The 60948-nt window shown below is 43.5% G+C and overlaps 1 protein-coding gene across 2 annotated transcripts; it reads left to right on the forward strand.

Moving 5' to 3' along the window:
- Positions 1-25010: 25010 nt before the first annotated feature.
- On the forward strand, positions 25011-55846 carry LOC118395230 (CDK5 and ABL1 enzyme substrate 1-like). 2 transcript variants are annotated; one of them, XM_052463927.1, is made up of 10 exons: positions 25011-25718; positions 34889-34960; positions 35331-35423; positions 36795-36872; positions 44165-44270; positions 44357-44516; positions 46203-46309; positions 50012-50118; positions 50366-50573; positions 52062-55846. In XM_052463927.1, exons 1-10 carry the CDS (start codon positions 25156-25158, stop codon positions 52200-52202), a joined length of 1635 nt encoding a protein of 544 aa, XP_052319887.1. In that variant the 5' UTR covers positions 25011-25155; the 3' UTR covers positions 52203-55846. The 2 variants fall into 2 exon arrangements, with proteins under 2 accessions (XP_052319887.1, XP_052319888.1); XM_052463928.1 differs by lacking the exon at positions 36795-36872.
- The last annotated feature ends 5102 nt before the right edge of the window (positions 55847-60948 follow it).

The raw sequence follows: 60948 nt of genomic DNA on the forward strand, positions 1-60948 counted from the left end.
CACTCCATGTGCCATCCACCATCCTTTCACATGACAAATTATTCATATTTCCACCCGATGCGTTTCCTCCTCTGCGCCACAACAGACAAAAGAAAGGGAAAAGTGCTGATGCTGCTCGAAAGAGGCTGTTTTCATAAGTGGTCCGGCATTGCTGCTGTCACAAAAGCTGCCCTGTCACCCTGCCTCAGCTATCCATTAGCTTCTGTTGGAGAGAGGAAGTGATCCAGGGGTCTTATTGTGTGCGTGTGTGGGGCTCCAGATTAACGCAATGGCTCCAGGGGGCCTGTCCAGTCCTCCCCCCCATGGCTCCCCTCTGGGCTGGTGGTGAGACAGGCAGGCAGGCAGAGGATGGGGCTGGAGATAGAGGGAGGGAACGAGAAAGGGCAGACAGAAAGGGGTGGGAGGAATAGAGAGAGAGACGGAGACGGAGAGAGAGGAGGCGCTGGGCCGGCTCTTGCCCTGTCTCTGACAGGATCTGGTCAATGTCCTGCTGCTGAGGGTCGCGGCCCAGAGCTTACACACACACACTCTCTCTCTCACTCTCTCTCTCTCACACACACACATACACACATGCAAACATATCTGCAGTGCATCTGCCCAGGCCTCCTGCGCAGCCAGCCTGTCTCCAAGGCGGCCTGCAAGGTTTTCCTGCTCGGGGGAGGGGGAGACGGGGAGACGGGATGGCAGAGAGAGAGTGGGTAGGAGGGGAGGGGGTTCAATGGGAAACTGAGCTGAGCTATAATGAAAACACCAGCCCCCTCCTGAGTAACAGGCAAACTCTTGCACTTCTGAATTTTGGACAAACAAAAATAGCTCTGACGACTGGCTGGCTATTGACCCACTCTTTCTGTCTGTCTGTCACTTAAAATTCCCACGCGTGTAACAAGCTAATTTTCAGACCTGAGCCGCCTGTGGGAACAGCTCCTTTGCTCTTCCGTTAAGAAAAGGAGGGAGAAAAAAACAGAATGAAATGTAATAATTCCAGTGGAGCCCCGTGTATATATCATTCCTTCTTTCTGTGGACTGATTCAGGTCCCATTGGTGAGTCATTCATCATTCATGCAGAATGCGCTCCAATTCTCATGACCTAATGCGTTGTAGGATAATTGCGGTAAAGGAGTCAATGGAACGCAGACGTTTCAATTGACCATATTGGCGCACATTCAACAAATCTGATGTAACAAAGTGGACATTTGTCAAAGACGTCATGATTTATGTATTGTATCAGGCCCACAATGTGGTTACTTAAGTCTGATTTGGATATATCTGGCTGTTTTCGCTGCATAACATGTAGAAGTTGTCTCTTTTCAGATTTATAAGAGTTGACTCCTTAATGCTAACTCCCATTCGTAGAAGCTGGTTAGCATAGCTAGCATACAGAAGTCGGCGATGGTCGTCAAAGTCGTTTTTAACTGTAATACAGATGATTGGTAAGGATGACATGAACATGTGTTGCGGTTGACATCCATACAAGCATTATACACAGATGTTTACCTCAACATATTGTGAAATACACATAGAAACAATAGCCAAAATGCAGTGGTGGAAAAAAGTACCCAACTGTCATACTTGAGTAAAAGTAAAGATACCTTAGATAGAAAATGACTCAAGTAAAAGTCACCCAGTAAAATCCCTCTTGAGTAAAAGTCTAAAAGTATTTGGTTGAAAATATACTTTAGTATCAAAAGTAAAAGTATAAATTATTTCACATTCCTTATATTAAGCAAACCAGATGACACCTTTTTCTTGTTTTTATTTATTTACGGAAAGCCAGGGGCACACTCCAACAATCAGACATCACTTACAAACAAAGCATTTGTGTTTAGTGAGTCTGTCAGATCAGAGTCGGTAGGGATGACCAGGAATTTTCGGTTGATAAGTGCGTGAATTTGACTATTTTCCTGTCCTGCTAAAGCATTCAAAATATAACGAGTACTTTTGGGTGTCAAAGAAAATGTATGGAGTAAAAAGTACAATAAATTCTTAAGGAATGTAGTGAAGTAAAGGTAAAAGTAGTCCAAAATGTAATTAGTAAAGTACAGATATGCAAATAAACTACTTAAGTGGTAGTTTAAATTATTTTTACTTAAGTACTTTACACCACTGCCTAAACGTAGACAAATTTAGCTGAGGGGAAATGAGGGGAAATGATGAGGGGAAATGAGGAGACGGGATCTTTCCCCCCCAAAACTTCATTGTTTTGTTCGAGTTCGACTTACCTCTTTACCGCATCTATTCCTGAACGGTGCTCATTATGTTATCTTTGTAATCCACTCCACTCCATCGTCAACAGAATAAGAGAGCCATGACAGACTCTACATGGGGGGAACATGGAAGTTACATTTGAATCATTCTGACAGAAAAATTGCGGTTGTATTTGAGTGGTTCTGACAGACTGACGAAGTGGAGATAAATTAAATAGGATATTATGATGGAGAGCAGTGCTTGTCTGTCTGCTGGTTAGAACTGCCAGGGTCAAGTACCTCAGATCATTGAGAAGTGATTTATTAGAAATAGGGGTATCATAAAAATGATTGAACTATATTAGAGGCGTGTTATATGTCCCAAGGACACCATATACAATTGACAAATAACGTTAAGTTAGATATGTTCAACGGTGCATTAGTTCTGTAGTAAATCTGATTTCTAAAAGTTACTTAAATTATTTTATTTCTCCTTTAGGGGTTCTTCAGACTGTATTTTAGTCTTAGGACAAAGGTATGTCTCAGTTTCACATTTTTGAGGCTGAAAAACAGGGGGTTGACGATGCTGGTATATGCCATAGTAATCCAGCAGTTCTAGGACCTGTTGTAGATTTTGCTAAGCCGTCTCTGACAGTCTACCCGACACTGACACATGCACAGCCATAAACCTCTAGAGCACAGCTCTCCTCATCTGCTCCTTGTTGGGAGCCCTGTTCCAGTCAGACCTTTAGCACTGGAGCTACAGAGGTAAACCCGTGCTCGGAGTGTTTACAAGACAAAGTAGCATCTCATGACCTCTGAGAGAGAGAGAGAGAGAGAGAGAGAGAGAGAGAGAGAGAGAGAGAGAGAGAGAGAGAGAGAGAGAGAGAGAGAGAGAGAGAGAGTGTGTGTGTAATGCAAAAACAGTGTTGGAGAAGAAAGTTTGAACATGAGTCTTCAATATTCCCAGGTAAGAAGTTTTAGGTTGTAGTTATATTATTAGGAATTATAGGACTGTTTCTCTCTAAACCATTTGTATTTCATATACCTTTGACTATTGGATGTTCTTATAGTGGCTTTAGTATTGCCAAGCCTATCAACTCCCGAGATTAGGCTGAAGTCATAAACACCTTTTCCTAGCATTGCTAAGAGCTGCTGTTTGAATGAATGCTTACGAGCCTGCTGCTGCCTACCACCGCTCAGTCAGATGGCTCTATCAAATAACAAATCATATACTTAATTATAATATAATAAACACACAGAAATACGAGCCTTTGGTCATTAATATGGTCAAATCCGGAAACAAAATGTTTATTCTTTCAGTGAAATACAGAACCGTTCCGTATTTGATCGAACGGGTGGCAACCCTAAGTCTAGATATTACTGTTACATTACAACGCACAGGAGGCAGCTGAGGGGAGAACGGCTCGTAATAACGGCCGGAACGGAGCAAATGGAAAGGAAACCATGTGTTTGATGTATTTGATACCATTCCACTCATTCCGCTCCAGCCATTACCACAAGCCCACTCTCCCCAATTAAGGTGCCCAGTCTTATCTCCCCAGTCTTATTTTAATTGGAAGTAAGACACCTGGGACAATAGCAGCTCTACTGGCAGGGCTAGAGCAGAGAGGTTTAGTCAGCTGAGTGTTGTGCTCCATTCTCCGCTTTCCAGGGGTCATATTATCCACTTTGTTCCCAATGACATCACTGTAAACATAATAAGAGGACATAGAGGTATGAGGGAGAATGCGATTTGTATCCAGCTCCGCATAAAGGGGATGTTGTTTTCTGCGTACGGAGGAGGGGGCAAAGCCAAAGAAGGTTACTTCACACTACGATCGGGACGAAACTGTGAGAAGAAAGAGAGGAGGAGAGGTGGAGCGAGAAAGTAAGGGCAAGAGGGGAGGATAGACAGAAGAGCCTCCCTCCTGTTTTAATGTGCATTCTGTCCTGGCTGCATTTCTCAAGGCTGCCTGAATATGTGTGTGTGTGTGTGTGTGTGTGTGTGTGTGTGTGTGTGTGTGTGTGTGTGTGTGTGTGTGTGTGTGTGTGTGTGTGTGTGTGTGTGTGTGTGTGTGTGTGTGTGTGTGTGTGTGTGTGTGTGTGTGTGTGTGTGTGAGGTGCCGGCTGGTGCCTGGCACAGTGAAGTGAGCGTCTCCTCCAACCCAGTGTTGACCCTGTACAGTCTGAGTACATGGTGATGAATACTCCTCCTACTACTACCCTGGGCGAGGCTCCACACCATGTACAGTAGACCCCCCACACACACACACACACACACACACACACACACACACACACACACACACACACACACACACAGAGGCAGGCGCTTAAAAAAAGCAGACAAATGAATACACCTGAAAGTTGTAGAAGTTAGAAGTTGGAGTAGAAGGGAGACACATGTATTACCTTGGAATTCATCAGCACAGGTGAAAACTAAACTAGAGGATCATGGTCCAGAAATTAGGTATAGGATGAGGTGGTCATGGTCATCTCAGGTCACATCTCTGACTTTGACACCATTGAATATTGTCCATTCAGCAACACCCCCTTTACTATTGGAATCTAGTGGAAATGTATATTCTACTACCTCCCGCAGCCTACGTGGCCCAATGTTCTTTACTATGGAATTTGCTGGTATGTTTCATCAATAAGGCTGTGTCTGAAAGACAACAACTCATTATGGAAGACCTCTCTGAATGATATGATTCTGGTTTGACTGTCTCTGCTCCCTCTTAATGAGACGTCTCCTGGTATTCCAGATGGTCTGAGTGAACCCATATCGTTCCCCCCCTAGTCATAACGGTGCCTGGTCCTATCTAGCCACAGGCCTCAACTCACTCACTCTGTCTTACCCACACCAAGCTGCCCGCAAATTAATACAAATGAGTGTTTTCATTCTGAGCTAGACGGCAAAGTATGTTATCACAAGCCTGCGTTCCTACACTTAAAACGAACCAATCTCATCCCCAAGAAAAACAAGGCAACAGGAAAACATGTTGTCCCCCACGAATGATGCAGCGTCCCCCTTTGGGACAATTGAGATATGTGAGTGTGAGTAATACATTTCAGTTACTATAGCTCCCGCCTTGGGCCAATCAGTGTCATTTTGTAAATGCCGGATCTCTATGGCAAGACGCACTATTCCCCCAAGTTTCATCAAAATTGCACCAATGTGTCTGAGACATCGCGTGTCTGACGAACGGACGGACACAGATCCATAGTCCCCTCCCCAATTTCATTGTGGGGGTCAATACATCCTCTTCGGTGCTATCTCGAACCTAAAAGGGTTCTTCGGCTGTTCTCAAAGGAGCACCCAGAGGGTTCTACATGAAACCCCCAAAAAGTTCTACCTGGAACCAAAAAGGGTTCTCTTATGGGGACAGCCAAAGATCTCTTTTGGAACCCTTTTTTCTAAGAGTGTATGACGCGGTGGAACTCTTGAAAATGCAATCGTATTGTGATCAAATTGCTTCTAATGTCCCTTAATGACTGGAGCTGAGGACAGAGAGAGAGTCTTCACTGATTGATTCAGTGTTTTGGTCATAGAGTCATTTAGAGGGCATGCTCTATAACGAAAATGTTTTTTGATGTACTAGTAGGCTATATGGGAGTGTTACATATTTGACGGGCCAGGTGAGCTACTCCTTCAGCCAATAGGATCACTCACAGAATGCATAGCTCTTATACTGTTTAAGGGGCAAATTCGTTTTTCCCCCCTAACCGTTATTAATGCTGCATAAAAGTGATTTCCTCATTACTGTGGAATCCTCAGTGATGCCAGGAACATGTCAGAAATGTAGAGGAGGGTTGAGTAACTTACACCCTGCCTTGGAGTTTGACTCAAAACTATTTGCTCATGTGTTTATAGTTGATGTTAGCTGAGAATCTACTTCAGAATCTCACAACTTAGTTTATGTAACTATGCACGTGGTGACGCAAAGATCAATATATACCACACCAACATTTTGCCAAATCCTCCTCAAGTCTTTCAATTAAACAATTTCAGATGAATGGCTTTAACTATGTTTTTCTCATAATTTCCCCAACATATTTTGAGATATTGATCATATTTGGTTAACAATTTGCAGACATACATCGCAATGTTAATTTTCAGCATATTTGAGTAGGTCTGGTTAATATAGAGCTTTAGGTGAGGGGACGTCACAAGGTGCTGAGAGGGCTACAATGTCTACAATGTGAAGGCTGCCTCAGTATAAATCTCTCAAGCAAAGGCCTGGGTTGACCCTCAGCCTTAGCCTTTGTTTGGCAGACGCCTTGTCCCCCTTTAATCTTCTGAGGAGATAAATCCTTTGATGGACCTGGCCTGACTCAGTTGAAAGAGCTGCCTGGCCATCTCCATAGATCACCACAACCCGGCATGTTTGAAGTTGGACTGGGGAGCTGTGGTGGACAGTGCGGGTGGGCCTGGAGAGGGACGAGGGTGCTGGGGGGGCATGACCAGAGACCCCTCCTCCCACTCCTCTTCAAACCAGACACACACACAACCAGACCGCACCACAACCACTCCTACTGCTCTCTTGACCACAGACAACCAACACCATACCGACCGTAATACCTCCCAGGATAATCCTCATCGGTTATAGTCACAGCCGTGTACAGTGCCAGTCAAAAGTTTGGACACACCAACTCTTTAAGGTTTTTCTTTATTTTTACATTGTAGAATAATAGTGAAGACATCAAAACTATTAAATAACACATATGGAATCTTGTAGTTACCAAAAAGTAGCCACTCTTTGCCTTGATGACAACTTTGCCCACTCTTGGCATTCTCTCAACCAGCTTCACCTGGAATGCATTTCAATTAAAAGGTGTGCCTTGTTAAAAGTTCATTTGTGGAATTCCTTTCCTTCTTAATGTGTTTGAGCCAATCATTTGTGTTGTGACAATGTAGGGGTGGTATACAGAATGTCACGTGTGCTCCCTCTCCGGCCTCGAGGTTACCAGGCTGCTCGTTATGGTGCACACCTGTCACCATCGTTATGCACACCTGCGCGTTATCAGACTCACCTGGACTTCATCACCTCCCCGATTACCTTCCCTATTTATGTCACTCCCTTTGATTCTTTCCCCAGGCGTTATTGTTTCTGTTTCATGTCTGTGTGTTTTTCGTGTTTTCTTGTTTTGTATTATGTTACGTTTATTTATTAAAACACTCACTCCCTGAACTTGCTTCCCGACTCTCAGTGCACTCGTTACAGAAGAACGCCTCACCTAAGGGAAGTATCAGGGAGTGTTTTTTTTTCCAGTGGGAATGACGTCGGGTCCGGGAGCCGCTACAGGCTCTCATGCCTCAGCTGGCTCGTCAGGCTCTCATGCCTCAGCCGGATGGCCAGGGTCCCCTGCATCAGCCGGTCTGTCAGGTTCCCGTGCTCCAGCCGGCGACAGGTTTTTGCGCGTCAGCAGGGATGACCGGTCCGCTCCTGATCCCCGGGATTGTCATTTTGGTCGGTGTCCTGTGGCTGGAGCTGCGCGCCGGGAAGGGGGTACTGTCATGTATGCTCTCTCTCTGGCCTCTAGGTCACCAGGCTGCTCGTTATGGCGCACACCATTCATCATCCTTATGCGCACCTGCTCATTATCAGACTCACCTGGATGCCATCACCTCCCTGATTACCTTCCCTATTTATGTCACTCCCTTTGGTATCTTCCCCAGGCGTTATTGTTTCTGTGTCATGTCTGTGTGTTGTTTGTGCTTTTCTGGTTTTGTATTCTGTTATGTTTACTTATTAAAACACTCTCTCCCTGAACTTGCTTCCCGACTCTCAGGGCACTCGTTACACAGACGATAACCTTATTTGGTAAAAGACCAAGTCCATCTTATGGCAAGAACAGCTCAAATAAGCAAAGAGAAACGACAGTCCATCATTACTTTTAGACATGAAGGTCAGTCAATTCAAGAAAATTCCAAGAACTTCAAAGTTTTCTTCAAGTGCAATCGCAAAAACCATCAAGCGCTATGATGAAACTGGCTCTCATGAGAACCGGCACAGGAAAGAAAGACCCAGAGTTACCTCTGCTGCAGAGGATACATTCACTACAGTTGACTGCACCTCAGATTACAGCCCAAATTGTCACGCCCTGACCATAGATTGCTTTGTATGTTTCTATGTTTTGTTTGGTCAGGGTGTGATCTGAGTGGGCATTCTATGTTGGATGTCTATTTTGTCTGTTTCTGTGTTTGGCCTGATATGATTGTCTATGTTAGTTACTTGTGTCAGCACAGTTCTTATTATAGCTTCATGGTCGTTATTCGTTTATTGTTTTGTATAGTTTCTTCAAGTGTTCTCTGTTCATTAAATTCACGATGAGCACATACCACGCTGCATTTTGGTCCTCCGATCCTTCCAACTACTCCTCCTCAGACGAGGAGGACGACGATCGTGACAGAATCACCCACCAACCAAGGACCAAGCAGCGTGGTAACGGGCAGCAGCAGCAGCAGCAGCAGGAGAATCAACGATACTTGGAGAGATGGACTTGGGAGGAGATTCTGGACGGCAAAGGACCCTGGACTCAGCCAGAGGAATATTGCCGTCCCAAAGCAGAGCTGGAGGCAACGAAAGCAGAGAGGCGCCGGTATGAGGAGGCAGCACGCCGGGCGGTTGGAAGCCCGAGAGACGGCCCAAAAAATGTCTGGGGGGGGCCATATGGGGAGTGTTGCGAAGCCAGGTAGGAGACCTGCGCCAACTTCCCGTGCTTACCGGAGAGTGAGAGGGACCGGGCAGGCACCGTGTTATGCTGTGGAGCGCACGGTGTCTCCGGTGCGGGTGCATAGCCCGGTGCAGTACATTCCAGCTCCTCGTATCGGCCGGGCTAGCGTAGGCATTGAGCCAGGTGCCATGAAGCCGGCTCTATGCATCGGGTCTCCAGGGCGTCTCCTTGGGCCAGCGTACATGGCACCAGCCTTACGCATGGTGTCCCCGGTTCGCCAGCACAGCCCAGTACGGGCTATTCCACCTCGCCGCACCGGCCTGGCTACCGGGAGCATGCAACCAGGTAAGGTTGGGCAGGCTCGGTGCTCAAGAGCTCCAGTGCGCCTGCACGGTCCGGTCTATCCAGTGCCACCTCCACGCACCAGCCCTTCCGGTGGCAGCCCCCCGCACCAGGCTGTCTCTCCGTCTTCTGCCTACAGGTGCTTCCTCCTCTCCAGTGCTGCCAGAGTATCCCGTCTGTCCTGAGCCGCCAGAGTCTCCCGTCTGTCCAGAGCTGCTAGAGTCTCCAGTCTGTCCAGAGCTACTAGAGTCTCCCGTCTGTCCAGAGCTGCTAGAGTCTCCCGTCTGTCCAGAGCTGATAGAGTCTCCCGTCTGTCCAGAGCTGCTAGAGTCTCCCGTCTGTCCAGAGCTGCTAGAGTCTCCAGTCTGTCCTGAGCCGCCAGAGCCGCCAGTCTGTCCTGAGCCACCAGAGCCGCCAGTCAGCCAGGAGCCGCCAGAGCCGCCAGCCAGCCAAGAGCCTCCAGAGCCGCCAGCCAGCCAGGAGCTGCCAGAGCCACCAGCCAGCCAGGAGCCGCCAGCCAGCCAGGAGCCGCCAGCCAGGCAGGAGCAGCCAGCCAGCCAGGAGCCGCCAGAGCTGCCAGTCAGAAGACGTCAGCCAGCCAGGAGCCACCAGAGCCGTCAGTCAGCCAGGACCTGCCAGAGCCGTCAGTCAGCCAGGACCTGCCAGAGCCGTCAGTCAGCCAGGAGCTGCCAGAGCCGTCAGTCAGCCAGGAGTTGCCAGAGCCGCCTGTCACGCCGGCGATGCCGGAATTGCTCCTCAGTCCTGAGCTACCCCTCAGTCCTGAGCTGCCCTTCAGTCCTGTGCTACCTCTCAGTCCTGAGCTACCTCTCAGTCCTGAGCTACCCCTCAGTCCTGAGCTACCCCTCAGTCCTGAGCTGCCCCTCAGTCCGGAGCTGCCCCTCAGTCCAGAGGAGTTTGTTCAGTCCAGAGGCATCCTTCAGTCCAGAGCTGCCCCTCAGTCCAGTGGGGCCCTTTAGCAGGGTTGCCAGTCCTAGGTCGGCGGCGAGGGTCGCTACTAAGGTGGACTAAGACTATGGTGGAGTGGGGGCCAATACCAGCGCCGCCACTGCGGACAGATGCCCACCCAGACCCTCCCCTATAGGTTCAGGTTTTGCGGCCGTGGCCCGCACCTTGGGGGAGGGGGTTCTGTCACGCCCGTATGTTTCTATGTTTTGTTTGGTCAGGGTGTGATCTGAGTGGGCATTCTATGTTGGATGTTTGTTTGTCTGTTTGTCTGTTTCTGTGTTTGGCCTGATATGGTTCTCAATCAGAGGCAGGTGTTAGTCGTTTTCTCTGATTGGGAACCATATTTAGGTAGCCTGTTTTGTCGTTGTGGGTGATTGTCTATGTTAGTTGCTTGTGTCAGCACAGTTCTTATTATAGCTTCATGGTCGTTATTCGTTTATTGTTTTGTATAGTTTCTTCAAGTGTTCTCTGTTCATTAAATTCACGATGAGCACATACCACGCTGCATTTTGGTCCTCCGATCCTTCCAACTACTCCTCCTCAGACAAGGAGGACGACGATCGTGACACAAATAAATGCATCACAGAGTTCACGTAACAGACACATCTTAACATCAACTGTTCAGAGAAGACTGCGTGAATCAGGCCTTCATGGTCAAATTTCTGCAAACAAACCACTACTAAAGGACACCGATAATAAGAAGAGACTTGCTTGGGCCAAGAAACACGAGCACGAGGACACAAGGACATTAGACTGGTGGAAATCTGTCCTTTGGTCTGGAGTCAAAATTTGAGATGATTGGTTCCAACCGACATGTCTTTGTGAGATGCTGAGTAGGTGAACGGATGATCTCCGCATGTGTTGGTTCCCACCGTGAAGCATGGAGGAGGAGGTGTGATGGTGCTTTGCTGGTGATATTGTCAGTGATTTATTTAGAATTCAAGGCTCACTTAACCAGCATGGTTACCACAGCATTCTGCAGCGATACGCCACCCCATCTGGTTTGCGCACAGTGGGACCATCATTTGTTTTTCAACAGGACATTGACCCAAAACACACCTCCAGGCTGTGCAAGGGCTATTTGACCAAGGAGAGTGATGGAGTGCTGCATCAGATGATGTGGCCGCCACAATCAACAGACCTCAACCCAAATGAGATGGTTTGGGATGAGTTGGACCGCAGAGTGGAGGAAAAGCAGCCAAGAAGTGCTCAGAATATGTGGGAACTCCTTCAAGACTGTTGAAAAAGCATTCCTCATGAATCTGGTTGAGAGAATGCCAAGAGTGTGCAAAGCTGTCAACAAGGCAAAGGGCGGCTACTTTGAAGATCCTCAAATATAAAATATATTTGGATTTGTTTAACACTTTTTTGGTTACTACATGATTCCATATGTGTTATTTTATCATTTTAATGTCTTCACTTTTATTATACAATGTAGAAAATAGTAAAAATAACAAAAAACCCTTGAGTGAGTAGGTGAATAGGTGTGTCCAAACTTTTGACTGGTACTGTATATTCCTCCTCAAACCGATTCCAAGACGGCCCTCAAAGAACTACACTGGACTTTATGCAATCTGGAAACCACATATCATGAGGCCGCATTTATTGTAGTTGGGGATTTTAACAAAGAAAAGTTTAGGAAACGCTACCGAAGTTGTACCAACATATTGACTGTAGCACTCATGAAGAACATTGGACCACTGCTACTCAACTTTTTGAAATGCCTACAAGGCCTTCCCCCGCCCGCTGATCACGACTCCATTTTGCTCCTCCCTTCCTATAGACTCAAACAGGAACTACCCGTGCTAAGGTCTATTCAACGCTGGTCTGACCAATCGGAATCCATGCATCAAGATTGTTTTGATCACGCGGACTGGGATATGTTCCGCGTAGAATAACATTGACGAATACGGAGATTGAGTTCATCAGGAAGTGTATAGGAGATGTTGTACCCACTGTAAATATTAAAACCTCACCAGTAACCGTGGATAGATGGCAGCATTTGTGCAAAACTGAAAGAGCGAACCACCGCATTTAACCATGGGAAAGTGACTGGGAATATGGCCGAATACAAACAGAGAAAAAGTAGAGTCGCAATTCAACCGCTCAGACACGAGACGTATGTGGCAGGGTCTACAGACAATGACGGACTACAGTCCGTTGCTTCTGGACAAGCTAAACACCTTCTTTGCCCGCTTTGAGGATAACAGTGCCACCGACGCGGCCTGCTACCGAGGACTGTGGGCTCTCCTTCTCCGTGGCCGACATGAGTAAGACATTTAAGCGTGTTAACCCTCGCAAAGCTGGCTGGAGTGTTAACGGACATATTGAATCTCTCCCTATCCCAGTCTGCTGTCCCCACTTGTTTCAAGATTTCCACTATTGTTCCTGTACACAAGAAAGCAAAGTTAACTAAACTAAATGACTATAGCCTCGTAGAAATTACTTCTGTCATCCTGAGAGGCTAGTTAAGGATATTATCACCTCTATCTTACCTGACACCCTAGACCCACTTCAATTTGCTTACCGCCCCAATAGATCCACAGACGATGCAATCGCCATCGCACTGCACACTGCCCTATCCCATCTGGACAAGAGGAATAGCTATGTAAGAATGCTGTTCATTGACAATAGGTCAGCATTCAACACCATAGTATCCTCCAAACTCATCATTGAGCTAGGGCCCTGGGTCTGAAACCGCCCTGTGCAACTGGGTCCTGGACTTCCTTACGGGCCGCGCCCCCCCAGGTGGTAAAGGTAGGAAACAACACATACACTTCACTGATCCTCAACACAGGGCCCCCACAAGGGTGCATGCTCAGCCACCTCCTGTATATTCCCTTTTCACCCATGACTGCGTGGCCATGCAAGCCTCCAACTCAATCATCACGTTTGCAGTCGGCACAACAGTAGTAGTCCTGATTACCAACAATGACGAGACAGCCTACAGAGAGGAGGTGAGGACCCTGGGAGAGTGGTGCCAGGAAAAAACCTCTCACTCAAAGTCAACAAAACAAAGGAGCTGATCGGGGACTTCAGGACACACAGAGGGAGCACGCCCCTATCCACATATACGGGACCGCAGTGGAGAAGGTGGAAAGCTTTATGTACCTTGGCGTACACATCACTGACGATCTGAAATGGTCCACCCACACAGATAGTGTGGAGAAGAAGGCACAACAGCGCCTCTTCAACCTCAGGAGGCTGAAGAAATTTGCTTGGCCCCTAAAACCCTCAAAAACTTTTACAGATGCACAATCGAGAGCATCCTGTCGGGCTGTATCACCCGGGGGCGGCCTGTTCACCCTGCTATCAGCCAGAAGGCGAGGTCAGTACAGGTGCATCAAAGCTGGGACCAAGAGACTGAAGAACAGCTTCTATCTCAAGGCCATCAGACTGTTAAATAGCCATCACTAACTGTCTTCCACCGGGTTACGCTACCCTGCACATTAGAGGCTGCTGCCCTATATAGATTTGGAATCACTGGTCACTTTAATACGGTTTAAATCATGTTTAAATACTGCTTTACTTATTTCATATGTGTATATATTGTATTCTATTCTACTGTATTTTAGTCAATGCCACTCCGACATTGCTCGTTCTAATATTTATATATGTCTTAATTTCATTCTTTTACTTTTAGATTTGTGTGTATTGTTGTAAATTGTTAGATACTACTGCACTGTTGGAGCTAGGAACACAAGCATTTCGCTACACCCGCAATAACATCTGCTAAATATGTGTATGTGACCAATACAATTGTATTTGATTTTTGATACAGAACCAGGATGGTAATCTCTTTCTGTTATTTTCTCTCTCTTAATAATTAAGATCCTCTTACGTGTGTAAAACTTTACATTAAGTTGTAATTACAGAATTACTAAAGGAGAAAAAATGCACTCAATGTAAAGTCTGACCTAAAAGCGCAATCCAAACCAGTTCAGAGGGAAATTCCTAAGATTATCCAGAGAGCTACCCCTTCCTCATAAGGGTCTATGTGTATATGAATCATCCAGCAACTAGCTCTCACAGTCTCACGTCAAAATTAGACGTTAATGCATGTTTTCCAAACGTCAAATTTCGAAGTTGTCGCAAACGTCAAATTTCAAAGAGTTTAAGGTGACGTTTAGGCATTAACTCTGGAATTTTTAAGGTTAGGGTTAAGTTTAGGCATTAACTCAAAAATGTTAAGGTTCGGTATTAACTCCAAATGGTTAAGGTAACGGTTGAGGTTTGGGATAGGCTGAAAACATTGCTGGATTCGAACTTGCAACCTTTGGAATGAGAGGGAAATGCCCATCCGCCATCCCCATCGCCCTGGCTGAACCACAACCTACTTACTTGAAGATAACAGAGCTCATTGTTGCCCCTAGTGGCCGATTTCCACATCTCCCGACGCCCTCAGACATGAATGGACGTTGAATACTGACTTGGCTGCATCTGGAATATGAATAGAGGTGAACCACACGGAGATCTTTAGCTGTTAGCTACTGATAAGACCCTCTTTTTCCCATTACATTACTGTAGGCGCTCACACAGTAGAAGTGCTGCTCTCCCTCCTCACACTCTCCCTCTTATCTTAATCTTTCATCAACACACCCACTAATCTGAACACGGCTAATTTTGATATATCTTTTTTTGCTCTCCTCAGGGCATATCAAATCTTTAAAAGGCCATTTAAACGACTTATCTTATTTCTCATGTTACAGAAAGGGTTTCGTTGCTATGGCTGTTAGGGATTTATAAAATGTTCTGCAGTCATGATGGGCTGTGTTTTTCCATGCTCATGCCACGGTGAAGTGTTAAAGATGAAGGTCTTGTTGGGTTTTTCCATGTGGCTGCTGACCTAGGGTGCTGCGTTCTGGAAGTGTGTGTGTGTGTGTGTGTTCTAGGCATGCATACAAAGTGTGTCCTTCTCCAAGCAAGCCCAACTAAGGCAAGCGACAATAACACCCCCTGATACTAGCTTGACAGGCATTTTAATTGCCGTACCCTGCATTAGCTCAAAATATTACTGGTTGAAAAACAAAAAGATACAGACTTTCCCAGCACTAGTATTAACAAAAACTTCGACAGTCCTGACTCAAAGCTGAAGAAAGTATCTGACGTTGATTCATGCCAAGTAAGATAATGGATTTAAAAAAAATAGAATAAACAAATGCATCGTTTAAGACATTTCACCCTCACCGTCCCCCTTTCCTGGCTCATCTCTTTTTCCTTTCTCATCCTCCTCTTTTTTTTATTACCCCCATTATTACCATCATACTACAATATCCCTCCACTCCCATTTGTTGCATGCTGTGTCAGGTCCAAAGTTACCCTTGATAAAGGTGAGCAAAAAAGACTGTATCAAATAAATAATTCAAATACTGAGCTAAATGATATTATGTTATACTAATACAATTGTTCAGAGAAAGAGATTTTTGTTTAACAAGTCATAAAACGAATTGTCAAAAAGATACATTATTGGCATCCCTGTTTCTGCACCCTCAACTTGCGAGGATAACAGCACTGAGCCTTTCTCTAAAATGTTTTATGAGATTGTAGAACACATTGGGAGGGATCTTAGACCATTAGACTATCTTTCCAGATCCTCAATATCCCTTTTCTGTGCTTAAGGACTGCCTTCTTCAATTCAAACCACAGGTTTTCAATGGGGTTCAAGTCGGGAGACTGAGATGGCGATTGCAAAATGTAGGATAATGGATTTTGACGTATGCTTCGGGTTATTGTCTTGCTGGAAGATCCACTTGCGGACAAGTTTCAGCCTCCTGGCTGAGGCAACCAGGTTTTTGGTTCAAATGTCCTGGTACATGGTAGAGTTCATGATGCCCTTGACCTCAAAAAGGGCCCCAGGACCAGTGGAAACAAAACCGCCCCATAATATAAAAAATCCTCCAGCGTATTTTACAGTAGGTATTAAGTTGTTTTCTGCATATGCATCCTTCTTTTGAGGCCAAACCCACCACTGGTGTGCATGGCCAAAGAGCTCTATTTTCCTGTCATCTGATCATAACACCGGTTCCAATCCAAGTGTCAACAACGTTTAGGAACCTTCAGGCATTTACATGTTTTTGTTGCTCTCAATAAAGTAGTTTTTTTTCTGGCAACCCTTCCAAAGAGCCTATTGGTTTGGAGGTGGCATCTATTTGTAGATTTGGAGACATGGTGACCCGAAGATGCGACCACATACTGTAATTCTCCAAATTCAGCCCTTGGATTTTTGTTTGCCTCCCAAACCATCTTCCTCACTGTCCATGGGGACAAGAAACACTTGCATCCAATACCAGGCATGTTTACTTTAAACTTCTTAATCGTTGCCTTCATAGTGGTAGGTGGTAAATGTAATTATTTTGCAATTTTTTGCACCTATTACCTGATTTATGAAGGTCAACAACCATTTAGTCTTTTTTCATTTGTGAGCTCTTTGCCTTTTCCCATGGTGACCAATGACAAAGGGATTTTACATGCGTGTTCCTCATTTTTACACCCCAGTCAAACGGGAAGCCATGGAAGGCCACAATACAGTTCCTTGAGCTGAGATTAACTTAAAAAAGTAGAATGTTAATGCAGATTTTATTTTGTTTGATTTTTATTTAGAAGAATCTTTAAGTGTGCCAATAATTATGACACCTACAGTATATTTGAGGGGACAAACATATGACTTGTTAAACAAAATATAATTATCTGAGCAATTGTATTAGTATAGAATATAATTTACTCATTTGCTTGAGCACACAATATAGTTCAGTATTTGAATAATTTATTTTATACAGTCATTTTTGCTCATCTTTATCAAGGGTGCCAATAATTTTGGACAAGGCTGTATTGTCTGCACCTCATTACCCTTCAGGAGTAGTGCTCTAACACTTGGCATGTTTTTCCTTAATCGACTCTAAAGTAATAGCAGAGTCATGCGCATTGCGGCTCACAATGAGGTGCCAAAGCACTTCATCTGTAGGAAGTTTCACACAAACACAGGAAGTCCAGTGTTTCACGGCGACGGATGGGGTAGTAGGAGTCGGAGCCGTAGCCCGAGTCTCTCTCTCTCTCTCTCTCACTCTATCTTTTTCCCCGCTGATGGGCAGCTCAGATTAATGGTAGGTGGCTAAAGGACCTGCAGTTCAGAGACAGAATCTAACCTAAGGTATCTGAGCCTAAGATCTGCAGTGCACACTGGTTTCATTTTACATCATTGTATGGCATTGCACAGTAGTGTTCCGCTACTGTGGTTAGGAAGTAATAAAACAAATGGGCAGCATGGGCTTGGATCAGTGTCAAGAGTTACTCAAAATCAGCACACAACTACAGAAGTTACTATAGCTAGGGCCAGGAGTTTTCCTGACCATTTGACCTTACCAGAAATTGAAAAACTCCTGGCCCCAATTACCCCTAGCCCCAATTATAGGTATTAAATCATTAAATGTCATCCCCTAACATTCCTCTGCAACTATTATTCAGTAGTCAGTCTAAAACTCCATTTGGATGTGTATTAGTGGGACAGTGTGGTTGACTCACCAGAGGTCAGAGTAATATCAATCACCCCAATGCTTTTGACTGCTTGTCTTCTCGGGAAAGAATGTTCAACTGGACACTACTAGCAGCCCTCGTCTACTCCTCAATTGCAGGAGTTGGTTAGGATTTTTTCAGCAAGAATCTGACATGGGAGCCGGTGTGGGTTTAAAATGAACACAGTGAGATTAGAAGAGCCACAGGGACATCCAGTGGTGAGTGGAGGCCTTTTCATCATAAACTGTCTAAATAACACCGCTTCCTGGATGGCGTTTTAGGGAACTATCTTTCATGAATGAAAGGCAAAAACGCTAATGCCACCCAAGGGGGTTCCTACTACACATTGGTGATTGGTGAACGCAGACTCAGTGAAATGAGCACTATTTTGTATTGTTGTATAACTGCAGTATTGTGATATTGGCATATTTAGTCTAAAAATGTCCTAACCTGACTACTAAATCAGACTAAACCATGTAAAGCAGACAGATGGCGCAAATGTTGCAGAAATGCAGAATTGCATATTTTGGAAATAGTGCAGGTTCCACTCGAGGGGCCAGGGTTCTGGTCTAGAGCACTGTTTCAACTGCTCCTACAGTGTTGCTTCGGTACTGCAGTTTAACTGACGCCCGGCCCAAAAAGACAACTTCCATATAGACGGCAACATAGAGAAGTCAGATTTGAAAATTCCTAATGACACTTTCGTCATCACCTTTATGCACAAAACATCCATTGAATTATTCAAATAACGGTTGCTGAGGCCAATTTTTTCCCCGTCACTCACTGCCGAAGATATTATCATTTTATTTTCATCCAATATTTTTTTTTATTAATATCAAATCAATACATAAAGCACATGAGGGAACACATTTTTCATCCAATATTTTCATCCAATGTCTTCACCCTGTGAGCACTGAGTGCTAGTGCGCATGTGATGTTGCTCCATGTAAATGGATGCAAACCGAAGATTATGTATATACTGACAAGATGTCCCTTCACCTTAACAATGGAAATCGTTGTCCACAAAGCGGCACGGCGGGCTGTCTTGCTCCCACCTATCCTTTCTCTGGCTTAGTGGATACATCTCATTATTGTAATACCTTTTTAATATTGTATAAGGGTTGTTGACGTCAACCGCCTGTATTCAATGGAGAGAGATTCGATGCTACTAGCCTGTCATGAATATGCATAGCCATCTCGAGACAACTCCGATACTGTGTTTTTTCTAAAAGTTGCCGGGGTGTCACGGGTTCTACTTATATCAGTACACTCGTAACAACTTAAGCATTACGACACTATTCGATCAAATAAACCTCTCAATGACCTTCATACAAAAACTCATTGCTAGGTGGGCGAAGCAATGACACAACCCCGATATACCCATAGAGAAGGATAGAGGCCTCTAGTGGCCAAAAGTCTTATAGCAGGGACAGCGCCATTGAGGGCTTCCACCATTTTAAAGTAGTCAACTGGATAGGGATTCCTACGGGTTGTAGCCTCAATGGCTCTGACCATGCTGTCGCAGAAGCTATAATGGCACATATATAAAGATCAGTCCACTATATTTCTCTATGTTTGCTCAAAAAATGCGCAGCCCACTTATTTTCAATATCAAGATCTGTTGTTTTACAGATTCAATGTAGGTATTTTAGAGGCTTCCATGCAGTAAATGTTCAATATTTATGCTTTGAAGTCTTGGTAGCCTAGGAGATTAGGGTAGAATGTATAGGTTATTTAACCAATTACTTCCACAATATGACACCAAAGCACACTATAGTTCCCCCCAAAAAAGGTTTCAGTGAAACCTTCCCGTCTTTGCCTTCAAGTTTTTCTATCTTTGCTTATGTTACCCCGACCTTTGCATTCGCTAAATATTTTTATAACTAACCCAATACAGACCACAGCCTGTCATTTCCAATGGGAGCAAATTAATCATAGTGGGCAGAACAAGCGAAGAGGTGGACCGAGCCAAGCACCAGCTATCGAGAGCCTGTTTGGGCATTCTCGCCTGCATTTCCGTTAGGGAATGCGTACCCGGTGGCGTGCATATGTGCAATGAATCAATACGCGCTATGCTTTCGTTATCAATGCTTCTCTTCTTTTTTTTTACTTTGGCAAAGGGTAAAGTCTACAAAATGTTGTCCACTCTGTTCGCAACATATTCTAGTTTTGGAAACAGAAAACTGTATTTAGATCAAATGTTTAAAATCGATAAAATGTGCAGAATGTTAGCCTAACGCTATCTCGCTCCATCTTCTCCTACTTCCGGCCACTGGGCTTCCTCACCATTATATTTGGTAGTGAATGGAAACGCCAAACATATGCTTCACATTTATACATCTTGTAAAATATATGTCTCGCTGTTCTGTCTGTGCTTTCGCTACCTTTTTTTTACTGTTGCAAAGTGTTGGTACATTCATTCCACGGGGTTAAGAGGGAGCCTAAAATGTTGAGTCTCGATTGGTCATTCGGTTTTGGAGTGACTGGTCAGCCTCACCCAATGATCCAGTTTGTTTACATCCTAGCTGCTCACCTCCTTGCTTATTCTGACCATTATGATTAATTTGCTCCCATTGAAAACGACAGGCTGTCGTCTATCTTGGGTTAGTTATACAAGTCTTTGATATGACTGTGGTACTTTTGCTAGATAGCTGCAGTGCAACATAAAAAATAAAAAAATTCTAAACACATCAATCCATGCTTATATGGCCAGTAACAATAGATCCAAACTATGTGTATTTGTTAAATATGAATAGACAGAATAGATGGACATAACATTCTTTGAACTAGTCATTGGGGAGACAGTTGACAAAACTGTTACTTGCCTCAATGCTGTTAAAGCTGCATTATTGTGTATAGTTTTTCCTTGTTAATGTTGACTGGAAAATCAGAAGCATAAAGCAGATAAGTGTTAGTTAATTGTCATGTCCATACACAATTAACCATCAATTATTTTATTAAGGATATACCCCTTATTGTACATTTTGATACAGGTAATAGTTATTATTGTCCTTAGATGAAACACTGGTGTTCAAGAAACAGATTACAATTTCCACAAAAAGTGTTCAACTCGTTTTCCTTGATAAATGGTTTCCAACATATGATTGGCAGAACTTCACTAAAGAGCAAGAACATTTCTGTATTGTAATTGTATAAGTCTGCCCTACTCTTTCTCATCTGTACAGTTAGAAATATTAGCAGTATTGTTGGGAATGAAGTGATATTCCTCCTTGGCTTCTCTCAGCTATGGAGACAGGTCATCAGCCACAACCGCCTGTGGAATAAATGAGCACAAATTATGCAAATAGGTTAACATGAATGGAAACCTAACACTGTTAGGTGGGGGGGCACTACAATAAGAATATAATTCCATTTAAACTCTACTGTAAACACTACCATGCCGTAGAGTAGCAATTTAATCGGAATATTGCTGTAGGCTTCAGCTACAGGGCTAGACATAGAGGTGGTTGAGAGAGCACACAAGGGCTACGTCCCACTTCTCTACCCTTCTCCTGAAGTCTACACCTGCACACACCTCGTCATGGATTTAAAAGCATAGGATAGGTGTGTAAGCATTAGCAGGATGGAGTTTCCAGCATGACTGAATCCTTGCAAGAAAAGTGTGCAAGTGCAGGTTGGAGAATCGGGATGCAACGGACACAGTCACATGACTTTTAGGTTAAATCCATATTGGTACTGCCTATGGGGAGAATCAGTGCAAAGTAATGACTTGCATCCATAATGTAGATATTCTCTACCTCTAGGCTTCCAACCTCCACCACCTACCTATCCAAGTAGTAGTAGACCTACCTAATATAGGATACCTACTTCTGTCAGGCTCCCGAGTGGTGCAGCGGTCTAAGGCACTGCTTCTCAGTGCTAAATCAAATCAAATTTTATTGGTCACATACACATGTTTAGCATTTTATTGGTCACATACACGTCATTGCGAGTGTGGCGAAACGCTTGTGCTTCTAGTTCCGACAGTGCAGCAATATCTAACAATTCCACAACAACTACCTAATACACACAAATCTAAGGAATAAGAATATATACATATAAATAAACTCAGCAAAAAAAATAAACATCCCTTTTTCAGGACCCTGTCCTTCAAAGATAATTAGTAAAAATGCAAATAACTTCATAGATCTTCATTGTAAAGGGTTTAAACACAGTTTCCCATGCTTGTTCAACCATAAACAATTAATGAACATGCACCTGTGGAACGGTTGTTAAGACACTAACATTGTACAGACGGTAGGCAATTAAGGTCACAGTTATGAAGACTTAGAAAACTAAAGAGGCCTTTCTACCGACTCTGAAAAACACCAAAAGAAAGATGCCCAGGGTCCCTGCTCATCTGTGTGAACGTGCCTTAGCCATGCTGCAAAGAGGCATGAGGACTGTAGATCTGGCCAGGGATAATTGCAATGTTCGTACTGTGAGAAACCAAACACGGAACCCAAACCTGCTTCGTCATCATGCATACATTTATTTTGTCCTCCCCACACCAAACGTGATCACGATACGCAAGTTAAAATATCAAAACAAACTCTGAACCAATTACATTAATTTGGGGACAGGTCGAAAAGCATGAAACCTTTATGGAAATTTAGCTAGCTAGCTTGCACTTGGTAGCTAATTTGTCCTATTTAGCTAGCTTGCTGTTGTTAGCTAATTTGTCCTGGGATATAAACATTGAGTTGTTATTTTACCTGAAATGCACAAGGTCCTCTACGCCGACAATTAATCCACACATAAAATGGTCAACCAAATCGTTTCTAGTTATCTCTCTTCCTTCCAGGCTTTTTCTTCTCTTGACTTGATATTGCAATTGGAAACATTCATAAATTAGGTGCATTACTGCCACGACCTCGTTCGTCTTTCAGTCACCCACGTGGGTATAACCAATGAGGAGATGGCACGTGGGTACCTGCTTCTATAAACCAACAAGGAGATGGGAGAGGCAGGACTTGCAGCGCGATCTGTGTCAGAAACAGAACTGACTTCTATTTTAGCCCTTGGCAACGCAGACGCTCGTTGGAGCGCGCGAGCAGTGTGGGTGAAATTATTGAATAATATAGATTTCTAAATTTATTTTGCAACGCTCGCACACGTGATGCGAGCGGTCTAGTCAGCTTGTAAGACAGAGCTACAGGGAGATAGGATGGACAGCTGTCTGTCCTCATAGTGGCAGACCACGTGTAACAACACCTGCACAGGATCGGTACATCCGAACATCACACACCTGCGGGACAGGTACAGGATGGCAACAACTGCCCAAGTTACACCAGGAACGCACAAGCCATCCATCAGTGCGCAGACTGTCCGCAATAGGCTGAGAGAGGCTGGACTGAGGGCTTGTTGGCCTGTTGTAAGGCAGGTCCTCATCAGACATCACCGGCAACAACGTCACCTATGAGCACAAACCCACTGTCGCTGGACCAGACAGGACTGGCAAAAAGTGCTCTTCACTGATGAGTCGCGGTTTTGTCTCACCGGGGGTGAATGTCGGATTCGCGTTTATCGATTTCTTCAGACTCCTGAGGTTGAAGAGATTCTGTTGCACCTTCTTCACCACACTGTCTGTGTGGGTGGACCATTTCAGTTTGTCCATGATGTGTACACCGAGGAACTTAAAACTTTCCACCTTCTCCACTGCTGTCCCATCGATGTGAATGGGGAGGGGGGTTCCCTCTGCTGTTTCCTGAAGTCCATGATAATCTCCTTTGTTTTGTTGACGTTGAGGGAGAGGTTGTTTTCCTGACACCACACTCCGAGGGCCCTCACCTCCTCCCTATAGGCTGTCTTGTTAGTGTTGGTGATCAGGCCTACTACTGTTGTGTCGTCTGCAAACTTGATGATCGAATTGGAGGCGTGCATGGCCATACAGTCATGGGTGAACAGGGAGTATAGGAGGGGGCCGAGCACGCGCCCTTGTGGGGCCCCAGTGTTAAGAACCGCAATGCTCGGTTTGAATACTAACACGAATTGCTTGTGGTACGGTTTTGGAAGCATTAGGACCTTATCTTTCATATCGGCAATAAATTGTAAAAAAAATAAACTAAAGGTTAAATTGATCCACACTTTTCTAGGGTTAGGGTTTCCATGCTGCCATATTTCCATGTTACAGTGCTTGTTTACTGAAAACAGACAGTGGACAGAGTGCTACCTGTGCTAATTAGCTATCTGTGTCTCCAAACACCTGTTTGTAAACAGAAGACAGACGTCACAAACACGTTGTCACTTAAAAATACTGTCGCCTGCAACTGTGCTAAAACCGGTAAAAGCAGTGTACACCAGAGGAGGCTGGTGGGAGAAGCAATAGGAGGATGGGGGCTCATTGTAATGAAGGGAATTATGTTTGACTCGATTCCATTCGAGCCATTAGAATGAGCCCTTCCTCCTCTGTAAGTGTGTATTTTGTATTTGTGAAATTATTTTGATGTGATATTATGAAAGTAGAGTGATTTATGTTTCTAGAACCGTATCACAATTGAGAATCGATTCATGTTTAGATGGAGTATTTGGCTGTTTTGGCTTCCAGAGCCAATTTGCCTTTTAAACAGAAAAAGTCCTTGGACTAGTAGGAATGAATGGTAGGTTCCTTTAGCCTTGTTCTCGAATAGCCACATACTGTACCTCTAGAGTAACTTCAGAGTAAGTTCAGTGCATCATATCTTGCTTGCTATAGATGATATAACCATGCTAACTTAACTACCTAAAAAAGACACTTACCGAGGATGTTTCCCCATGTCCTTCTTGTCGTACATTTTAACCTGTCTAGCTATCTAGCCACTGAGACCTATTTATCCAAAATGGAAAAGTTCAATAAGTTTTTAAAAAATAGTGAAAAAAAAATCAAAGATGACCTGTCATTCCAAAACCAGTTGACCAATAGAGACGCATCTTCTACGCTTCCCTTTAAACCCCCAAAAAAGGCAGCTAAAACGAAGTGCGGGCAGGGTAACGTAACCAAAGAAAGAAAATATTGCAGACAAAGAGGGAAGCGTTTCTTTCCAATCATTGAAAATGTTTAAATTAAAACCATTTTTTCCCGCATTCATTCACAATGTATTTGTTCTTGCCTTTCAAAATGATTTCCTTGCTATGTTATTTATTCGACCTCAACACGTGTGGGTTAATGTTTTGCTTTCAGTATCATTTTTGTTTGCATTAAGAATTTAATTCACGAATTCAAAAGGTTTGTTTGATATTAAAAAGGCACAAAAGTAATTCCATAGAAGAGGGGAGGAAAAAAACCTTTCATACGTATCCCTGAAAGCTTATTGGTCAAATTTTTCTGCTGCCACAATTCACAATACTGCACACACGTGACCATCCTGTGTTTAGTCAGTGTAACGCTTGCACTTAAAAGACAAGCATTTGCTAAATACATAAGCACTCTTTACACACTTTTAATGTCATCTTGACAAAACCGCTGCTCGCAGCTTCGTATAGCTGAAAGCGGACCATGGCGGCTGCCATGAGCAGCAACACATCCACGCTTCAGATCAAGTATTCCAGTATCGAGCATACGCGGAAACGCATAGACCCTCGGAGGAGACAAGCCGCGCTGTCTTTTCTCAGTAACATTTCTTTGGATGGTCTACCCGTGCAAAATGATGCCGACAATCAGATCGAAGAGGATAATTCAATTGAGGCCAGGACTAGACAGAGCCTGGTTTCCACAGCAGAGCGCCCGCTGTACGCGGTTGGCAGTGGCGCTGCGGTAGCAACCCCCACCGCCGCCCAGGCGCTCGCTATTGCAAACCAGGCTCTGATTGCTAACACCCGAGCCAGTTTTGGGATTGGTCCCGCCGCTGCAACTCCAGCATGTACAGATCCGGAAGGGGATGCTTTCGGTCCTTCGATTTTCAGTTCGTCCTTCTCTGTAGTACCAGCCGCGACTAGAAGCAGGCTCCAGACCTACACTCAGGGAGTCGTGCCTGCTGCCCACCCTAGGCAGGCTTCCCAGGTCTGCTGTCTAGAGGGAGGACAGATCGCCAACTCGGGACTGGAACTGCAGAGATCAAGGTAACTATAGATCTCTGCATCATGTAGCGTTAGTGTTTACATTCCTTGAGTTGTGAAGGAGTGACTTATGTATATCAATGTTGCCTATGTTGGGTAGACTACTGGCACAGAAGCTCACACAGGCAGTGTTTACACAAATTAGGCATCATGTCGTATGCGACAATATTGCAACCCAGTAGTGTCAACACTACACCACAGGCTACAGTATTGCAACAGGTAAGTGTTATCTTGATGAAGGTCTTTGTTGAGTGAAGCCAAGAATCGTGATCCACAGATCTGGGCTGGGCTAGGCTAGGTTAACGTTTATCAACAGAGATAATTTAAACAACAGAACGGGTTCGTCCTGTCACATTTTGTAGCATGGTTGCTCAAAGGTCATCTTAAGTCAGTGTACTGCTAAAGACATGTTAAATAAAAAGAAAGAGACGGACAGCAAAGACAAAGTGCCCTCAATTTGTGAAACCGTATCTCATCAATGAGCGACTTATACACTTGTGTGCCGAGATTCATTAATACACCAATACACATGCGGTGGCCCATTGATTCAAGTGTAATCAATGTTGCATATCAACCGGATGAGGTGGAAACGGTTAACCGTTGTGCCATCATTTCGATTAGCCTGCCTTAACAGTATGATGCACGTCCTTTAAACATGTCCAGAAGGAAGAAGGGGGTGACTTTTTCTCCCCCATGCAGATTCAGTCCCACCATGACTACTTGACAGGCATGGAGATGAAGGCCTATATGGATCAAGCTGCGGCCTAGTTCCTTTCACAGACCTCATCACTTCAGACAAATGTTTCCTATCTCGAGGACTGGTAATCTACTTGCTACCTCACATGGCCTAATTAAGTGAGAGCTAACTGACAATACAGCCTATTGGTTTGCAAAGTACAGTTTATAGAGCTAATGCTGCCCAGGTAGGCCTACTGTTTATTCTGGATTGTTTATTCTGGAGCTGAGGGTATGGGTATTTTCTCCCCATAATCTGTTGGATGTGTATGTCTTTCTAAAGCGGCCCAGCACCTGCCGCCTTGCCGTCTCCTATGCGATATAAACATCCTGTAACCCAACACTCCCAAATACACGTACCACGGATGCCTTTTATTCCATACCGTTGTTTACTCTGTAGAGTAGACCAGAGCACAGGGAAATATGAGGCTGACTCTTTCTCTCGCCACTGCAGGAGAGCTGTCAGTAACAGTTCTCTTTCTCTCGCTCGCTCTCGCCACTGCAGGAGAGCTGTCAGTAACAGTCTTCTCTTTCTCTCACTGTGTCAGAAAATGCTGTTAGATACACTACACTCTCAGGCCACTCCACGATGGAGACACTCCGCGAATGAGACACTCCGCGATGGAGACACGTCTTGCAGCTGCCAGACTTCACAGGACAATGCATTCATGAAGCCATTGTGATGCGTTTAGTTCACCTTTTGACTTAATCGAAGTGACATTAGTCAAACTGCCCCTGAAATCTGTCATGAGCTAATGCTATATCTTAATGGTGAAAAGTACATGTAGTGTAAAACATGCCATTTGGTAATGAATGTGTTATGAAGTTTTTAAAAGCAGAATTCATGGGTTTTTATCAACCCCAACAGTATTTTACACAAAGTTGAATTCATTAGCTCACTGCAATATATTTATCTTGAAGGTGTTATGATGATTAAAGTTTGCGTAGGGGTCTTCTCATTGCATTAGTTAGCCATGTAGTGAGCCTGATTTACAGTACCATGAGTTATTAGCTAAACCCACACAGGTTATGGAATGCGGTCAGTCAGAGAAGGAAGCCCATGTAAACTGAATTATAAGCTAACTAGGGCGACCTGTTGATAGACCCTGGCCACATTTTCCACAGGCATACCATAGATGGGAGTCCCACAGTGGCTGGTTTGTTTTCTCAGGGCAGCAGCTTGGTGGAAACGTGGCCAGGTTCAGAGAACCCTGGCTGGAAAAGGAAAGGCAGGATGCCCAGGCTTTCAGAGATGCTGCCCGGCCAGGCTCTCCTTTCTCTCGTTTTCTATCCTCCACTTCCTCTCCCAAGGTCACCAGACTAGACATTATTTTGCTTTCATCTCTCTGTCTCTCTCTCTCTCTCTAGATAATAAACAAAAGTGGAAAAAAAATGATATCCAAGTTTACTGGCCCAGCGCTCTTAACCTCTAGGCTACCTGCCACCCCAATGCTCACAAAAGTTTCAAATAATATAGACATTTGAAATGTTATATTCCTGGCTATGTACAGTTTTGTAACAATGTGCAAATAGTTGAAGTATGAAAGGGAAAATAAATAGACCAATAAATATAGTTTGTATTTACAATGGTGTTTGTGCTTCACTGGTGGCCACAACTCTTGCTGGAGTTTATCAACATTGGATTTGTTTTGTGGGTCTGTGTAATCTGAGGGAAATATGTCTCTCTAATAGGGTTATACATTTGCCAGGAGGGTAGGAAGTGCAGCTCAGTTTTCACCTGATCTTATTGGCACATAGCCTGCCTTCTTTCGAGAGCCAGGTCTGCCTACGGCGGCCTCTCTCAATAGTAAGGCTATGCTCACTGAGTCTGTACATAGTCAAAGCTTTCCTTAATTTTAGGTCCGTCAGAGTGGTCAGGGACTCTGTTTAAGGCCAGATAGCATCCCAGTTTGCTTTGTTTTTTGGTTATTTTCCAATGGCAGAGTTGCAAAGAAAAAGCCATATCTCAGACTGGCCAATAAAAATAAAAGATTAAGATGGGCAAAAGAGCACAGACACTGGACAGAGGAACTCTGCCTAGAAGGTCAGCATCCTGGAGTCGCCTCTTCACTGTTGACGTTGAGACTGGTGTTTTTTCTTTGGGTAGCTGCCAGTTGAGGACTTGTGACGCGTCTCTTTCTCAAACTAGACACTAATGTACTTGTCCTCTTGCTCACTGGGGCCTCTCACTCCTCTATCTGTTCTGCTTAGAGCCAGTTTGCGCTGTTCTGTGAAGGGAGTAGTACACAGCGTTGTATGAGATCTTCAGTTTCTTGGCAATTTCTCGCATGGAATAGCCTTCATTTCTCAGAACAAGAATAGGGTGATGATTTTCTGAAGCTACTCAACTAGTCTAAAGAAGGACAGTTTTATTGCTTCTTTAATCAGGACAACAGTTTTCAGCTGTTCTAACATAATTGCAAAAGGGTTTTCTAATGATCAATTAGCCTTTTAAAATGATAAACCTGGATTAGCTAACACAACGTGCCATTGGAACACAGGAGTGATGGTTGCTGATAATGGGTCTCTGTACGCCTATGTAGATATTCCATAAAAAAATCAGCCCTTTCCAGCTACAATGGTCATTTACAACATTAACAATGTATATACTGTATTTCCGATCAATTTGATGTTATTTTAATGGACAAAAGCACATTTTTTCTTTAAAAAACAAGGACATTTCTAAGTGACCCCAAACTTTTGAACTGTGTGTGTGTGTGTGTGTGTGTGTGTACAAAACATTAAGAACACCTGCTCTTTCCATGACATTGCTTCCACCTGGTCAGTCTATGATCCCTTATTCATGTCACTTGTTATATCTACTTCAATAATTGTAGATGAAGGGAAGGAGAAAAGTTAAACCAGGATTTTTAAGACTTGAGACATGGATTGTATTTGTGTGCCATTCAGAGGGTGAATGGGCAAGACAAAATATTTAAGTGCCTTTGAACGGGTTATGGTAGTATGTGCCAGGTGCACCAATTTTTCTAGAACTGCAACGTTGCTGGGTTTTTCCACACTCAACAGTTTCCAGTGTGTATCAAGAATGGTCTACCACTCAAAGGACATCCAGCCAACTTGGTACAAGTGTGGGAAGCATTGGAGTCAACATGTTTTTTAATTTAAAAAAAAATCTCTCTCATTCCCCCTTCCCTCTTTCTCTCTTTTGGCCTCCAGTCCTGCTTCTGCTCCCAGCCAGAAATCCCCAGCCCCCAACCCTCAGATCAAGTGCCAAAAGATACTAGGCCAGAGCTCAGGGCTGCTTAAAACCATCCTCTTGTTCGGTGTGCCCTGGTTTGAATGCATGCGGATGATGGCTGGGTCTACATAGGCTGCAGTATTCTCCTGCTCAACCTAGACTCATAAATTAGGCTGGAATGGAAAAGGCATTGTGTAAGACGCCCACTCCGTCTTGCTGCTAAAGGTGTGTCCACCTGAGCTGTTGATCTGTTTGCCCTGGTTTAAATGTAAATGTATATTTAGTGTAGTGAGCATTGTTGGCACACAATCTATTTCATAGAAATGGTTGTTGATTGACAGTTTAAGGCAGTTAATTAAATTGTGCATTGCAAAGTCTTCCCCATGTTTTAAAACATTTTTTCAGAAGTTGTCGTTGTGTTCAGAAGCGTACTATGAGGAGACTATGAAGCCAAGGGAAGCCATAGCAGAGAAACCACATGTGGTATAAAAGCCATTACAATGGTCTGGTCCTTTTGCAGTTTTGTGTGATTGAGTCATATCCTTTAGGTTATGAGGTTGATTGTTCGGTGATGTCATAGCTGGCATAATCACATGTTTATGTAAGCAGCATACTTAGGCTAGTTTTCCTCTGAAACCCTTGAGACTTGAACTGTGCGCAAAAGCTCCAAGCAGCTGTAGGGATATGGTTAAAAACGCCACTGCAATCGAAACATTACTGGTAATGAGTCTTGAGACAAGCTCGTCATCATGGATTACTCCTTAGTTCCAAAATGGATCTCTGAATACACGTTCACTAGTTCAAGTTCCACAATGCTAGTTGCACTGTTTCTCACCCTAGACTACATGCTATTTTAAGGGATGGAGGATGAAATGGATTCAGCGTTTTTACTTTGTCAAGCCACTGGGAAAGGGGGATACCTAGTCAGTTGTACAACTGAATGCATTCAACTGAAATGTTTCTTCTGCATTTAACCCGACCCCTCTGAATCAGGGAGGTGCGGGGGGGCCAACTAACCACACGGTTCTGTGTCTTGAACAATATACAGTTGGGTTTATTGGCACCCTTTTGCACACTCCCCTGGTTGAAAGAAAGAAAGTAAGATCCAACAAAAGAGTCTAGATCAGAAAGTATAACAATAACATCCATAGTTATGGACTTGCAAACAGAATTCTTCAAAATGTCCAATACTGTCGGTAACGTTGTAGCATTAGGCTAAAGTTAGCTAGCTAGCTTATTGTCTTTGAGAGGGTCTGTTACTTATGCACTACTAGCTACTTAACCCAAACATTTCTCTCCATCATTATAAAGCCATAGTTATTTTGTTGGTTTGACAGTCATTTCTGAAGATGATTTATTTCATGTGATTCATTTATGTCCGCCCTCGTTTTTAAGGTCAACCCTAATTAAATGAACTGAACTCTCGTTTTAATATGGTGAGGATGTCTGGCCATTTTCTGTTTTGTGGTGGAAAATGAGCGGGTCGAGCATAACACATCAACCCTGTTACCCATAGACAGGTTTGACTTTTTTTCTTTTTTTTTTTTCTTAAGCATTTTTGTGAAGCATTCAATTGCGCCTCCCGGTTGCACACAACAAGCTTCCATTCCCCCTGTCACAAGGGGATTTATAGCTGATTTAAGATGCAATCATCAACCCTGTTATGGTCAACCCTGTTATTTTATTTTGTACTTAAATGTCTAATGCAGACTTTTTTTTACCTCAGTATTCAAATAATTTCTGGGTAACAATGAATTACTTTACTGTGATTGTTTTCAATTAAAATGGTAAAAAATAAACCAATAGCTTCTTAGCAAAGAGTTTTGATAGGACTGACTGGGGAGGGGGAAACGGATCATTTGCTGTTATTGGGTAAGAGGTGATGTCACCAGGCAGGCCAAAATTCCATCCCACCACAACAGGCTAAAATTTCAGCCATTCTTTTCAAACAGCTCTTACACTAAAGGGGCATCATCATAATTTTTTACAATTTCACAGTATTATTCCAACCTCAGTGTGGAAATATATATAAAACACAGTAAAATATTTGTGGGAACTGCACTGGGCCTTTAATGGGCACTTACTATAGTAATGTTTTTATTTAACCTCTTGATGGGAAAAATGTGTTCATACTCCCTGACTAAGGCCATAACGCTGAAGCGAGTGAGTTAAAAAAAATCTTGGTTCCATTGAACATGCCATACAAATAAAGGCATTTGAATTAGTTATATGAGGAGTGCCTTGGTCCTCTTATCTTTTGTGTTTCTTATGAAGTTGAACATGTGCTCTTTTTGACATTCTGTTACAATAATTTGGTGAAATCAAATGTTATTTTGACCAAGTTACACTTTTTCAAAAGGCACCGAATTTGTGGAACGACCTATTTAATTCCACTCCGTCACCCGACAGTGGAACGGGAAGGCAATGTCCATGGCAGGCTGCCAATGGGTGTGCATGTGAAACTATTGTAATATTCTAGAGCACTACTGCGCCGTAACCTAAAAACGGCAAGCATAGCAGACAGGTTATATATGGATTTTGTTTTTACGTTTATTGTGAAGATTGATCATTGACCTTGCTTGAAATTATTAATTGTTAATTTGAACAGGGCTTGAAAACAACCACTTGAGGCAACAAAGAGACAAATAGGGTCTTTCATTGGCAGCTCTTACTAACAGATGCCATTGTTCTTTCAACGTTGAAAGAGGCTAGAATCCAAAGTAGCCTGTGCTCTACGTTGAAGCTTCTGAGTCTGACCAGACCATTGGATTCTATTGATCCAACATCCAACCTTACCCTCAGTTTAACATCCAATAGCTGGTAGCGTCAGAGCTTTGTCTGAAGTGAATGAGTGGTCTGGTCTGTGTGTTATTGTGTCCACAGTTTACACTGTTGTGGAAACTGTCCTTTGCCAAAAACCATGTCCTGTCTGGCCTGCCGTTGCTCATCTACAGTGGCTGGATCAAAATCCTAGTGTCCCGCTGAACTGTGGAAACTAGTTTTCATGCCAGCTGGATTTTCAGAGAGCTCAGTTCCTCAGTTGTGTACCGTACGAACTGTGAAAGAAAAACCTATTAGTCAAAGGAAAACTTGTATTCTGTCCAAAAAACATTTAAAAAAAGGAAAGATGTCTCCGTGTTATAAGACTTTATTTGTCCTCTACTCAAAAACAGCGATGGTGTAGTAGGCCATCTGTAATTGAGTGAACCTAATCATTTGTCATGGAGTACCTGGAACCAGGCCTGTATTTGTTCAGCTGACTGCTATTGCCTAGCTGTTCGTGTTAATATGTTCTCCAGGGAGAAGGTGGAGAGACATACAGGTAACTGCCAAAATAAAGGAAACACTTGAGTAAATTATGGTTACAAAGTGTAGTGAAAGCCTATTATTTGGGCGGGAATACTTTTTTGTACATCATTGATTCTACACCTCACTTTGCTTAAGCTGGACTCAAACCTAGGTCCAGCGATTTACAAGCCAACACCTTAACCGTTACACGATGTTAGGATTTTGAAAGTGATGTAGTGTACGCCCGGCATTGATGATTGCGCCTTTGACCCACTCACATTAAACGAGCGTTGGGGGTTTTGTCTCCGATCTCAAAAACCTGCCTGGACAGCTAAAGAGAGGCCCAACTCTGCGGAAAATCTGCCTCACTCCAGCAGGGGGCGTTTTTTTTCGCCCACCAATACGGATAGAAGCTAAGTTTCATAATGCTTAGGTTCTTACGAGTACTGAAATAAGTAGAATGTGACATCCCCGCAACTTTGAGAAAAAACACTTTATATCGGAGTTGTCTCAAGATGGCTATGCATATTCATGGCATGAGGCTAAGTAGCATAGCATTTCTCTCCATTGAATACAGGCAGTTGACGGCAACAACCCTCATCGAATATTCCAAAAAGTATTAATATAATTACATGTATCCATCATTCCAAAGAAAGGATAGGCTGGAGCTAGACAGCCTGCCATGCCACTTTGTGGACAACGACTCCCGTTGTTAGGGACGGAGAGACAAGTATCTTATCAGTTTATCCATAATCAGAACATTTCCTAGGGTTTCCTGCAGCAACACTAGTGGACAATGCTGGTAGTTATTTTACTTCCACCGTGAATTTAAGTCCATGGTTCATGAGATGGATTGTAATTCTTGTTTTGTCCTTTATAAGTAAGGTTATGACTTAATCTAGAAAAGTCCAGATGACATTTCTCGAGCTCGTATAGGCTTAATCTCACATGTTCAGTAGGGCTGGCTGCCTATTATATAGGGGTGGCAGGTAGTAGTGTTTCGAGGGCCAGTAACTGAAAGGTTGCTAGATCGAATCCCCGAGCTGACGAGGTAAAAATCTGCAGTTCTACCCCTGAACAAGGCATTTAACCCACCATTCCTAGGCCGTCATTGTAAACAAGAATTTGTTCTTAACTGACTTGCCTAGTTAAATAAATGCAGCAATAGCCTAATAGACGTGGCTCTGCCTGTTGAGTCACACAACCCAAGTGTGAAAGAAAGGCCTGTCTGTGAGGAAACCGTTCTACGTGAGAAAATGCTTTCAGAATCATCCCTTGTCTTTATCCTCTCAGTTACCGACCAAACCAGTGCCTGACTCTAGATTGTTCTAACCATTCTACATGATCTCACACAGAGGCTGCCGGTCAGAATTTCGAGCACAACAGTGGTCATTGACGACGGCAGCCAGGCAGTGTTGATGTCGGTGATTACTTGATTCAATGACTGCAGCTCTGAGCTCTGTAAGAGGCAGCACAGCACACAGCTGTGGAGGTTTTAGCTATGCCTCAAATCTGACTTGGAGGCACATGAGGTCTAGTTAGTTTAGGCTACTCATTCATTCTCCAGACCGTTAAAGAACTATGAAAATTATTGTCTTTGCTGATCACTGTTGCTTTTAGATCTTCTATATTTGCGTTCAGAACAGGACCGTGTTGACGATTTCTGCAAGGTTGTCCAATACTCATATAATGGTCTTTTTAAATGTTTTATTCTTTGACCAAATTTGGCAATCATATTTCGCAAAAAAATCTTGCAATGCAGAATAAAATATTAGAAATAGGCCTAATTCTTATTGTGTCCAGCCTTTCCCCCTCCATGGCCAAGTCAGAGCTGTTTAGCAGCACCGCAAGTTGCTTGTAAATTCCATACCAGCATCTTTCCTAACAACTGCCTCTTTATTTCTCTCTCCATCTCCCCCTGCCCTCTCTTCTTCTATCCTTTTCTCCACAGACGGAGGCTCATCTCTCAGCGTTCCTCCTTGGAGACACTGGAAGACATTGAGGAGAACGCCCCTCTACGCAGGTACAAACAACTGTCACAGACCGCACAACATGGCACGCCGCCCCGAAACATAAGTTTGGCTTGCTCATATTTTCCTCTCATTTTAGAGCTGTACTTGACAAGTCAAAAACAGCTTTACCCGGGGAACTATTTAGGTAGATAATGACATTGGGGGGGGGACTATAATTTCACTTCAGTTTGATTTGTGGAGTACTTTTATGTCCTGTGGGGTAGTGATGATGGGAACGTCATGCTGCTGCGGTATTGTATTGGTCTGGCTCCGTCTCTCTGTTTAGAGTTGTAAAAATACACGTGGTCTTCACGGCTCAAATGGATCCCACTTAATCACATTTTTGTTTTGATCAGTCTTCTCTATTTGGCGTGTTTGTAGATGCAGAACCCTCTCAGGTTCACCCCGACCAAAGAGCTTCAAGAAGGTTCACTTCATCAAGAACATGAGGCAACATGATATGCGCAATGGAAGGTATGAATGAAAACGACACCAGTCCTAATTCCATACAAAGTTTCAATGGAAAATGGCAAGATGTCCCCCAATGAACACTCAGCAGTTTGAATGTCTATCAGGTTACCCAACTTTAGCCTACATCTTGGACAAGAGATGTAGGTTGTTAATTGAAGGTTATTCCTTATAGCTTAGAAGTACTGTATCAATTAATGTGCTATTGGTTAGTAACTGATCTTATTGATTGATTCATGTGTCAGACTGCTCAGCAGTTCATTGGGAGTCCGGTCAGTTTTCACTGAAATATTCTCAAATTGAGTTTTAGAACATTTTGTTACATTAAGGATCACACCGGTTGAATCACAAATGAGTCACTCAACACGTCACGCAACACGTCACGCAACACGTCACGCAACACGTCACGCAACACGTCACTCAACACGTCACTCAACACGTCACTCTCTCGTTTACAATGGTGTGTGCATGTTGACTTAGAAATTCCAGAGCACTGAGGACATTTTAGCACACCGATTTATTTTTATATATATATATATATATGCACACAGTTATATGTAGCTATTGTTCAGCTTCTCTCAGTAATGAATACTATCACCTTTTTTTGTGGCTGTTTTCTGGAATCTAAAAGGAAATGGACAGCTAAACTATTTCCATGGCACTTCATTTCGTATTGAACCGATCACTCGAGTAGCTTTTTATTCTGGAATTTTTGAGCTACAAGCCTCAAGCTTCTTTTACACTTGGGTGTACCGAACCCATTTCTTTTTGATTTACATTTAAAAAAATATATATATATATATTTCTGTCCTAGGAAGAAAATAGAAGTACATCTATGCTGCTGTTTTTTTAATTTACTCGTATCTAGCTTATCAGTGTGCCATATACAGTAGTAATACATTGCCACAAGTTACATTCTGCCTGTGACATTGATATTAATCAATGAGTAGGCCTCTTATTGGGATGTCAACTCCGAAGGTATAAATCAGTGACAAACGTTTATGAAGCAGTAGTTATGCAAACCACTTCTTTCAGGAGTGATTCAACTGTACTGTTCTATCGTTTAATGTCTTTATGTGCGGCTGATATTCTGATATTGTACGATGAACAAGTTTGGTCTTTTTTAGTCTCTTTAGACATGGCTAGTAGCCTCATTTTTAAAAGATCAACATACAAAATGTTTTTGTCCCCAAACCACTGACTACACAACTCTCACACAACACGTATACATATAAATAAATACAGGATTTCATTTAGTTTTCTAAATCTTGATTGTTTTACTGCACACTTTTTTCCTCCATCTTTTAACCTGTAGATCTGAGTGTCTTTTTCAGAGTTAATTCCTAATTAGCATATTTATTATTTTTGTTTTTATAGGATAGTCCTAATCAGTGGCAGAAGATCCCTTTATAGTGTATTTTCTGTCCTGCCCTATCGAGATTGTAGCCAAGCAGGGTATGTATCCTACAGCATGCCATCCTTCTAACCTTTGTAACTTCGTTCTCTGCTTTCCCTCCATTCTCTCATGGGTTCATTCCACCAATTCGGTGCCTTTTGAGAAGCTACATGGTTCTTGCCATTGAATATAGGGGATAACACAAGGGGGGATAAAACAATAATAATATAGGGGATAAAACAATTACCTGCACTCCAGATCGCCAAATCAGCCAATAGATTGTATGGGCTTACTTGTCTAGAACACATCCATCCGGCCTCCTGAGTGGCGCAGTGGTCTAAGTGCTAGCTGTGCCACTAGAGATCCTGGTTCGAGTCCAGGCTCTGTTGCAGTCGGCCGCGACCGGGAGACTCATGGGGCAGCTCAAAATTGGTCCAGCATTGTCCGAAAGAGGGTTAGGGGGAGGGTTTTGCCAGCAGGGATGTTCTTGTCCCATCTCACTCGAGCGACTCCCGGGCCAGGCGCAATGCACGGTCGCTAGGTGTATGGTGTTTCCTCCGACACATTGATGTGGCTGGCTTCCAGGTTAAGCGGGCATTGTGTCAAGAAGCAGTGCGGCTCGGCTGGGTCGTGTTTTGGAGGACGTACGGCTCTCGACCTTCGCCTCTCCCTAGTCCGGGATGGGTCAAGACTGTAACTACCAATTGGATACCATGAAATTGGGGAGAAAAAGAGGTTTAAAAAACGAGCAAAAACACATCAATCTGTTTACAGTATATCTTCATGACAAAGTATGTATTTCGCTTGGATGTGCTCAATATAAGCCATGTACCAATTTTTTTTTAAACTCAGTTTCTCCTTCAAATACCATCTCGCAATGGAAAGGGAAGACCTAGTCAGTTGCATTCGACTGAAATGTGTCTTCCACATTTAACCCAAACTCTCTGAATCAAAGAGGAGCGGGGGGCTGGCTTAATCGACGTCCATGTCATTGGCGCCCAGGGAGGTATGGGGGTTAACTGCCTTGCTCAAGGGCGGAACGGCAGATTTTTCCACCTCGCCTGCTCGGGATTTGAACCAGCCACCTTCCGGTTACTGGCCCAACGCTCTTAACCGCTAGGCTACCTAAACCCTGTGTGTCTGTGGGGAAAGGGCCGTTGTTGCAATAGCAATGTACTTTTATAAACAAATTCTGAGATTTATTGAATTTTTCATGTGGCTTATTTTAAACGGCACATTTAATATAACAGGCTTCTGATTCTATTTTGGTGCACAATTCCTACTTAAAATAAAAGGCACTCTTTTCGTGAAACGATCCTAGTCCCTTTTGTTTCTGCGGATATAATCTCCTATAACTGGTACTTTATTACATTGGGAGGGTTGACCATTGTTAGATTGAACAATTTCATGAACGTGTTGGTTTTGGTAGATACTTTTTAAAAAAAAGAGATGAACAAGTAATTAATCACACCCATTTTCAAGGGAAAATCCACTCAAATTATACATTTATCATCATGAAGTCTAATATCTGGAGAACCTTGACTGCTCACATAAAATACATTTTGGAACTGTATCAACAGTGGAGTACTGTTTTGGGTGGATTTTCCCTTTTAAGGCTTGTATCCATTTCCCTATGTTTTCATATAGTTCTATAGCGGAAGAGGCTGGTGTGAGGAGGTATAGGAGGATGCGCTCATTGTAATGGCTGGAATGGAATAAATGGAACGGAGGCTAATGTGGTATCTATGCGTTTGACCCGTTCCATTAATTCCATTCCAGCCATTACAACGAGCCCTTATTCATATAGCTTCCCCTACCAGTCCTCTGGCCTATAGGTTGCTGTTGGCTGTGTCTCGAGATCTCTTTGGAAGAAGTCATGAAGTTCAGTTAGTTTCATTCTAATAAAACACTGTTTTGCCCGTTGCAACCGTTTCTGGCTTTGCTGTTATCATGTAGACTGCACCTTTCCTCCAGTCATTGCTGCCGTCAAAGATTCCGTAGCATGCTTTTATCTCCGCTCTCACTCTGAATTTTGCATGCGCTTTGCAACTGCATAACACGCATCACAACATTTTCGGAGTGGACCCAAATGAACCATCCATAACAGCGCATTTTGGAGTTTCTGTTTGGAGTTTACACCTGATATGATGTGTTGTTTATCCTCGCTGTGTGGATAGAGGATATATTTTCTGGCCCTTGGAAGAGAAACCCTGGCTTATCAGTTGTCATCGTCCTCATTGCAACACAAGGTTCAGACTCCTACATTTTATGGGAACCCATAGTAGTCCTGAACACTCTCCGGCCTGGTATCCTCCCATCTGGCCTGCCTGCCTGTCTATGGGGATAGTGGCGGTGTTGTTGTGACCTAGGTCTTAGTGCCCCTCAAGAAAGAGCTTCTTGTTTTGGAGGAGGCGTAAGAGAAAAGGAACTGATCAACACAGAGAATACAATGGACAGAGAGAAAGGAGCCTTTCCAGGGTCGTGACCTCTTTGTTGATGTGGCGTAGTCTTCCTAAGACATCAAAGGGTTGTAAAGAGCTCCTAGTTATATCCAATAGCTAAGCCCTGACTGCCTAACGCTGCCACAGAGGTTTTCGACAGCATCAAAAGGAAATGTGAATTATAATGAATGGACATTTTTGTTGAGGTTGCTAAAAAAATGTAAGGGAAAATCCAGTCTGAAATTTCAAAGTGGAAATTACATACTTCAGCAGACTTATTTATTTTTTAAATCTCAAATCCACTGCAAGTTTTAGATTTCCTGCATTGCAGGAATGTTCTCCTGCAACAGCCTACACCTGTAATTGACCGTTGACAGTTAAATAACGTCTTTGGATGGGTCTTGGGAGTGTCACTACAGCAAAATACACTTTGACTATGTATAGAACTGCCCAAGCTAAAATAACATGCCTGTCCTAAATGGAAATACTGAGTGCCATGTACAATTATGATCACTGACATTATGTCCATGAGACACACGGTGCATTCGAAAAGTATTCAGACCACTTGACTTTTTCCACATTTTGTTACATTAGACTTATTCTCAAATGTATGAAATTGTTTTTCCTCTTGTCAATCTACACACACAATAACCCATAATGATGAAGCAAAAACACGTTTTGAGAAAGTTTATTACAAATTAAAAACTGAAATATCACTTTTACATACAGTGGGCTCCACAATTACTGGCACCCCTGACTGGCAATGCACACAAAATACTTAAAACAATATAATTATAGAGACTCAAAATACCAAAATGTGAGAAATAATGTACTCAATTAATGTTTCAATGGAACCAACCAGAATCATACAATTATTTAATACAAAATACATTTCACCAAAATCAAGGCTTCATAATTATTGGCAATCCTCATTTAGTACTTAGTGCAACCACCTCTGGCAAGGATAACAGCAGTTATAACGGAGTCTTTTCCTGTAATGTTTGACAAGGTTAAGGAACCCATTTGGAGGGATTTTAGACCATTCCTCTATGCAGATCCTTTCAAGATCCTTTCACATTCTTGGGTTTGCGCTTATCAACTGCCCTCTTCCACTCAGCCCACAGGTATTGGATTGAGGTCCAGCGACTGAGATGGCCATGGCAGAACATTGATTTTGTTGTCACAGAACCATTTCTGTGTGGATCTTGAGGTATGTTTTGGATCGTTGTCTTGTTGGAAAGTCCACCTACGGCCAAGTCCCAGCCTTCTGGCAGAGGCAACCAGATTGTCAGCCAAAATTGCCTGATATTTCGTGGAATTCCTTATGCCATCAATCTTAACCAGTGCCCATGGACCTCTGGGAATTAAAACAGCCCCAAAACATCACTGACCCACAACCATATTTCACAGTGGATATGAGGTGCCTCTCCTAGTATGCATCTCTGTTTCAACGCCAAACATGCTGTACCTGACCAAAATGTTCAATGTTGGGCTCATCTGACCAGAGCACCTTCTTCCAGTCATAATTTAAATGACGTTTGCAAACTTCAAGTGATTGTGTCTTAGGGTCAGAAAAGGCTTTCTTCTGGCAACCCTTCCACAGAGCCTGTGGTTGTGGAAGTGGTGTCTGATGGTGCTTTTTGAAACCTGGTGACCCCAAGACGCCACCATCATTATGTTTGGAGGAAAAATGTAGAAGCTTGCAAGCCGGAGAACACCATCCCAACCGTGAAGTACGGGGGTGGCAGCATCATGTTGTGGGGGTGCTTTGCTGCAGTAGGGACTGGTCCACGTCACAAAATAGATGGCATCATGAGGTAGGAAATGTATGTGGATATATTGAAGCAATATCTCAAGGCATCTGTCCGGAAGTTAAAGCTTGGTTGCAAATTGGTCTTCCAAATGGACAATGACTCCAAGCATACTTACAAAGTTGTGGCAAAATGGCTTAAGGACAACAAAGTTAAGGTTTTGGAGTCGCACTTCACAAAGCCCTGACCTCAATCCTATAGAAAATTTGTGAGCAGAACTGAAAGTGTGTGCAAGCAAGGAGGCCTACAAACCCGACTCCGTTACACCATCTCTGTCAGGAGGAATGGGCCAAAATTCACCCAACTTATTGTGGGAAGCTTGTGGAAGGTTACCTGAAACATTTGACCCAAGTTAAACAATTTAAAGGCAATGCTACCAAATACGAATTGAGTGTATGTAAACTTCTGACCCACTGGGAATGTGATGAAAGAAATAAAAGCTGAAAGAAATCATTCTCTCTACTATTATTCTGACATTTCACATTCTTAAAATAAAGTGAGGATCCTAACTGACCTAAGAGAGGGAATTTTTACTCTGATTAAATGTCAGGAGTTGTGAAACTGAGTTTAAATGTATTTGGCGAAGGTGTATGTAATCTTCCGACTTCAACTGTAGCTCCGTTTCATCTTTTCCTCGATCCTGATTAGTTTCCCAGTACTCAGTACTTTGTTGGAGCACCTTTGGCTGTGATTTCAGCCTCATCTTCTTGGGTATGACACTATAAGCTTGGCTAGTCTCCCAGTCCCTGCCTCTGAACAACATCCCCACAGCATGATGCTGCCACCACCATGCTTCACCGTAGGGATGGTGCCAGGTGAAACGTGACGTTTGGCAGTCTCCAAGTGGGCTGTGATGTGCCTTTTACTGAAGAGTGACTTCCGTCTGGCCACTCTACCATAAAGGCCTGATTGTTGAAGTGCTGCAGAGATGCTTGTCCTTCTTGAAGGTTCTCCCATCTCTACAGAGGAACTCTTGAGGTCTGTCAGAGTAACCATCGGGTTCTTGGTCTTCTCCCTGACCAAGGCTCTTCTCCCCCGGTTGCTCAGTTTGGCATGGCGGCCAGCTCTAAGAAGAGTCTTGGTGGTTTAAACTTCTTCCATTTAAGAATAATGGAGGCCACTGTGTTCTTGAGGACCTTCAATGCTGCAGAAATGTTTTGGTACCTTTCCCCAGATCTGTGGCTCGACAAAATCCTGTCTCAGACCTCTACTGGCAATTCCTTTGACCACATTGGATTGGTTTTTGCTCTGACGTGCACTGTCAACTGTGGGACCTTATATAGACGTGTGTGTGTGTGTGTGTGTGTGTGTGTGTGTGTGTGTGTCTTTCCAAATCATGTCCAATCAATTGAATTTACCACAGGTAGACTCCAATCAAGTTGTCGAAACATCTCAAGGATGATCAAGGGAAACAGGAATCCTGTGCTCAATATTGAGTCTCATAGCAAAGGGTCTGAATACTTATGTAAATAAGGTATTTCTGTTTTTTTATTTTTCATTTATGTGCCGAAATTTCTTAAAACCGGTTTTCACTGTCATTTAGGGGTATTGTGTGTAGATTGAGGATTTTTATTTATCTAATCCATTTTAGAGTAAGGCTGTAATGTAACAAAATGTGGAAAAAGTCAAGCAGTCTAAATGCACTGTAGAACTAGACTAGGAACAAGTTCAAGCTTCTGTCTGGTATGACTTTTTCCTGCATTTTCTCCCTTTCTTGCCCCAATTAGAGTTGTTATTGATTTACGACAGTGTTCATAATAACGATTTATGGCACTGTAGAATTCTGGGAACCTAGAATGCGTCTGGCTTCTCTTATGTTCTCTATCTGGTCCAATTCCACATTCCTTTCTTTAGAGACGTCTCCTGTTGTTAATATTAAAAAGAACATAGTTTTCATTGCTCACTCCTGAACTGGAGGTCTCTTTGTAACCTTGATAATTGTTCATTTAAAAAAAAACATTTGAATACATTTAGGTCTGATTCTGCTTGTTTAGATTGTTGTTTAATCTCTGTGAAGAGGCAGATCTATTTTATTTTTCTGCCCCTCGTTTCTTATGAATTCATCCCTCAGCCTCTTGACAAGATCCTCTTTGTTTCCTTCCACTACTGTGTTCTCTGTTTCATCCTTTGACAGATTGCAACCCCTGGCTTTCCTGGCTTGCTTAGTTTCCTCCCTTCCTTAAAGTTTTCTGCCTTGGGATCTTTGTGTGTGTGTGTGTGTGTGTGTGTGTGTGTGTGTGTTGCATCGGTCAGCAAGATTTTCCCATGTGCCAGATAATGCTGTTTTCATCACAGCTCCACCTCAGACAGTCTGCCATCTAATTCTAATAACAATGGTCATGTGATGGCCATCTGTGTGTCATTGTAAAGCAGTCACGCTTGTCCAGTGGCCTTTCCCTGCCATCGCTACTGTAACCACCACATACCTTTTTGTCAAATCAGTCTGGTGAACGTCCATGAAGGGATGAACGTTTAATAATAATGCATTTTCATTTAGTATGAGTCGATGTGAAACCTTTAGTTGCTAGATGGTTTTACAGCAACACTGGACCCTGAAAGTTTTTTTTCTAGAACATCTGCTCAAGGCTGTAACCCGACGGGTCATTTCCAACGACTGTGTACCACTGACACAGTTTCAGCTCAGTGCAGTACTACATTTCCTTCTTTAGTCGAGCATGTGACCCGCTTTTTTTATTTTTCGAAATCTAACACACTGATATGAAATGTAGAGTACTGGTGACGCAACCGTCCGCATTCCTTCAACTCTACTTGGCAGAATGCTCCAGTATGCCCGTATTAATCCACACTCTCATTTCAACCCTCGCTGTATACATCTTAGGATTCCAAATTCTAACAAAGATCACCCACCCAGTCAGAGATCGCATACAGGTAATCGGAGAATCTGATTGGGTTAGTGCAGTGCTCTACAAATCAATAACAAGCACATTTTAACAGTGTGTAAAAAAATTTAAAAAAAAAGTAAATGGAACTAGATGGACAGAGTTAGCAATGCTGAGGTGGAGTCTAGACAGCAGACTGTTTGGCAGGGGGTGTGGACTTTTATGGGAAGGGATGTCTAAAGGTGTTGCGCCCTGGCAGGGATGTGAAACTGGAAAGCGGGCGGCAGCGGCACCCCTCGGGCGGGGTCAGTGCCAAGGAGATGGTGATCGGGCTGGAGGGAGTGGAGCTGGGGGCCGACGGAAAGGTGAGAGAGGACTGGAGACTGAACACGAGCCCCTTAATTAACAGTAACATGCTCTTGAAAATGTGAGTGTCTCTCTTTCTCCACAGACTGTGTCGTACACCCAGTTACTGTACCCCACCAACGCCCTGGGCAGCGGTCGCAGGAACACCATAGACTCCGTGTCGTCCTTCACTCAGTCTCGTAACGTCAGCCACCGCAGTCTCAGCCTGGCCCGGGCCAACAGCAACCAGAGCAGCATCGACACGGGTCAGTCGTATGAGTGTGTGGATCCTCTGGAGTAGTTGTAGCGTTTCGTACAGGTCAGTGTGTGGATCCTCCATGCTAGAGAGAGGCCCCTGAATATGAGTAGGCCTGTCAGAGTGGGTGTGATACATATCACTGAGGCATAACCATCCGCAGTGTGGCTTTTTTAGATTAATCAATTACATGTTCAACATTGAGGGCTTGTATGCACAGTCACTTTACCCCTACCTACATGTACAAATGACCTCGACTAACCTGTAGCCCCGCACATTGACTCAGTACCGGTACCCCCTGTATATAGCCTCCACCTTGACTCGGTACCGGTACCCCCTGTATATAGCCTCCACATTGACTCGGTACCGGTACCCCCTGTATATAGCCTCGTTATTATTATTTTGTTACTTTTTATTTATTTTCTTAACTCTATTTTCTTAACTGCATTGTTGGTTAACATGTTACTCCTCCATGTTACTCCCTACTTTTTCGAACATTCTGTTAAAAATCGCGCAACATCTCAGTGCCCTGCTGCTCATGCCAGGAATATAGTATATGCATATGATTAGTATGTGTGGATAGAAAACACTCAGACGTTTATAAAACTGGTTAAATCACGGCTGTGACTATAACAGAACTTGCGTTTCATCGAAAAGCGCAGGAAAATCTGATCACTGAAAATGGAAAAATATATCCATCCGCCACATCAACCCATTGTTAAAGCCGAACCACATTAAATGGGGATGAGGTTGCAATACCTACAGCTTCCACACGATGTCAACAGTCTTGTCATTTGCCTAGGCTTTGTTTCTTGGTCAAACGAAGAAGAGACAAGCCATTTGTTCAGGTCTCCGACCGGATATTTTGGTTGAGATTTACCCGGACATTATTTCCAGATGTACCCCATATAGAATATACATCGCCTCGTGATCAATTTGATTGCTTATTAACGTGTACTAATACCTAAAGTTGCATTACAAAAGTATTTCGAAGTGTTTTGTGAAAGTTTATCGTCGACTTTTTTAATCTAAAAAAATGACGTTACGTTATAAGACGCTATTTTTTTTTGTTTATCACACAGTCTTCATAGATCGATATCTAGGCTATATATGGACCGATTTAATCGAAAAAAAAAAGACCCAATAGTGATTATGGGACATCTAGGAGTGCCAACAAAGAAGATGGTCAAAGGTAATGAATGTTTTATATTTTATTTGTGCGTTTTTTGTAGCGACGACTATGCTAATTATTTTGTTTACGTCCCCTGCGGGTCTTTTGGGGTGTTACATGCTGTCAGATAATAGCTTCTCATGCTTTCGCGGAAAAGCATTTTAAAAATCTGACTTGTTGCCTGGATTCACAACGAGTGTAGCTTTAATTCATTACCCTGCATGTGTATTTTAATGAACGTTTGAGTTTTAACTAGTACTATTAGCATTTAGCGTAGCGCGATTGCATTTCCAGATGTCTAGATGGGACGCCTGCGTGTCAGGTAGGAGCAAGAGGTTAAGGGCTTGTCAGTAAGCATTTCACTGTAAGATCTACCTGTTGTATTCGGTGCATGTGACAAATAACATTTGATTTAATATGACTATGTGTTAGAAGAAGTTGAAAAACACTGTATATTCTTCTTTCTTTTCCCCAGTGTTTGTTTGTCCTTGGCTCATTGTGTGACTGTCATTTTGTCCCCTACAGGGAACGATCTGGGGGACTTGATCCGGGAGTACGACCCTAATCTGTTGGACGATCCCCAGTGGCCGTGTGGGAAGCACAAGAGAGTCCTAATCTTCCCCTCATACATGGTGAGACACCCCTCTGCTTACCAGGCCTGGGTTCAAACGGCATTTGTTTTAAAATACTTTGAGATTTTGAATTGAGCCTGCCTTTAGTGCCAGACAAGTTCAAACAAGCACAGCTAAAGTATTTGAAAGATTTGGGGCCTATCTTGTTTTTTCAGATTATTATCAACATTTTTCAAAATAAATAGTTGTCAGAGACAACCTAAGAGAAACAACGAACCAGCTCCTATTTATTATCACAGACCAGAGGTGACGACAAAGGTTCCAATTTTTTCCCTGGGGCCCAGAGTTTTTCCTGATCTGGTAACCTAACCAGATAAAACTCTGGACCGCATGACAGTGATTCGTCAGTTGCAAAAAAGGTTTTATGTGGGCTATGATGGCCCCAGAGTTTTTTTTTAAAAATCAGGCCACATGGTTTTTAAAAAAACTGCTGAAAAAACTTCTGTCCCTAGGGGGGTGAAAACCCTGCCAAACTGCAGCAACCTTGTACTTGTTCATGTGAATTATATTTTAAAACCAGACTCGTGGGGGTTTCCTCGACACAGAGGTGTAACGGATGTGAAACAGCTAGCTTAGTTAGCGGTGTTGCGCGCTAAATAGCGTTTCAATCGGTGACGTCACTTGCTCTGAGACCTTGAAGTAGTAGTTCCCCTTGCTCTGCAAGGGCCGCGGCTTTTGTGGAGCGATGGGTAACGATGCTTCGAGGGGTGACTGTTGTTGATGTGTGCAGAGGGTCCCTGGTTCGCGCCCGGGTATGGGCGAGGGGACGGTCTAAAGTTATACTGTTACAGAGACAACAATTACAATAGAACTCACAGGGTTGACTTTTCTTCATGCAGGTTTGCATCGTGTATGCCTATGCAACTGTAGGCCTAATTCAAAATGAACTTGTTCCATGTCATCACTATTGTGTTGATTTAGATTATTTCCAGTTAATACTTCTGGATTAAAAAGTTCTAGGTAGCCAGCCCAAGTTTGAATCTAAACCAATTGGATCACATTCACATTTTCTCCTATCACAAACAGATGAGCTATAAATACATAATGTTACCACTTTGTTTACCCTGCCCAGGGGGACAGGGCGCATAGTAGGCTGTGTTAGTAGCCTACAGCAGAGGTATTCAACCGGGGGCACCTTATTTAACCAGCGAAACAGATTTGAGTGAAAATGTGTTTAGTGACCTTTCTAGCTAATAGACTATGTTAGAGTTTTCACTTCCTCTTCCAATTATAATGCTAGGAGGTCAAAATACCAAATCTACCAAATCTATTTATTTTAAAATGTTGATTACTTCTTAATTTCCCTGGTATTTTTATTTAGACATGAATATTTATTTATTTTTTGCTAAAGTATAATGGGGGTCCCTGGGTCGGCGGCTTTTCTTGGAGTGGGTCCCTGGGTCGGCGGTTTTTCTTGGAGTGGGTCCCTGGGTCGGCGGTTTTTCTTGGAGTGGGTCCCTGGGTCGGCGGTTTTTCTTAGAGTGGGTCCCCGGGTCGGCGGTTTTCCTGGGTGTGGGTCCCCGGGTCGGCGGTTTTCCTGGGTGTGGGTCCCCGGGTCGGCGGTTTTCCTGGGTGTGGGTCCCCGGGTCGGCGGTTTTCCTGGGTGTGGGTCGGCGGTTTTCCTGGGAGTGGGTCGGCGGTTTTCCTGGGAGTGGGTCGGCGGTTTTCCTGGGAGTGGGTCGGCGGTTTTCCTGGGAGTGGGTCCCCGGGTCGGCGGTGGTTCTGGGTGTGGGTCCCTGGGACGCCGGTGGTTCTGGGTCGCCGGTTTTTCTGGGTGTGGGTCCCTGGGTCGCCGGTTTTTGTGGGTCTGGGAGTGGGTCCCTGGGTCGGCGGGGTTTCTGGGTGTGGGTCCCTGGGTCGCCGATTTTTCTGGGACTGGGTCGACGTGCGTTGTACCCCGGCCCCCGCGACCTGTGATCTCCGTAATCTGATTGGTCAAGACACGCACAGAACCTGCAGCCCTCCGATGCGAAGGACAGATCAATTTTGCGTGAGTTGACAAATTGAGGCAAATCAGCCTAAAAAAAACTGTACTTTGTTCCTATTTTTGAACTCTTTTGCATCGATACTTTTATTTTTTTTGGTAAGTCCTCGGGCAAATGCCAGCTCGACACACGTTTGCGCGTGGCTCTACCTCATACTGCATCAACTGAACTCACTGTAAGTCCAAAGACGCTGTCTGACCATTCTAATCAGAAAGGTCATTGGCCCAATCCCTGGTTCAGCTCACACTCCTACTTGTGTGTGAATACACTCCCTGTCTCTCTATTCAGTAGCGCTTTAAACAGCCACTTCATAACAGCTAGGGTGTGTTAGAAATGGCCCCCTATTCCCTGTATAGTGCACTACTTTTGACCAGGGCCCATAGGGAGTTGGTCAAAAGTAGTGCACTAAGTCTGGAATAGGGTGCCATTTCAGACTCACCCGTTGTTTATCCGCTCCACTCCTTTTCCTGTGACACTGTTACTTAATCACTTTCTCATGTCCAGAATTTGGCAAGGGAACGCTCGTTTTGTGTTCGAATCAAAGCAACAACAACAGACTCCCAGTTCATTTCTCATTTGGCTCCGTTGGTGTTATCTAGGCTGGTAGAATAGACAGACCAGACGTGAAGTATTCAGTTAAGGCTAGACAGTTTTTTTTTTTTTTTTTTTTTCTCCTTCTCTTATCTTCCTCCCATTGCGAAACAACAATAGCTATTGTGTTTTCCCTCGAGGAATGTGACCAGTAGATGCTGAACGTTTCACTGCACAATCAGTCACTGTGCTAATCTAAGCCTTTTATCTTTCTTGAACTGATCTTTCAAGTCTGCTACTAACTGTAGAGTGGGATAGAAATAATTTTAGTACATTTAGTTTCCTTTGCGGTAAAGGATAAATCTATACATTTACAGTCCCTTCGTTTTAGAAATGATCCCTCTAGTTTTCCCAGGGCCCACAGTAGCCACAGATTTGCTGCAGTAGTCAAAGTATACTTAGAAATATTTTGGTTGGTGCAAATACTTTAGTATATTTTGGATTCAGATAGGGAGCAATGCAAGTTTGAACAAAGCAAATTACTTACCATGAGCCAACTTGGGCAACATGTTGTTTTGATTATCGCTCTCCTATCACTTACCTCGATTCGTGGGGGGTCAACTCCAGTGCTCCTTCTATCTTCCTAAATAACGGACATGAACCTCTGACCTGAAATAAAGTTAAATGGCTCAGTTAAAGTACATCAACGGAACGTACAGAGCTTGGAAATGTAAAGCGTCGTAAACGTTCTGGAATATTATTCTATCTTATCGTGGGACGTGTACGGTGTGCCACCCAATGTTACCTGTCTCCAGAGCAGGCTGGTTGGAGCAGCTATAGGGGGAAGGGCTCATTGTGATGGCTGGAACAGCATAAATGGAACCCTATCAAACCTATTGGAAACCACGTTTCACTTCGTTCTATTAGTTCCATTCCAATAGCTCCTCCCACCAGCCTCCTCTGCCTGACTCCAATATCTCGTGCACCGTCTCTGATACTCAACCACCACCTCAATGAAACCTAACCCTGAATCTAAAGGTCACATCACCTTCCATAGTGAGATTGATGCTTCTCTGTGTCCTCTTCCACATATACAATGACGTAATACTTGCACAATTTTACAGACAGCAGAGCTTAACATCAGAGCGTGTCTTTCTGACACCAATACTTTGTTCTCTCTTTTCAGACTACAGTCATAGAGTACGTCAAGCCTTCTGACCTCAAGAAAGACATGAACGAGACATTCAAGGAGAAGTTCCCCCACGTACGGCTGACCCTCAGCAAAGTCCGGAGGTAGGGACGTCTACGCGACGCATACGTTTCAGTATGATGTTGAAAAGATCATTTTTGTGTCAGCCTTATTTGAACCCCTTGTGGTTAATCGTATCAACAGTAGTTCCTGGCAGACATTGGGGACACTGGTACTTTTGGGGTTTTCTTTTTTTTTCTTTAGCATTGACCTCTCTGCATTTGTCTGTTATTGCCGGCCTTCACCACCTTCCACCCCCCCTCTCTACCTTCCTCTCCATCCCTTCACCAGTCTGAAGAGAGAGATCCGTAAGTTGGCCCAGGAGGAGTGTGGCTATGAGGAACCCACCGTAGCCATGGCCTTTGTCTACTTCGAGAAGCTGGTCCTCCAGGGGAAACTCAACAAGCAGAACCGCAAACTCTGTGCCGGCGCCTGCGTCCTGCTCGCCGCCAAGATCAGCGGAGACCTCAAGAAACACGAGGTCAAGCAGCTCATAGATGTAAGTGTCGTCGTCATCTCTTAGTGCATTAGGCTTCGGCTCTTGAGCAGCCTGGTGGAAGTCATGGGCGCTTTCCGGTCACGCCGACAAACAGCGATTCTGCACGGAATATACGGTTTGTTATATCATAAGAATTCCTTTAGACGTGGTTCCTTTGAAGTTACACACTTTTTCAGATATCGGCTGTTATGTAGTCTGTGTAGAATCTGCTTTTATCTGTGTGACAGAAAAGCACCACATGACAGATGGCAAAGTGGCTAGCATAGGGATCATAGACAAAATAATATTTTTTTGTAGTCGCTCTACACTGAGTTTACAAAACATTATGAACACCTGGCCAGGTGAAAGCTACAGTGCCGTGAAAAAGTATTTGCCACCTTTCTGATTTTTCTCTTTTTTTGTATATTTTTGAATCAGTCTCTCACATTGCTGTCGAGGAATTTTGGCCGATTTTCTTACGTACAGAACTGCTTTAACTCAGCGACATTTGTGGGTTTCAAGCATGAACTGCTTGTTTCAAGTCCTGCCACAACATCTCAATTGGGATCATGTCTGGCCTTTGACTAGGCCATTCCAAAACTTCAAATTTGTTGCTTTTTAGCCATTTTCATGTAGACTTGATTGTGTGTTTTGGATCGTTGTCTTGCTGCACGACACAGCTGTGCATCAGTTTCAGCTCACAGACTGATGGCCTGACATTCTCCTGTTGAATCCCAGTTGAGATGTTGTGGCAGGACTCGAAGCGAACAGGTAATGCTTGAAATGCCACATGTCACTGCCAAAATTCCTCCACAACAATGTGGGAGACTGATCAACAACTACAGGAAGCGTTTGGTTGGAGTCATTGCAGCTAAAGTTGGCACAACCAGTTATTGAGTGTAAGGGAGAAATTACTTTTCAGACGGGGGCAGTGGGTGTTGCATAACTTTTGTTTATGAAATAAATTAAATAAGTATGCAATTGTTGTTATTTTTTTTCACTCAGGTTCCCTTTATCTAGTATTAGGTTTTGGTTGAAGATCTGATAACATTCAGTATCAAAAGTATAGAAAATGACAAATGAGGCAAATACTTCTCATGGCACTGTATGATCTCTTACTGATGTCACTTGTTAAATCTACTTCGGTGTAGATGAAGGGGAGAAGACGGGTTAAAGAAGGACTTTTAAGCCTTGAGACAATTGAGACATGGATTGTGTATGTGTGCCATTCAGAGGGTGAAGGGGCAAGACAAAATAATTTAAGTGCCTTTTGAACACGGTATGGTAGTAGGTGCCAGGTTTACCGGTTTGTGTCAAGAACTGCAACTTTGCTGGGTTTTTCACACTCAACCGTTTCCCTTGTGTGTCAAGAATGGGGAGGGGGCAACTCAATATTAGGAAGGTGTTCTGAATGCTTTGTACACTCAGTGTGTATTACAGGATATAGGAAGTAATCAAGTGGGTTAGTTTGTACATTTTCTCATCTCACTTTTTTTCTCTGATGTGTAGAAACTGGAGGAGAGGTTTCGTGTGAACAGGAGGGAGCTGATAGCCTTTGAGTTCCCTGTGTTGGTGGCCCTGGAGTTCAACCTGCACCTGCCTGAGAACGAGGTCATGCCACACTACAGACGCCTCGTCCAGACCTCCTAGCATTAGTGACCCATCAGGAGGAGCACCCACACACAGCCCTCCTGATCCAGGACCAGTAGACCCACCCTACTGGACCACCCCACCTCACCGAGTCCCACGACCAGCTGGTCTCCCTGCAGCCTGGAGATCCATAGGGTTGGAGCTCCTCTACAATCTACTGCAGGCCACATTCATATGTACATTTTCAGATCGAGACTTGAAAGCAGCCAAAGTTACCCATATTCTTACTTCAACATTCTTCTCAGACTTTTACTTCTACTTTCTTTAACACTATCTACACCTTCAAAAGATTGGTAGCTGAAAGTTGGCGAAAGCTGTTCATAACAATTCATTTTTTGTTGTTGTAATCCTTGCTTGGCATGTTTTGGTTGCCTTATGATTGTCGTGGAGAATGACGCAAACCTGTCGCGTGGCCGATTTTGACAGGACTGTTATCCCAGTAACTCTGTGCTTTTTGAAAAACGTTTTTCAGTCTCTCCTCGCTAGAAGTGCACTTTTTGAATATTGCAGACATGGATAGAGGCCATTTTCGGAGACTCTTGACTGGGTGAGGGTTGTGAAACAAACTCATTCGGATCAATTTGAGCTGACTCAAACCCCAGAAGGGAAGTTGATCTAAATAGCTTTCAATATATTTTCTAATCCATTTCCTTTTTCTTTTTCCCCAGCCACCAATCCCACGATCCGCATGACAATTTATTGACAACCTTTTCGATTGCAAAATAATTACAGATTTAATAGGATTTTATACGGTACATTATTTCAGTACATTTAAGTATTCTTGTTTTCTACCTGTTGAGTGCTTGCTTTGGACATTATGTGACTGGGCCCACTCTTATCATTCAATGTAATCTCCTGTGCTCTATGTTAGAGTGTATCATCGGCACGTTTCCAGTGCTTTACTGGAGTGGGTGGAAAGGTATCAGAAGTAGGGCACGATGTTGCCAATGCTATAGCTCTGATCTTGAAACTGAACTTGAATTAGCGTTATAATCAAAATATCTGTCAAGACTTGACTAAGTGTTTGATATGGCAGGTGATGAATTTGTCACGGTCACAATATGATTGTGCCATCTGTCTTTTATGACGATTGGTTCCAGTTCTAAGGTCACCATTGTTATGGTCCCAGTTAGTATTAAATAGAACGTTGTTGCCCTGCCCGCCTATAGGGGAAATAATCTTGGCTCACAGCAAAAACTTGACCTTTTTTCAAACACAATTTTCTTGTCGTCTGCTTGATTTTGTCAATTACAAAATAACAGTTAAGAAAAATAAAATATGTCTAAGGATGACTTTTCAACATTGCCTGCTCCCAAGCGTTCTCACTACTTAGAAAATCGTAATATTGTAGGGCTTCCCTCATGCCCCTTTTCATGAAGGTGCTAATGTTAGCAACGTGAGTGCTAGCTAGCTACCAACCAGAACATTAAACTAGCCAAGACCAACAACACAAACAAACGGACTATAAAGCTACAAGTAGTGATTGGAGTTACACACGGACTATACTACACTAGTTAAATGTCTCTTACCTGTGCTGAAATGTTTTCCAAACAAATGGCTATGTGTAGCCTACTTGGACACTGGGTCACCACAATTTCCCACACTCCCACACTGAATAGTCTGAAGCCACAGGTCTCTTCTCGCATGCGCTATTTCCCTACGTGGGAGCATTGCAAACCGTAGGTCGGGATTTACCTGGTTACATGTACATAAGCATGTACAGCGCATTCGGAAAGTATTCGGACCCCTTTACTTTTTCCACATTTTATGTTACAGTCTTATTATAAAACTGATCCTCATCAATCTACGTAAGTATTCAGACCCTTTACTCAGTACTTTGTTGAAGCACATTTGACAGCGATTTCAGCCTCAAGTCTTCTTGAGTATGACGCTACAAGATTGGCACATCTGTATTTGGGGAGTTTCTCCCATTCTCCTCTGCAGATCCTCTCATGCTCTGTCAGGTTGGATGAGGAATGTTGCTGCACAGCTATTTTCAGGTCTCTCCAGAAATGTTCAAGTCCGGGCTCTGGCTGGGCCACGCAACGACATTGAGACGGTCCTGAAGCCACTCTTGCATTGTCTTGGCTGTGTGCTTAGGGTCGGTGTCCTATTGAAAGGTGAACCTTTATCCTAGTCGGAGGTACTGAGTGTTCTGGAGCAGTTTTTCATCAAGTATCTCTCTGTACTTAGCTCCGTTCATCTTTCCCTCGATCCTGACTAGTCTCCCAGTGCCTGCTGCTGAAAAACATCCCAACAGCATGATGATGCTGCCACCACCATGCTTCACCGTAGGGATGGTGCCAGGTTTCTTCCAGACTCTTGGCATTCATCTCAGAGTTCAATCTTGGTTTCAGACCAGACAATCTTGTTTCTCATGGATTGAGTCTTTCGGTGTCTTATGGCAAACTCCAAGCAGGCTGTTCTGTGCCTTTTACTGAGGAGTGGCTTCCGTCTGGCCACGCTACCATAAAGGCCTGATTGTTGAAATCCTGCAGAGATGATTGTCCTTCTGGAAGGTTCTCCCATGTCTACAGAGAAACTGTGGAGCTGTGTCAGAGTGACTATCAGGTTCTTGGTCATCTTCCTGTCCAAGGCCCTTCTCCCCCGATTGCTCAGTTTGGCCGGGCGGCCAGCTCTAAGAAGAGTCTTGGTGGCTTCAAACTTCTTCCATTTAAGAATGATGAAGGCCACTGTGTTCTTGGGGACCTTCAATGCTGCAGAAATGTTTTGGTACACTTCCCTAGATCTGTGCCGTGACAAAATCCTGCCTCTGAGCTCTACAGACAATTCCTTCGACCTCATGACTTGGTTTTTGCTCTGACATGCACTGTCAACTGTGGGACCTTATATAGACCGATATGTGCGTTTCCAAAATATGTCCAATCAGTTGAATTTACCACAGGTGAACTCCAAGTTGTAGAATCATCAAGGATGATCAATGGAAATAGGATGCAATTTCGAGTCTCATAGCAAAGAGTCTGAATACTTAAGGTATTTCTGTTTTAATTTTTAAAATACATTTGCAACAATTTCAAAAAAATCTATTTTCACTTGGTCATTATGGGGTATTGTGTAGAGAATAAAAACAAAACATTTTGGAATACTTTCCGACTGCACTCTACGTAAGAATTTCGCTACACCAGTGATTACATCTGCAAATATGTGTTCGTGACCAATCAAATTTGATCGAACAACACAGCAGCTTTTCGGCACGTTTTATTTCTTGATAACAAAAAAAATCTACGACGAAGTTGTCTCTTTTACAGTGGGGGTCAATGGGAAAGAATGTTTGTTTTCTCCAATTTGTGGCGTGGTCGAGGGGAATTCCTTCTTATGACATGAATACTGACTCGGAATATGCTAATGCTATTTTTGTGACATCATAGCAGTGTTACCAAGAGTTTCTCTTGAAAAACAGGAAAGTATTGTTTATTTTATCAGATCAAAATCGTGTCTGGTTTTAATCGAATTGTAGTCATTTTAATTATACAGAAAAGATGGATAGTGCTGAAATCAGGATACACACACTTTTTTTACGGTTTGGCAGAAAGCTCATGGTCAACAACACCAGAATACACGTGTGTATGTTTGTAAATATACTGCCTTGCTTGTTCAATTAAAACAAGATTCCTGAAATGTGATTGGCTTCCTCATCATTTTGTGTCACTCTATCCTGCTGGCTGCTGATCTTGATGAATGGATTTACTGCCATTACATAAGATCTCATCTGGTTCCACTCTTAATATGTATTGCAGAGAACCAATCATCTATTACAATTCAAGCATGCATGATCAGGCAGTGCATGTTTCTCATAGAATCCTACCCCCTTGATAACTTAAGGAGGCTTAGCCCCAAGTGTTAAAACACATCTTACGGTGACATTGAGTCTGTCACCTAAAAGGGGATATTATGAATAACTTGTAAATTAGACTATGAATATTAAAGTATATCCCGGGCTCCCGAGTGGCGCAGCGGTCTAAAGCACTGCATCTCAGTGCAAGAGGCGTCATTACAGACCCTGATTTGATTCCAGGCGGCATCACAACCGGCTGTAATTGGGAGCCCCATAGGGCAGCGCACAATTGGCCCAGCGTCGTCCAGGTTTGGCCGGGGTAGGATGTCATTGTAAATAAGAATTTGTTCTTAACTGACTTGCCTAGTAAAATAAAAATATTTCTTGGTAGTATAGCATTAAAAAAACTACTCCAAGTCAGTGTGAATATTGCCGCGTTCATTTGCTAGTCGGAACTAGGCAATGTCAGACTTGTTACTGGTGGTAGTTATACCAAAGACAGTACAGTAAAAAGATAGGCAGAAACTGCTTCGCCAATAGAAATCCCCGATCAGGAATTGTAGGTGATAACATGGCGACATCGGCTATCTAAGCTCATGCTGTAGACCCGATAACGTTTTTTTCTAACTGTCGTCTCGCACCGAACTATGCATGTGCAGGCCATCAAATCAAAGGTACTCCTTCGATATGTTGTTTTACAAAGTTGGAGTAACAACATGTTCAACTAGTTAAGACATTGGCTCGAATCTAGGTTTTGCCTTTAGATTTCGAGGAAATGAACAACTAAGGAAGAATTTACATCTCTCATTGATTTCTCAAACCCCGGCCTGGTCTGCTTCGTTAACGTTCCCGAAAGTCTTGTGATATTGATCTTCTGGGTTTAGGAACTCTGTGGTTATACACTTGCCGGGTTCAGCAAGTCAGAAATTTCAGACTAGCAAGTGAACACGGCATAAGAAAGCCTGCCAGTGCTATTGAGTGCCCGGCACTGTCCTATCATTGAGCTCAATGCTCATGTTGTTGTGCCCGGCTGTGGCTCTGATGCAATCGGAGAGGAAAGTTTCTCATGGAGGGGAAAAAGGAAAATCGAGCAAACGAGAGGGAGAGAGTTAGCGAGATGGAGAAAGGGAGGGAATGAACAGGTTCTCTCGGGCCACCTGACACATATCCAACCAAGGTAAACAAGGCAGGCAGTCACGCCAGTCCCAGTCTCGTGCTGCAATCAAAACAAACAGTTCCAGGCCTGGCCACGGCCACATGGCCTATATGGCTTAGTCCTCTCCATTGATACTCCTAATACCCTTATCAGTGCCTCATAAAGGGGGCTATTGACTGCCCTCCCTGGGGTCAGCTCACATGTCAGCCACCTCCATTGTACCAAATGTGTTCCATCGTTTGGGGGGGGGCAAGCCCCCTGGCCTAGTCTATTGCCCTTCCCTCTTTTTAAAATAACAATATGGCTGAAACGGCAGTTCGCCCCCCCCCACCCCAGGCCTTTCCCCCCTCTTGATGCTGTGAGTGATGCAGTGACTCAGGGGTTTTCATTTGTAAACAAGGAAGTGAATGGTGGGAACTGAATGGTGGGTGTTGTGTGGCGTGTTGTGGCTGTCAGTGGGAGAGGGACTCCCTGTTTGTCTGGTCAGCGGGGAGTGGGGCACACAGGGGTGTATTCAGTCAGTGATGTGAAATGTTTTGTATGTTGCAGATAGACAGAATGAATTGAGCTGACACGATTTCCTATCTAGCTGACAGACATTATTTTATGTAGTCTTAACAATTATTACTTTATTTTATTTCACCATTTTTTAACCAGGTAGGCTAGTTGAGAAAAAGTTCTCATTTACAACTGCGACCTGGCCAAGATAAAGCAAAGCAGTGTGACACAGACAACACAGAGTTACACATGGAGTAAACCATAAACAAGCCAATAACACAAACAAATCAATGACCACAGTAGAAAAAAGAAAGTCTATATTCAGTGTGTGCAAAAGGCATGAGGAGGTAGGCAATAAATAGGCCATAGGAGCAAATAATTACAATTTAGAAGATTAACACTGGAGTGATAAATGAGCAGATGATGTGCAAGTAGAGATACCGGTGTGCAAAAGAGCAGAAAAGTAAATAAAATAAAAACAGTATGGGGATGAGGTAGGTATATATATATCAATGATGTTGGTCTTGCTGCGGGCGATTCCCTGATCCACCTCTACGCAGACGACACCATTCTATATACTTTCGGCCCGTCATTGGACACTGTGCTATCTAACCTCCAAACGAGCTTCAATGCCATACAACACTCCTTCCGTGTCCTCCAACTGCTCTTAAATGCTAGTAAAACCAAATGCATGCTTTTCAACCGATCGCTGCCTGCACCCGCATGCCCGACTAGCATCACCACACTGGATGGTTCCGACCTTGAATATGTAGACACCTATAAGTACCTAGGTGTCTGGCTAGACTGCAAACTCTCCTTCCAGACCCATATCAAACATCTCCAATCGAAAATCAAATCAAGAGTTGGCTTTCTATTCCGCAACAAAGCCTCCTTCACTCACGCTGCCAAGCTTACCCTAGTAAAACTGACTATCCTACCGATCCTCGACTTCGGCGATGTCATCTACAAAATCGCTTCCAACACTCTACTCAGCAAACTGGATGCAGTTTATCACAGTGCCATCCGTTTAGTCACTAAAGCACCTTATACTACCCACCACTGCGACTTGTATGCTCTAGTCGGCTGGCCCTCGCTACATATTCGTCGCCAGACCCACTGGCTCCAGGTCATCTACAAGGCCATGCTAGGTAAAGCTCCGCCTTATCGCAGTTCACTGGTCACGATGGCAACACCCATCCGTAGCACGCGCTCCAGCAGGTGTATCTCACTGATCATCCCTAAAGCCAACACCTCATTCGGCCGCCTTTCGTTCCAGTACTCTGCTGCCTGTGACTGGAACGAATTGCAAAAAAATCGCTGAAGTTGGAGACTTTTATCTCCCTCACCAACTTCAAACATCAGCTATCTGAGCAGCTAATCGATCGCTGCAGCTGTACATAATCTATTGGTAAATTGCCCACCCATTTTCACCTACCTCATCCCCACAGTTTTTATTTATTTACTTTTCTGCTCTTTTGCACACCAATATCTCCACCTGTACATGATCATCTGATCATTTATCACTCCAGTGTTAATCTGCAATATTGTAATTATTCCCCTACCTCCTCATGCCTTTTGCACACATTGTATATAGACTCCCCTTTTTTTCTACTGTGTTATTGACTTAATGGTTTACTCCATGTGTAACTCTGTGTTGTCTGTTCACACTGCTATGCTTTATCTTGGCCAGGTCCCAGTTGCAAATGAGAACTTGTTCTCAACTAGCCTACCTGGTTAAATAAAGGTGAAATTATATATATTTTTTTAAAAAGGTAGATTGGGTGGGCTATTTAGAGATACACTTCTATGTAAACGTTCAGTAAATTGACATCCCCCTGAACAGGCCCCAGGCAGCCCTGCAGTTGGACTTGTTTGTGAATCTGATCCTCTGCATGTCTGAGATGATTCTCTAGTCCCACTGGGCGGCGGGTAGCCTCAGAGTGTTGGGCCAGTAACTGAAAGTATACTGGTTTGAATGTCCGAGCCGACTAGGTCGAAAATCTGTCGATGTGTCCTTCAGCAATGCACTTAACCCTACTTGCTCCTGTAAGTCGCTCTGAATAAGAGGGTCTGCTAAATGACTCTTCTTTTTTTTACCACTCAGTCTATTTTGGCATCAACTGAGCCCGGCTCTAACAGATAACCAGCGACTCAAAACAGGGCATTAAATGCCTCTCTCACCTTACTCATTAATGGACCCTTTAAAGTGATTCAGTCCAATGTCTCAAGTAGAAAATACAGCCAGTGGCCTGAATTTGAACCCCTAGGATAGTGTTGGCAGCAAATAATGCAACTCAATGACTTGCTAGGTGTAAGGTGTTGACAAGAAGTACGTGTGCTTTCACGAACCAGCTTTGAGAGATGTGGAGGCGTTTGCAGAGTTTGCTTTGGATTCCTGGTAGGCGACTAGCGAGAGACAGCAGGAGCTGATCCTTTGTCTGCTCTTATTATACTCATGTGATGTGTGTTGCTTGAGTAAAGGTTTTGGTAAGCATACAGGATGTCATTGTGCCAATAAGATGTCACGGCAATGCACGTCAAGCAAAGTGACCTCACAGCAGAGAGGAATGATAATGTGACTTTACAGCATTCCTTTTCTCTCTAATTCTTTCACATGAACTACTCCCCCCCCCCCCTTATTCAATTTGATTAATGGAATAATGCACCAGGTCTACAGCTTGTATGGTAACTGTTGCTGGACAGTAAGTCTTCTCCCTCTCTGTGCCAATAGAACATTTGACATAACTTGCTTTAGTTTAGTGAGCTGCTGCCTTTTCGTCCCACATTTTCTATATTGCCTTTTGGTAACCATTTTGTTCCGTTAAAACAATGGTGCACTAGAGTACCATAGTATGAGTCATAAAACCTAGCAGTCAAAACAGGGAAAGGGTTCCAATAGTTTTTTTCACCATTCATTTTCCCCCGTAGGGGATTTTAGAATCACGTAAAATAAGGGTTGTGTTTCGTGTAGGCTTACCTTGGCGTTTTGATAACCGTGTAAATCTGGAGGTATTGTCAACAATCTGAATGGATGGGAAATGCTGTACTTGAATGCCCACAGGACACAGCGACCTTGCACCTGAGAGATAGTACAGTATACTGTACGGTTGCTGTTCAGAAAACATTATACCTTGTTTCACGGCGATATTCACATTCTCAACTTGTAAAGCTCATTGAGGGACTGATGCTGAAAACAAGGAAAAGCATGGTGTAAATTACTTTCAACAATTCAGTGTGTCTCTATTCAAATAAACTAAAATAAAGGATTTAAATACATTAATGCAAAGCCTAATGTC

This window comes from Oncorhynchus keta, chromosome 15 (genome assembly GCF_023373465.1).
Source record: "Oncorhynchus keta strain PuntledgeMale-10-30-2019 chromosome 15, Oket_V2, whole genome shotgun sequence".
NCBI classification, from domain to species: domain Eukaryota; kingdom Metazoa; phylum Chordata; class Actinopteri; order Salmoniformes; family Salmonidae; genus Oncorhynchus; species Oncorhynchus keta.

Coding starts and splice junctions, on each gene's coding strand:
- LOC118395230 (XM_052463927.1), top strand. CDS start 25,156: ATGGCGGCTGCCATGAGCAGCAACACATCCACGCTTCAGATCAAGTAT. Junction 25,719..34,888: donor CTGGAACTGCAGAGATCAAG/GTAACTATAGAT, acceptor TTTTCTCCACAG/ACGGAGGCTCATCTCTCAGC. Junction 35,424..36,794: donor CATGATATGCGCAATGGAAG/GTATGAATGAAA, acceptor TTGTTTTTATAG/GATAGTCCTAATCAGTGGCA.